Source organism: Sinohyriopsis cumingii, unplaced genomic scaffold (genome assembly GCF_028554795.1).
Source record: "Sinohyriopsis cumingii isolate HCF-2022 unplaced genomic scaffold, ASM2855479v2 utg002447l, whole genome shotgun sequence".
In the NCBI taxonomy this organism is placed as follows: Eukaryota; Metazoa; Mollusca; class Bivalvia; order Unionida; family Unionidae; genus Sinohyriopsis; species Sinohyriopsis cumingii.
In genome coordinates this window covers 451682-523770 of record NW_028316215.1, presented here as the reverse complement: position 1 = coordinate 523770, position 72089 = coordinate 451682, and the positions used below count along the sequence as shown (strand labels likewise).

The window sequence follows — 72089 nt, the reverse complement described above, 5'->3', positions numbered from 1 at the left end:
TCTTTGTTTGTTTCATACACCATAACAAAATACTAATTTTACCAATAATTGACAGGATATGTATGACTGAAACAGAGAACTGATTTTTTGTTTGACCAGCTTGTATAATCTGGCTTAAGCACAGCTGTTGACACTTAAAACAATATCAGGATTAACCAGTTGCTCATCCCACCATGATCAGAAGACAGATGGCTAATATGAAATGCCAGTGATGAATAGAGAATGAAAAGGAGTATCAATTTGGGTAATATTAGTAAAATATGGATGAAACTTAAATTGCTTTTACAGACAAATTTTGTAATTAGTGACTGACCCTGACCCTAAATGAAAACACATGCATCTTCTGTCTCTCCTGAATCATTAACTTGCAGGAAGTGTGGATCCAACTAAGATCTCTTATTTTTAAATGATAAAAACTGACTAACCTTCAGGTTTGACCTATTGACACCTTTGAGTTTCACTGACACTGTGACTGGAGTATGATTGATACAAGCAAGATAAGAAATATGTACACATCAATTCAAATAATATCCTTTTATATAAAAAATGTATGCCTCATCTAACAAAACTTTAATGTTCATACATACAGCAGTCACTATATATATGCTCCAGTGACTGCTAAAAGCAGAGAGAAATTTTACTTAGAAAACACCTGGCTGCTGATCACAGAAATCTCATGACCATTATGTACTTGATTTTAATATAGAAAATTTGTGAGGGGGAATTTAGAATGGCCATTGTGACCAGGTAATGCTATAGAAAGGTATCTGTTAGGACACATTTCTTACTGTACATGAATTATATTACTTATAACATATATACTTTTCCAGTGTTGATGTAGAAAGAGCATATGGGAACTATGTGGCCTTGACATTTGAGGAAGCTGCAGAAGTTGAAGTCCCTGTGATGTTCATCTCCTTCCCTTCTGCCAAGGACCCCAGCTGGGAAAAACAATATCCAGGTACAGGAGTACCTAGTTCATACATGTTGGTCATTATCACTAAATTCTGTTTACTAAGTAAAGCAAAGTGTTTTTCAGCAATAAGTTTTATTGGATTATCCAAAGGCAGAAAAATTGGTCACATAATGATGGCTGTCAAGTAAAGCTAATAAGGTAATAAAAGAGTTAAATTTTGTTTAAACTGTCCACTAAAAACCCATATTGGTAATTAGTAAAACAAATGGCTTTATACAGGGATTAAAAAAAAAAATTAAAAGTCAGCTTGCCTGGGACAAGCTGAATGGAAAATTGAACCTGCCCATGGAAAATTTGAGCCTGCCCTAAATGTAATATCTGAATTGGACTAAAACAATAGAATAAAATTTGCCATATTTTATGGAAATCGCATTATAATTATTGAGACTTTTGTTTTCTTTGCATCTGTCTTGGCACCTTAAAACCATATGCTGATAATCAAAGTTATCCAAAAATGTATATGTAAATATACATGTAAATAGATATGTTGATTAGCAAAAGTTAAAATGCAGAATAGTTGGAAGTACAAATTAAGAAGACATGTACATGTATAGATAAAGGGAAGATTTTGGAATAGCTATATATTTGTCAGACATGTACATGTATAGATAAAGGGAAGATTTTGTAATAGCTATATATTTGTCAGACATGTACATGTATAGATAAAGGGAAGATTTTGGAATAGCTATATATTTGTCAGACATGTACATGTATAGATAAAGGGAAGATTTTGGAATAGCTATATATTTGTTAGACATGTACATGTATAGATAAAGGGAAGATTTTGGAATAGCTATATATTTGTTAGACATGTACATGTATAGATAAAGGGAAGATTTTGGAATAGCTATATATTTGTTAGACATGTACATGTATAGATAAAGGGAAGATTTTGGAATAGCTATATATTTGTTAGACATGTAAGGAGGAAGAAGAGAGAGAATTAATTCAAGATTGTTTGTAATGATTTATTTATACTCACTACTCAAGAATTTATGAACACTTACTTAAACATGATCATGTATTCACCTTCAGATTTGCAACATGCATCAAACTATTTAAGACTCACGCTTTTGAGAATGATTTGGGAGCACCTATTTGTGTCCATTTAATTGTTTGCCAAGCAGTATGTATCATGTCTGCTGTATTTATCATGTATACAGTGTATCATAAATGCTGTTTGTGGGTGCTACATTTTCCAAACATCATGCTTTGAACAAATCCCTCTGGGTAGATAGTTGTTAGAGACAAGTGGCTTTTATTTCCAAACACAAAGTAATCTCTCTGGTTCGATTTTTAGCAGTTAACACCTACTTGCAATAAAATTTGCAACATGCTTCGAAACAATCTTTGAAAAGCCATAGTTGTGTCATTAATGTGACAAACTGCACAAGGCTAGCTTAGGACTGGAAAGTTGGTGAATCCCAGATATGTACAAATATTACTATTACAATGTATCTGATAAGTTAAAATATAAACTATTTGTTGCTAATTATTTGTGAAAAATTGCCTTAAATAGTAAACATATATTCACATTATAAAGCTGTGTGAGAAAATGCAAGACTGGCATAGAGATTACATCATGAAAATGAAAGAATTTGTTGCCAGGCATGCAGAAGAAGATTGTGATACATATAAACACTAAATAGAGGTGCTGATATATGTATTGTGGTGAGATCTCAGGGTATCAAACTTGTAGAACATTAGGAACTGAAGCTGACCCTTAGTATATTAGCTCAAGCACAGTTACTGTATTTTACCTAGACCACTGATGTTGCATACAATTTCTTGTATCTTGTATCATTCTCTCAATTCTTTCGGACTTGACCACAGGCAAAATGCCTTGTAAATTTGAGCTTGCCTGAACTAAATTTGAGCTTGTCCTGGAAGTCGGGCAGGTGGGTTTGTAAATCCCTGCTTTATTATGCAGTTGGAAGAAGGATTGAATTGTGAAGATTAATTTGGTGTTTTTGTTATTATACAAATATAGATTGGACTGAGTCACTGTAGATGCATGTCATTGGGTACTGGTCATGTTTTTGGCGCTGGTTATGTGTCCTCAGCACTGGTCAAGTTTTTGACACTGTTCATGTTATTAGCACAGGTTATGTTATTTGACACTAGTCATGATTTTGGCTGTGGCCATGTTATTTGGTACTGGTCATGTTTCTGTCATGCTTCATGTTTTGCATGATCAAAAGAAGAGGGTTTTTTACAATGTTTGATTGTCAGTTTTGGTTTATATGTATTACCATCAACATTATTTTTTTGTTGTTGCAGGAAAATCATCAGCCCTGTTGATCACCTTTTGTCCATATGACTGGTTCACAGCCTGGGAGAAACAGAAATGTAAGCATCGCAGTGAGGATTATGTGGACCTAAAGGAGAGAATTGGCAAACAGATGTGGCTACAGTGTCAACAACTCTTTCCGAAATTGGAAGGAAAGGTATATGTAAACATTATTACCATATCTATTCATATGTAAGTCAAGTCAAACTGCAAACAATATAGACCCTGATCTGCCTTCTGCGGGAATTTGTTTCCTTGTGTTCAAATACTTTTGTCCAAGCTATATACACATTTTAGTAAGCTACAGCATGTCATAGACACAGTACACATCAAAGCAATAGTATATTTCATACATATCATAGCAAGAACATGTCATACACAGTACACATCATAACAATAGTATATATTATACACATCATAGCAATAGTATATATCATGCACTTCATAGCAATAGTATATATCATCATTTGTATGTATTACACATCATAGAAAAAGTATATTTCATACACATCATAGCAAGAACATGTCATACACAGTACACATCATAGCAAAAGTATGTCATCAACACCATAGCAAGAACATACACACATAGCAAGTGCATGTGTCATACACATTAGCAAGAACATGTCATGCACATCATAGCAAGAACATGTCATGCACCTCATGGCAAGAATGTCATAGACACAGTACACTTTATAACAAGAGCTTATATCATACACATCATAGCAAGAACATGTCATACACATCATAGCAAGAACATGATATAGAAACAGTACACATTGTAGCAAGAATATGTTACACACATCATAGCAAGAATGTATCATACACAACATAACCAGAACATCTCATACACATCATAGCAATAACACCTCATACACATCATAGCAAGAATATGTCATACACATCATAACAAGTATATGTCACCTATAGCAAGGATAAGTCACACATAGCAAGAACATGTTGTACACATCATGGCAAGAACATGTCATACACATCATAGCAAGAACATATATTATAGAAACAGTTCACATCATGGCAAGAATATGTCATACACGTCATAGCAAGAACATCTCATATACATCATAGCAAGAACATGTCATACACATCATAACAAGAACATGATATAGAAACAGTACACATTGTAGCAAGAATATGTTATACACATCATAGCAAGAATGTGTCATACACAACGTAACCAGAACACCTCATACACATCATTGCAAGAACATCTGATACACATCATAGCAAGAATATGTCATACACATCATAACAAGTATATGTCACTTATAGCAAGGATATGTCACACAAAGCAAGAACATGTTGTACACATCATGGCAAGAACATGTCATACACATCTTAGCAAAACCATATATTATAGAAACAGTTCACATCATGGCAAGAATATGTCATACGCATCATAGCAAGAACATCTCATATACAACATAGCAAGAACATGTCATACACATTATAGAAAGAATATGTTGTACACATCATAGCAAGAACATCTCTTACACATCATAATGAGAATATGTCACATAATAGCAAGAATATGTCATACACATCATAGCAAGAACATGTCATACACATCATTGCAAGAACATGTCATACACATCATAGCAAGAATATGTCATACTCATAATGACGAGAACATGTTATAGAAACAGTACACATCATAGCAAGAATATGTTATTTATAGGAAGAATATGTCACACATAGCAAGAACTTGTTAAACACATCGTAGCAAGAACATCTCATACACATGATAGCATAAACATGTACACATTATATCAATAATATGTCATACACATATGACAAGAATATATGCTATAGAAAAAGTACACACTGTAGCAAGAATATGTGTCATACACATCATGGCAAGGACATGTCATACACATAATAGCAAGAACATGTTGTACACATAATAGCAAAAACATGTACACATCATAGCAAGAACATGTCATACACATCACAGAAAGAATGTCATACACATCATAGCAAGAATATGTCACACATCATAGCAAGAACATCTACACATCATAGCAAGAATATGTCATACACATTATCGCAAGAACATGTCATACACATAATAGCAAGAACATGTGCACATAATAGCAAGAACGTATCGTACACATCACAGAAAGAACATATTATACACATCACAGCAATAACATGTCATACACATAGCAAGAACATGTCATACACATCATTACAAGAATATGTCATACACATCATAGCAAGAATATGTCACACATAGCAAGAACATGTACACATCATAGCAAGAATGTCATACACATTATAGCAAGAACATGTCATACACATCATAGCAATATGTCATACACATCTTAGCAAGAATATGTCATGCACATCATAGCAAGAGTGTACTTGTCCATATATGGCTGTGTTTGTAGCATTGTTTCTTTCTATGTCAGTAATGGCTGAATAAAACAATGAGCATCCAACAGACAATCACCATGCTGGGAGAAGAAGATAAAAAGATTTTAAACTTGAGTGTAAACTTTACCAGTAAGATAATATTTGCTCAGAAATGCTGAAAAATGACCACATGGCTTGTACTCTAGCATTGTGTCCTGATATGACACATAGATTAGGCATAATATCTGAGGCAACTAAATATAATTCAAGTCATAACACTGAATACATTTATGATTTCAGTCTTGGGCTTAACAAAGCTCACAAACAGAAACTATGCAGTTTGTTCCATCATTTTAAAGAATCATTCACATCAGATCTTTGTTATTTACAGTGTAATATCATCAATATGCCATTGTTGTATCGTTTTAAATAAAGTTTTATTTTTAACTAGATTTTAAATCCAGTAATGTCACAATAGGTCAGCATGTAACATAATGTTATGTATGTTTGATTTAATTATATCTGATTTAATATATATTTATTTCAATTTAATTGTTTTCAGTTTTAATTGTTTTTTTTCTTTTTCATTACCTGATATTGTAATATAAATTTATTCACTAGAGATGATACTTTTTTCAGAAAATAGTTTGACCTTGACTGTAGGTTTATAAACACCAGGTGTTGATCTAAATCCTGACCTTGTTTCAAAATTTGTAGCAACCATCATAAACAAGTTCTATTTTATTTTAAAATGATTGGTTGTTGTCGAGGTCATGATGGGACTTTGTCTTTAAGATGTAAACAATTTTTTATTTTTTTATTTCTTAGAGTAAAATGATTGGTTTTCATCAGGGACACACTGGGTAGATGTGATTTTTATCAAGTATGTAGTTTCTATAATCTTCGAGAAGATGATCACATGACCCCTTATTTACATTTTACAAGACCATATAATCACTGTTTTGGAGAATTATTCTCAGTAGAAGCTGGGCTGTCAAACTGTTAGTTGTATGTTGTGCTGTTTGGAGTTATTTCAAATTACTTAGATTCAAAAGGATTAATTCTGTTATTTTTCTGGAAAATACGTGTGCTTATATAATATTGTGGAACAAGGACAGTTTTTTATAAAAATGTATTCAGCTATCAGAAACCTGAGTGATAATTCTTGTTTCTACAAGTAACTGTAGACTTCAACACTACAGATTGCAGCTTACGTCATTGTCTTCCATCTTGGATTCTTTGTCGGGATTCGAGCTTGAAATCAATAGAACATTTTGTTATTAGGACTCCAAAAATTTTATTCTTGGATTATTTTGGATTTGATTCTATAAAACCATAAGTTAATATTTTTTCATTTTTACAGAAATATTGTATTTTTCAAAGCTTGTTGTTTTCACTCTTTCTTGTATTTCTGTTTATTTGAGCCTAAACATGTGACATAAGATATGTTACAGTAATATTAGTATATAACATAAAGTTGAAATTGGGTCATTGTATAACATAATGTCGAAATTAGGTTGGTGTGTAATGTGATGTTAAAGCAGGTCGGTGCATACCATCATAATGTCAGAACTCGGTCAGTGTGTATTGTAATGCCACAATGGTGTCATTGTGTGATATTTAATGCATTAATTAAGTTTCTTGCTTATGCTTTGCAATTTTTAAAGTTATATTGAAAAATACTTTTAAAAAAAAACAACAATATTTATAATATGTTAAAAATATTAGATTTGTGTTAGGTTCTGATATAATGAATGTAAATTGCTGAATAATTTAAATCCTTTGTTTATAGTCTCCATTGGAGATATTAATGATAGAACTTTTTGTGATGTTTCAAATGAAAAGCATTCTCCACACCAGGAGATGATTCAGGTAGAATTGTCACCCAATTGCCTGTCTTCTTTGAATAGCAGTTTATAAAACTGCTGACTGCTTCCACTTTTTCTTGTAATTAGTAATACAAATTTTACGTGGAATTTTTAGTTCTACTGCCATTGTTTGAGGAAATTTTAAATTCTACTGCCATTATTCAAGCATTTGATGCATATGTATTCATTCTGTGGCATAAAGTCATGTCAGAGTTGTGGCCCCTTGTCTTAGTGAGATAGGCGTTCTTGAGTCTGAAGTAGTGACACAGTTTTAAACATTTGGAGAACTTTATTATATATCTGGTGCAATAAGCCTTTTTAACATGCTAATTTACACATTGTATGAGCAAAATTGTTTTTATATGCAAGCACATTTAGTTGGCCTGCAATTGAATATAAGTCAATCATGAAACATCATTGGTTGAAAATTCTGTTGAGTTTAGGTAAATCTTAAAACATCATTGGTTTAAATTCAGTGTTTTTTATGTGCACAAAAAGAAAATTCTAATCTTACGTTACGTTTACACTACGTCCCTCGTACATTACGTCAGTAGCTCTACATAGCTCCGTTGTCCATCACTCCAGTCAGTCTGCCTTTCCTGCTCTCAGCAGAATGAATATATAAGCAGTAGACTTACTAAAAGGTCAAACGTTTAATTTTTCTCCTACATCTAGTATTTGAAAGACATTGAAGAGTTTATTATTGTTTAAATAATCTCACTCTCAGTCATCAGCAAGTAAAGTTAATGGTCTCTTTTTTATATACAATCAGTCTAAAGAAATTGCAGTTAATTTTTGCCATCTCAGCTCATAAGTTTCAATTTTAAATGGTTATATTTGTGACTAAAAATTTGCCATACAAATGAAACTTGTGAACTGGTTGCTTCAGGTGACTTTTAAAATCACAATGTGGCACCTAGAAAATGTTATCAGTACATTCAACTTACAAGTATGTATATACCATGTTAATGCAAAAAACATTGGACAGACGTATCCATTTTTGATTGTGAGGCTGCTACTTCCAACATTAAGTCAGCATCATTACATTTGACTAGACAGGCGTGCTGCCTATAAGTGACCAGTCTAATAATTACCTGTGCAATGAACCTATACTAGTGATACAAATCCAGAAAAATGCAGACATGGAGATAAGTAGGGAAAACTTAATTGGCACAAAAAGTGCTGCTAGTTAAAGTACCATAGGTACAGCTAAGGCTTTATTAATATAAACTATCAGCATAAGAAGAAAGAGGTTAAGGCCCTTTATCTAAGAAATTGTGGTAATGAAATATGAAGAGAAATGATTTAGAAGATTCCAAAATGTCAGTTTTATATATGGCCTGATGTTAAATCAGATGTTAATAGTTAACAGTTCTATCAAATGTTGCTACAATGTTAGATAACCTTATGCTTTATATCTATTATTTAATTTGCTGTAAGTAAAACCTTTCAAATAATTGCTTGCTAATTTGCCAAAGTAAATTGTTTTATGTAATTACTTATTTGCCTTAAGTTAAACCTTTTATATATTTAATTATTAATTTGCCTTAAGTAAAATGTTCGCAGTTAATTCACCTTACCACTTAGTGGATTTCTGCCCTCAGTGTCTAAGATGACCAAATTATTTTGGCATTGCAACCTAAGTTGGTACTTGGATTACTGCATGTCGTTTTTTTCATCAGAACCCTTTTCTTATGAAGAATTTGTAAATTGTATGTACTTAAGAAACAATCTGATTAAAATCAAGATCTCCCACGTATGGAGATCAAACAGACACAGATATGAGGTTATGTTCTGTTGACCATTTGCTTCACTAATAAAAATTATTGCTTTTACATTTATGAAAGTAAAAACCATCATTCAGAACATAATATTTCTGATAATAACTCTCCATAAAATGAAATGCCAGGCTTCGTTGATAGATTATTGAAGGTAAGTGGCTGGCAGTTCCAAAGTTTACTAGAACATGAATCTTTACTGTTGCCTATCCTATCTATGTCAGGATTCTAAATAGGTTTCAAGATAAAGAGTCATTTGGCCCTTGACTCCATAATCTCAAGTCAGAATGAAAATTGCAAAAGTCAAGACTGAAATCTCAGTAGTCTAATATTAGAGTTTTAGAGTGATGAGCTGATGACTCATTGATGATTGTTCTTCGCATATTCTAATGTGTTTGTTTACTTCTCATGATCAGGTCTTGACCTTGCCTTTGTCTTCAAATGATTCTGGCTATAAAGACCATACCCACAAGCCACACTTGTAAGAGGTGACATCTGGATGTACTTGGCCTGTACATTTGGAAACATCTCAAACAAACAAAACTTTTTGATAAAAATTTAATCCAATCAAGTTGTAGTGTATTTTCAATTTTTAAATGTATTTCTGGTTGATGCAAATTAATCCCCCAAAAAAGCAATTAAAGTTTCGTCTAATTCATTACAATTTGACTTGCAGTCAAATGCTAAATTGGATCAAAACTTAAACCAGTCAAGTCATGATTGATTTTTTCCTGAGCTTCTTTTAACTAAATGTTAAAGATAATCTGAAAACAATCTAAGCATGATTACCCCATCCCAGTTAATATTTATTTTATGTAGGTGTGATATTATTGGCCAATAAGTTGTAAGCAGTAGCCTAGCAAATGTTGATCACTGGCATGTACAGTATAAATTTTATTCAGGACAGCATGCACGCAGTAGGAAGTTATGTCATTAAGACTGATGCTCCAACCCAAACAGCCCCGAGTGGCTGAGTGGTCTAAAGCGCTTTCTGTTACAGATCACTGCCATCTCACCTATGTCTGCATGGGTTCGAGTCTCAGATTCGGCCACTGAGAATAAGTGAGAAAGCTTGCCAGTAGCTTCTAGAGGGTCGGAGGGTCGGTGGTTCTTTCTGGGTATTTCCTGGGTTCTTCCTCTACCATTAATACTGGCCACCATGTATAGCCTATCATGTGCTGAAAAATGGCATTAAACCCTACAACAACAACAACAACAACCAGCCCAAACAAATTGCATCATAAAAATGCACAAGTTCAAATTTCCTTGCAAAAGAAATGAGTCACATTTAAATTCCATATGTCAAAATCCAAAGGTATGGATCTTTTGAGAACCATGTACTTATTATAAGTAAATTTTAATTTGAATCAGACTTTTTAAGAAAAGTATAAATATAGTAATACTTTGTACAACTAATTATTTATACAAAATAATTACCAAAATGTTATGAAAAATGAAAGACAGTATAATATACCATATTTATTCACTTATAAGTAGAGTCCAACTGCAAACTGCACACACCCAGATCTGCCATTGCATAATGCATCAGCAGATCTGGGTCTGTGCAGTTTGTTAGGAGTAATGAGAAGAACAAACAAAATAGATCCTTATCTGCAGGTGCATTGTGCTATGGCGTATCAGGATCTTTGTTCATTGAAGTTTGACTCAACATATAAGTGAGTATATACAATATGTAATCCATTTGTACAGCTTGAGTACATGGATGTTGGAACACCTCTCAGCAACAAGCACTATCTTGGGGCTCCAAAAGGGGAAATGTATGGACTGAACAACACCTTGTCTAGATTTTCTCCAGAAGTGTCCATGGAGCTGAGACCACAGACTAACATACCAGGCCTTTATATTACAGGTAATATAATTGACTTATTTTCGAGGTCACCCGCACGAAAGATATAAATCTTCTTATGTCATTATGAAGATGCTATTTTCATGATCTTTTTAATACCTCACAACAAAATGTGATTGGGACAATATTGTTATCTTTGTCTATCAACTTATTACTACCTCCATGCTTTATGTGTCCAGTTACAACTGGCATTTAGATCACTTTCTTGGGCATTGTTTTGGGAATTTGTATTCTAAATATAGTGCCTTTATTATTTTGAATAGCATATGTCACATCAAATCATATCATATCATATCATATATATATCATATACAGTGTGACCCTACTATAATAAGATGGTTGGGGTCCATAGAACCCAACTGTGTTATGTACTGAACTATGTTATAACCAACTAAATCAGTTTGATGTAGAAAATGATGCATTTTCCCCAAAAGGTGGCCAGGCGAGGTGTGTGTAATAAGAGTGGGCGCAAAACTATGTGCTTTTGATTAAATGAAGACAAGACTAGTCTGAAACACACTGGTGTATTGACAACTTAATTTGTTTAGTACAGTCCATTATGCATTAAATAGTGTACATGTACATGAAAAATCCATGAATTTAAGCATAGATCACTTGTTATAAATTCATGTATCTATCACATTCCGTTAGAAAACACAAGTAAAAGATAAAAATGATAGTCCTTGTTAGATCTATATCTATTGTCAACAACATGTGTCACTAAACAATTCACTATGATATTGTCACCAGTAGCACATGGCTATATTTGGTTTCATGCTACATGTACATATACTTAAATTGGCCTAGATTTTGGTCACCTGGAGACAGCTATCATCATGCCAGGCAACCCAGAAGATGAAGCTATTCATAGGGAAATGAAAACATGTGAATAAATTAAAAAGTTGAACAAACATCTTTCCTAAATGCATGACATTCAATTGACTTGATGGCCAGTTATCTATCAAAGATTAGAAATTTAATTTGCTTTTTATGTTGTCTTTGGAAACGATCATCAGCATAAATTTATTTCATGCTGAAAGGAAACTTGCATGGCACAATAAACATGTTCCAGTCATTTTAGAAAGTGCAACAGCCCATCATATTCCATTGCTTTTATTTAAATTTGGTGCTGACTTTATCAGATGAATGTTGTTTTGTTTTAATGAAGATTGTATCAGGCTTGCTTTGATGAAGGGTGCATGTGTTATTGAAGTTTTGGATGACCAAACAATATGCCTGTTATTGTGCAGCAGCATCAAATAATTTTTGAACACCGAGACTAAATTTATTTTTCAATTGTTATTTCTGCACATCTATTTTTTCTCTGGGTACATTTAAAGAGAAAAAGAATTAACCATCATCAGGTTGATTGTAGCAGTTACTGTTCTCGCCATCAGTGGTAGCTAGTCTGGTAGCTTGACTATTTTAGTGTATCACATCATACAGTACTCCAGCTAGATGTCAGTGGTAGATAGTCTGGTAGTATGACTATTTTAGTGTTTCACAGCATACAGTACTCAGGCTAAATGTCAGTGGTAGCTAGTCTGGTAGTATGACTATTTTAGTGTATCACATCATACAGTACTCCGGCTAGATGTCAGTGGTAGATAGTCTGGTAGTATGACTATTTTAATGTATCACATCATACAGTACTCCGGCTAGATGTCAGTGGTAGATAGTCTGGTAGTATGACTATTTTAGTGTATCACAGCATACAGTACTCCGGCTAGATGTCAGGATATTAAGCAGATTATTAATTAACAATGCACTATTAAGATGGTTTGAAAATGTGATCAAAATATTTATTTGTGTAACAGTAGATAGATTCCAGTACATTTATATCTAGGTCTGTGGCTTGCTTTCATGGTGGCTTTTGAATTTCTCCACTCTAAACACAAGAAAACACAAGAAAAAATCTGTTGTTTGTGTAGGAGCAAAATGCATGTATATGAAACTTTATTAGCCATACATGGATCATCTTCTATTATAGTCCATTCACAATCTCAAAATGATAATAAACTTTTTACACATTATTATTCATACTTTAAAAAGAAACTTTTCTTTTATGTTTGAGAAAAATACATGTATGTGAAATTTTGGGAACGATGCTAAAATTGTATTTTAAGCAGGGTCACACTTTATTATATTAATACAGTGGCAGATACAAAATTCTGTCTTATGTCGTGTTTTTATTTCACTCTGAAATTACATAGTGTATATACCATTGCAGACACTTTTTGAGAATAAATTAACAAGTTTTTTATTTCTAAAATGTGAAGAATTTGAACCAGTTCTGGTAATGATTTTATACTTTATATGTATTTATATGTATATGTCATGAACTGTTGATATAACAATGCCAGTGTAGATATATGCTAGCAAGCCTTGATGGCAAAGATGAAATTTAGCACTATGAGAATTCTACTCTTAAGTCCTAATTAATCATGGTGATTCTCTGTGGGCTTGGGCCTTAATGACAAGTCTGCATACTGGTAATAACATTTCAAGTGGGGAATCACATTAATGACAAGTCTGCATACTGGTGATAACATTTCAAGAGGGGAATCACATTAATGACATGTCTGCATACTGGTGATAACATTTCAAGAGGGGAATCACATTAATGACAAGTCTGCATACTGGTGATAACATTTCAAGAGGGGAATCCCATTAATGACAAGTCTGCATACCGGTGATAACATTTCAAGAGGGGAATCCCATTAATGACAAGTCTGCATACCGGTGATAACATTTCAAGAGGGGAATCACATTAATGACATGTCTGCATACTGGTGATAACATTTCAAGAGGGGAATCACATTAATGACAAGTCTGCATACTGGTGATAACATTTCAAGAGGGGAATCACATTAATGACATGTCTGCATACTGGTGATAACATTTCAAGAGGGGAATCCCATTAATGACAAGTCTGCATACCGGTGATAACATTTCAAGAGGGGAATCACATTAATGACATGTCTGCATACTGGTGATAACATTTCAAGAGGGGAATCACATTAATGACATGTCTGCATACTGGTGATAACATTTCAAGAGGGGAATCACACTTGCTGCTTTAAACTTTCAATCAATAGGTTATTATGACTGGATATTATCATAAAAATGTTTATTGTTTTGGATATTATCATAAATGTTTATATTTTCTCTCCAAATAGCTCTTGTCAAATCGTTTAAAGATTATCACTAGCTTAATTGCCTCATGCAGTATACTGAGAAACCAAAACTTTAATATAATTGTTTTCTTCTCACGTTGTCTTTGGTCATCAACAGAGACAGCAAAATGCATGTGTACACAACCGGTTAACTTGCTGCTGGGTCAGACAAATGCACCACAAACAGCACTAAACTTATTATTAACCAGGAGTTCACAAGTCTGTTGCTTACATAAAAATATAAAAGGACTTATTTCCTGCCTAAATCCAAGTCCATATTTTAGTCAATACCTATGCAGGGGAATCACTGCCATACTTCTTTGTCTTTATATTCTCTTAATATACAATAAATATTCTAATTTGTATTATTCAGCATTTCTATTTGCTATTTATTTTTTATGTCTATTCTCATTTGTGGGGAAAATAGATGGGGAGACAATTATTGGTATTGCAGAAATCATCTGTGTATCAAGGTCACCTTTGCTCAATCCTATTGGTGGTCTTTATATATTTAAATTCACAAAAGACCATGGAGTTGTTTTTTAAAATATTTAAAGTTTATTTTTCTATTCCACCATCACAGGTCAAGATGTTGTGTCATGCGGATTTAGCATGGCTCTTTTTGCTGGAGCTATTACAGCAGAATCAATTCTGCACCGCAATGTGATGACTGATCTCACCAACCTCACCAAGGAAGTGAAAGCTAAAATTAAGACAGAATGAAATTAGATAAGGGGAACAGTTTTAAGTATTTTGTATTAAATACAATAAAATCAGCACATTTTTTCCATGATTCATGCAAATGTAATACAATAACTTAATCAACAAAAATATAAACATTATTATACAATTATATTATGAATCCACCACTATCCCAGTATAAGGCCCTTCAGTATACAGTCATGTTATGACATAAGTCTGGTTATAGATCCCTTAATATTCAGCGGACTTTAATAAAATCATATGCATAATGTACTTCAATATAAGGATGTCTCACTATAAGGCAGTATATTCTATGGCTCCCACAGATGGCATTATAATGAGGGAGTACTTTATCATGTACTTCATTCTAAGGCAGTCTCACTGTAAAACATTATATTATATGACTTCCATTGATGGCATTTTAATGAGGGGCACTGTATTATGTACTTCATTATAAAGAAGTCAGTATTGTCTGTGGCTCTCAGATTTGGCATTATTATGAGGGATAACTATCATATACTTAAGTATAAGGTACTCTCACTATATGGCAGTATATTCAATGGCTCCCATTGCTGGCATTATAATGAGGGTGTATTGCATCATGTACTTCATAATAAGGCAGTCACACTATAAGGCAGCATATTCTATGGCTCACATTAACTGCATTATAATGAGGGAGTAATTTATAAAGACATTTTCAAGTGACAGATTTCCTCTGTATATGTATCATGAAAATGAAGGTTCTGTTACCCCGATAACAGCTTTGACCCAAGACGTCATCATTCTTCTTTGCTATTTAGAGTTTCATTCATTCTTCAATTTTCCTTCATCAGGAGACTACAGCAGTACACAAAATGAATTATAATAATGCTGACACATTTGTTTCTTTGCTCTGTTCATTTATTGAGTACAGTCATATGAAGGGAAGTGATAATATTAGTACAGATGAAGTTTATCCATGGAGCAAAAATTAAACATCATATACTTGCTTAATGCATTGTGCAAGCAATTAATGTTATAGTTTGTCTGGTAATATTCTCTGTTAATTGTGGGAGGTAACAGTTACCTTCCTGAATGTTTTCTACAACAGAGCAAGAGCAAGAATGAGTTTGAACACAGTGAATGTAGACTTAAGATGGAGTGAATTCCCATACCTGATCAAGCTAAATGCATACATTATAACAAATATATTAAAAAATATTATGGATGTTGCAAAAAATGATTTGAGTTATTCATTTTCATAATGATTGGCAACAGTCTGGTTGGCAAGACAATCTTGAATTTCATTGGTTCACACCGGTGTGTTTTTTGCTTTGGTTTCTTGTGTATATATCCACCATGGACTTCACTGTGTTTAAATTGACTTAATTGGACATCTTGTTTAAACTGAATTAACTGGATTTCATTTTGTTTAAATTTGCTTAATTTGTGTGATATATGCTGTATGTATGGTGAATTTGACTGAAAGTAGAGGGAACAAATTATATCAAATATGACAACATAGAGACAATGAACTTTCAGCCACATTGGATTGATAATTATACGTCTTGAACTTACTGACTGTAAAGAAAATATGTTTTGCAGCTATTGCAGACAATATCGCAAACTGACATGGGTTAGATATTTAACCAGACTGAGTGTATTCATCAATGGAACTTATAAATTCAGGATTTAATCGAGCAAGTCTCATGACAGTTTTGGACCTGATCAAGTCTGTGTAGCACAGTATCAACAAGACACTGGCCAGCATGTGCAGAAAATCCCAGGAGTTCAAGTTGCATAACACTTCACTAGGATAGGCCATTTTAAAATGAAATGAGATAAAATGAAAAATAAAATTGAGAGCCTACACACTGGTTCAATATGGAGAACCTTTTCAGATATGAAAATTCTATGTGTATTCCAGGAGAAGAATAACCAGTGTTAATAAGTAAATTTAGTGCTAATTGTTAGTAAACTCAGTGCATGAGATATAGCAGCTATTTTCTGTCAATTGATAAAGTATTTACTGAAGAAAAATACTAATTAATTAATTTCCATTCTTGCTGATGGAAGTATGGATGCTACTGTATCGGAGCAAGAAAAGGTGTATATAAGATATCCTCACAATAAAAAAGTTAAGCCCTTTAAAGAATTTGTTGCACACTGTTTCATTGTTTTCTCTATGGATTAAAATGCATAATCTCATCAACTCTAAGCAGGTGAGGGAAATTATTTGACAATTTAAATTGTAGGTGGGACAAATGAATTTTCTCAAACTATGTCCAGGACAAGTGGGTGGTAAAAATTGGATCAGCTCTGGGTGGTCATAGTGAATGTATTAAATGCATTTTCTGACTGAATTTCCCTTATTCAGTCATTTGTAGCGTGTAAAATTGAATTATAAAAAAACCTTCATTTATTTTGAGGTTACCAAGAGGTTAGTTGTAAAATAATTCAATCAAGAATTTTTCAACAATTTCACTTACACGACAGAAATAAACAGTCTATTTTTAATTTGACATTGCTTTTTGATATGTTTACTTAGATGGATTTTTTTATGTTGGTTTAATTTAATTTGTTGCTGAAATGATTAAATTTTGTCAAATATATTTTTTTAATGTGTATGTTTTACCTCACAGGAGGTTATTGTCAGAAATATTGTCATGGAAAGATAACCATTTTTACATCCTTTAGTTAATTTATACAATTTTATTTGCTAATTTTTATTTGCTTTTTCTTTTTATTTATTCTATTTGACTGTATGTATGTAAAATTGTGATTTGCAAATTTACGAATGAGTACCATAAAATGTTGATTATTTTCAAATTATATTAAAAATTTACATTTGTTTGTTCATTTGCTTTTGCCTTTAAATATGTGAAAAATGTGTTCATTTTTTCTTGACTATTAGCATTTAAGGACATGGATGAAAAATCAGTAACTAGCGTTTTTATGATTGTTATTTTCATCACACTGTTTTGTTCATCATAGAGGAATGATAACATTTATGATAAAAAGGAATAATTATTTTTATGTAATGCATATCACTTACCGGTATGAGGGCCCATGGGAGCTTAGGTTTTTGTTTCTTACAATGATCAAATTCATGTCCTTTGCATTGGAGTCAGGCATACATGCCATGTGACCCCTAACCTGCTGGTATGTAGTCTTTCAACCCTTGCGCATCATCCATATGTTGTCTGTCATATGACTTTATTGCAAAAACCACAGAGCAGAATCGGAACAAAGATGAAAAGAACATCTGACATGACAGGCTGTTTCAGATTTGTTCAAATTATACCAATCCACCATCATATATGGCTGATGTTACTTAAAAATATAAAAACCTTTCAACAACTTGTTCTTTAAAACTGATTATCAGAGTTTGACCAAAGTTTACCAAAATCAACCTGGCATAAAATGCAAATTAATTTTACAACTGATACTGATCTGCCATTAAATATGGCTATCATTAATAAATATTGCAAAAACCTTTGAAAGATTTTTTCTCAAAATTCCTGAACAGAACTGATTACATTTTACAGAAAGTATCGTGGCATTAATCCCTCTCAATGGGTAACATGGTCATATTCCGACCAGTAGGGTGATTACGACTGTAGATGCTAGTCCTGCTATTTATAATAAAGATGTGCAAATTACATGTTGTGTTCTTTGTTTTTATTTGTACAAATCTGTATGCAAATTAGTAATGATGTTTCCTGGCGACGAAGGCATCGCGTGAAAGAATGACGTAATCGCCTCTTCATTCTTTCCTCCGCGCCAGTTCAGAAGCGGCATTTACGAAAGTTTTTATTCAGCTGTTCCAAGCTGAAAATAATTCTCTCTCTCTCTCTCTCTCTCTCTCACACACACACACACACACGACCGTCCGTGGCCTAGTGGCTAGAGCGCCCGCCTAGGATGAGGGAGGTCATGGGTTCGAACCCTAGTCAAAATCATACCAAAGACTTATAAAAATGGTACTAACAGCTGCCTCGCTAGGTGCTCAGCATTAAGAGACTAGTGTTAGGACTAGTCGGCCTGGTGTCAGGATAATGTGACTGGGTGGGACATGATGCTGTAGTTTGGCGGCATGATGGCCCAGTGCTGGGCATCACTTTAAACTGCCATGCTGCAGACATCGTAGCGATACGTGAAAAATCCAAATCACACACACACACACATGCATGTCCACACTTTGACATGGGTTGACTAGGGTTCGAACTCAACAACTTTTGGCTGCAGGCTAACCACAGAACCACGGCGCCCCATTGACTCCACTATTTTCCTTTTGCGACGGAGCGTATTGAGCCTGTGCTTTCATTTCCGAACTCGCACGGGTTAGAGGAAAAGGTTGGGGGCGGTGATCAAATTTATACCACCAATTTGCCTTCCTATACACCACTTTTCTCTTCATCATCCCAGGTAAACGTGGGTGCACTTAACGACAGAAAGATGGACAAGTGGATCTATATCTATCTCCATGATTTATTAAGAAAAATGCTGGAAGTTAGTTACGTCTGCCAGTATGTAAGTACTTGTCTGCCAGCATGTAAATACGTATCTTTCGGTGTACGTGTTTGTGCATCATGTCGCAGAACTCAAGCATACTGTTGTTGTTGTTGTAGGGTTTAACGCCATTTTTCAGCACAATATAGGCTATACATGGCGACCAGTATAACTAGTGGAGGACGAACCCTAGAAAACGCTGGGAGAAACCACCGACCCACGATAACCTACTGGCAAGCTTTCTTACGTACCCATGTTAGCCGAGCCTGAGACTCGAACCCACGCAGACAGAGGTGAGATGGCAGTGATCCGAAACGGTGAGTGCTTTAGACAACTCCGCCACTTGGGGTCCTATCAAACAAACTGAAAGTTTCTTCATACCAATGGATATGACTGAATTCATAAACTCAGATCGGTTTTAGTAATTTCGATCCATTTCTAGAATGTGGCGTATCCTTTGTATAGATCGCTCACGAAGAGACGACCGCTCACAAACGCATATGATCCTGCAGCCAAAAGTGCATGAGAAAATGACCAAAACTTAAACTAATCAAAGAATTACAAGCAATCACAAACGGAAAGACGCACACTGCTAACACTATATATCCCCCACAGTTACTTTCAACAACTTCATGTGATTTTTAGAGCAGCCTGCCATTTATGTATCATAAATGTCAATCAAACTTTCAAAAGGGCTATTGGTAATGTGAAGAAGCTTTGAAGGGTGATTGACTGTTGTATAGAAAAATATCTCCTATAGCAGGTAATAATCGGTAAAAAATTATAAATTATTAACTTTAAAAAAAAAACACAATTGTGATTTAAATGTGTAGGTACAATGTGCATGGCGGAAAGGTTATTTGTATGATATAACACAGACAATTATTTGTATGATGTAACACAGACAATTTGATAGTGCATTTTACAAGCACTAGCTCACGACACTGATAGAACGGAGTTATTGCATTTTAATTATCGTGATACATGGAGATGCAACGAGCGTTACGTGTTGCAATGGGGATTGCCGTATTGGCCTTTTCTCCGTCTTTATATTTAAATCTCTAGAAGAGTGATGCTATGTTTTAAAATTACGGCTCGGGATTTGTCAATGTGTCCACGTGTAAGATTAATTTCTTATTTAGTGTACGTTGTTGTGGGTTGAATGCAATTTTGTAGCGAACGAGAAGCTATACATGGCGGCCACTTTAACTGGTCGAGGAAGAACCCAGTAAAACCCCGGGAAGTATCACCGACCCACGGGAAGCTACTGGCAAGCTTTCTCGCGTACCCACATTGGCACAGCGGCGAGACAGACAGAGGTGAGACGGCAGTGATCCATAACGGCGACCGCTTTAGACCACTTGGCCTCCAGGGACCCCACTATTCACCATGTAAACGTGTAAAATAATGAGTGTCGGATATTCACAAAGGCAGTGTTGTACTATGTTCCGAATTGAAAATCATCTGGCAAAAACGATGGCCCGTTGATCGTGCGCTTTATTTACGATCAAAACTATTCACACTACAACTTTTAATAAATAAAAATTTGAATTATAAGCAACGCATATAATGTCTATCCGACTCATTACATTCTTTTCTTAGTTGTTTGTCGTTGAGTTTAATGTCATAACCTATGTTATAACAAGCTAAGACAAGACCACAGTTCCGTCAATAAAACTTGTGTCGGTTTTGCTTCGTTATCATTATGTTATGTTTATGTTTGGGACCGACCATTTCATTTTCATAAGGAAGAGACATGAGCGGTTGGGCCAGTGATTTAACCAAAAATACTCTTTTCCCAGTTTACTGTGAAACAAAGTTCTTGCTCTGAAATAAAAAGAGAAGAACTGATTGAAATCGTCATAATAATCGAAAAAATAATATACTGGTACAAACGATACTCCCAGCTCGCCTCCCCCCAAATGTAATGGTCGGTTCTTTAAATTCATTTATCATCCTTAGAATCTTTTTAAAATATCACATAGAGCGTGTTATGTATGCGTTATGTGCTGTTTTTCACCATTATGACTTGGGGAAAGTGATTCGTCTATCAGTATTTCAGTCACCCTTTGGTAGGTCACTGTGACCTTTACACAAGTTGCAGACGATCCCTACTCTTATTGAATGTATTGGCTTCCAAACGTTACTAGTCAAATTTATTGAATTTACTTATGACTATAGAACTGTATATCATAATGTACTGGCAAACAGTAAATTATATAACATTTTAAGATGCCGTTGTACTTTGTAAACTCTCTCTCTCTCTTTATATATATATATATATATATATATATATATATATATATATATATATATATATATATATATATATAATAATAATAATAATAAATGTAAATAGAACGGAAAGTGCTACCCCTGGATTCTATAGGAGAATGCTTGATAATGGCAGGCAAAATTAATATTTAATACCAATAATACTATAATACAGGTTAGATAATTTTTATTTCGTACTCTACGGACATTCCAACCCAGGTCCGTGGGTAAACGGCACCCATCGCCTTGCCTGCACACACCAACCCATATTCCATTACGACAAAGCACACATCACCAACAAAATGATGCTACTTAATCGGTGTAATATGCACTCGTGTGTAGGAGATAATCGCATGACGCCCTTATATATATATAATTTTATTTGATAAAAATGCTATAAAATGTTCTCAACCTCAGATGATCCTTGCACAGGAGCTTATACAAGCATTATGTATTAGATAAGTATTAGACATTAATAGAATGTAGGTTTTAGTCTAGCTCCTTGTACCAGATTCATAAGATTTAGTTTAATTTTTTTCTTTGATTCTGAGCAAAACGCGTGTTTTAATATTCTTTGTATTGATCACAGACCTCTTAAACCAAAAGTTGAAAGGCGACCCGGGGGTGGGGTAGGAGGAGAGTTAAAAATACACACACATGCAGTAGAAGATTTAGCAACTTAGTATAGGCGCCGTCAATGATTGAGACAGGCACGTATACTGTAGTCAGGTGCATATTCTAAACAGGCAAAAAGACCAACTATTGCTGATTAGCAAGTGTGTGTGTATATATATATATATATATATATATATAGAGAGAGAGAGAGAGAGAGAGAGAGAGAGAGAGATACAGACAGACAAAGACAGACAGACAGAGACAGACAGACAGATGCGGAGACAGAGAAAGACAGAGACAAACATACAGTCTTGATATAACATTGAAAGCTAGACATAAATGCATTCATATATACATATATGTATAATTTACACACACTGGCGTTGCTAATAATGAATAAAACTGTGCCAGTGATTATATCACTACTATCAGATCGGGTAACAACCTTTGTTCGAATTTTACACGTGACTTTAAGATAGTGGCATCCGCAATAAACAGTGCAAGAGTACTGAGCGGAGAGACTTTACTGTTCAGTTAATCAAAATCTGTAATGTAACAATTTGTGTTCACTCGAACAGGAGAAAAACATCAATCCGATGCAGACCATATGATCCGGGTAACTGACTCTCTCTCTCTCTCTTTATGTCAGGTTTTCTAACGGTTTGCCGCAACCTCAGCATGTCTGTCAAACTATCCATTTAATTGTCGCCGTGCCAGTCTGCACCCTAATTCTCTCGCCGTCCCCAACATCAGTCATGCTGTCATTTTCGTATGATATATCTTTATTGTTTATTGTTTTTTATCGTAAGACATGACTCGTACTGTAGTCGCAGGAATTATTACATGAAAATCTATGTTGCATTTAATTTATTTGTTGCATGTATAATATTATGAAGAAGACATATTTTTTTACTGTCTCCACGACAGATCGGAAATTGTTTTATATTTTTTTTATATAAAAATTGATCGAAAGCAATCTGTGTTACTTTCATTGTCGGCCAAATTACAAATTAACCTTGACATTGCGAAGTCAAATTATAAACTACGGTGGCTGTTCATACTAAACAGTTGAAGCTCGTGATTAAATTACTTACATGCCAAACTGTTTACTTACTACTATGATACTTAAACTAACGATATAAACTAATGATTATCATATTCGCTCCAGAAAAGCATGACTTATTTGTTTTCATGCGGTAGTTCATTGATCACATGATCACATCACCGTGTTCACTTGGCCCGAAATCGTTTAAAAAAAACTTAAGTCCTCGATGGGAGAAAAAGTCACAGATTAAATTCCAGCCAAACAGGACTCGTGGATTGGTTTGGCTAAAGGTTTGATTTTATGTACAATAAATTTCATCAAAACACCATTATCGGCTTAAGTTTAACACAACTCATCCTCTTGACACAACGAACCATTCGGAGGTCCGATACTTTTGCCATTCTTACATTTTATCTCTGCATCTACCTGTATCTATAAATAAGTTGACACAGTCACCCTTGATTATTAAGCAGCTGGTGGTGACAAGTCAAGAATAAAGTAAGGAAGGTAACGGCAGGACAGATAGAAGAGTAATTATTGGAAGGCAAAAGTATGTAAAAGAGTGAGCGGCAGTGAGATAGGTGAACTTCAACCGGCATAGACATGAGAATCTCTAGGTCTTACTTGTAGTCAATGAGTTCATTAGAATGTGATCTTGGAAAGCTCCTTCCTATGAGGTACAATGTCAGAAGCTTCTCTCTATTTATTGGTATTACTTTGTCCCATATCCCTTTTGTACGTGGAAAGAAGCTAAACGTGAAACAATTTGTTGAAACTGGCTTTAATTTGAACTTCTTCCTTTGGTTTGCCCTAGTTTGGCTTTTCGCTGGGGCCAATTATATTTCCGCGGTTATGTCCACTAGATTGTTCATTAATTTGTACAACATTGTCAGCTGGGCCTTGGTTCGCCTGGATTCGAATGATTCCCACTGGAGATGATTGAACATTGCACTGACGCTGCTAGTATTACGGTACCTATTTGTAGCGAATCTAGCAGCTCTCCTGAACCAAATTTATCTTATTTGTTAGGTCTTTATTTTCTGGGTTTCACATGGTTGAGCAGTACTCATGGTCAGGTCGTACAAGCGAGAGATATGTTGCACTTTTTACTTCCTCGTTGTTGATTTGAGGTAACGGTGCAGGAAACTATGATTACTGTTCCCTTTCTTCACTGTCTTGTCTATGTGCCTTTTCCATGAGAGATCTCTAGAGAATTCCACCCTAAGGTATCTTGTTGCCTGCTCAGTAGCTGGCTTGTGCACCTTAAGATTGTATTTGGACAAGATCGAAGCTTTCTTCCTGTAAACTCTTAGGATGCTGCATTTTTCAGGGTAGAATGACATACCCCGAATTCTTTTCCAAAGGGACAGACATATCGGGTCTTCTTGTAGGATCTCACAATCCGCAAACTTCAAAAGTTCCAGTGCTTTTCAAAACCGATAATTTCTGTCCTTGCATTATGGGATTGCGGACTGTATGCAAGATTCATTTGCTTCCGATACTGATGAGCTTAACAACATGCAGTTCTACGCACCTCCGAAACTAAAGATTTCACAAAGGAAATGCACCAATTGTACGTTTTGCACAAACATGTTAACAACTTTACGAGGAAGTTTACTTAGTTTAGATTATAATCAAGGCATATATTAAATTGGCCGGAGCAGGTCATGAAAATAAACAAAGTAGTGGGACCTAGTGTTTGGAACTATATTTTTTTTAACTCTTAGTGTACAGACGTGTCATCAGAGCTGTTCAGATAAGGATACTATCCATAATTTGATAGTAAATCGCCATATAGCTGAGTTGCGTATTTCGTGGCTACGGCGCAGAGTGTTTATCTAGTCAGTATGACTGTCAAACATGCTGTAGAAATTCTGGATTTTAAGTTTTAACTAAAATATTTCAATGGGCATAGTGTTTTCCGAATTTCATTTGCATTTTCCTTATTTATAAAGTTATTATATGTGTAATGCTTTTCATGGGCATTCCCTATAAGCAAGTACGTGAAAAAGGTCTTCCAATATGTTAATTAGATTTCGCCACTCACATATTGTCCAAATTCGTATTCTTTCAACGCATCTAGAAGAGAAGCTACATTATTTTGAGGATTTGTGGAGAAACATACATGGAGAGTGTAAATTCTCAGAGAAGTAATATTTATACAGATCAATTGCACTGAGAAGAGGGCAACTTTATAGAACAACTGCATAGAAAAGAGCGCAACATCATTGGGAGAGCAAGAGGGCACCTACATAGAGTTGCTGAAATGGTCTTGATACACTCGCAGTATCTGGCGGACAACCCACTACTGTGGGTATTTCTACTATTGGGCATTTTCATCTACCTTCTGTCGTTGATACTTGGAAATCGAAGGCGAGGACCGGTAATCTTTTCTAAGGATTTTGTGAAGCCTCCCAAACCTCTCGTCACAGACCATGCAGCACGGAAAAAGGTTCTAAAGCAACGTAAGTTTTATATCCTGCCCTTCACATGCATGTCTGTTGTACTGCCTGTTTCGTCTTCGATGTCACCGTTATTATTATTATTATTCTCTCTCTCTCTCTCTCTCTCTCTCTCTCTCTCTCTCTCTCTCTCTGAATTGTGATTAAACTGTGGGAAATGTTTACGTTAGTAGTTGTTATGTGAGAAAGACTGTAATTGGTCCGTAAAAGACGTACTTGATCGAAAACAAGGATCACTCTTTCTAACAAAGGCATGTTTAGATTTCGTGTTCATATTGTGACACACAAGAAGTCTCACTACTTACCGAATGAAACACCTGAGCGATCTTGGCTTGTAGTCCATTGATTCCCCTCCCCTATTTCCAGGAACTTCAAGACAACAGTCGCTACCAGATGAAGGGTTTTTAAACGCACGAATACGACAAATAATTGTCCACCAATTATCAATACCTAGAAATATCCCGAGCATTCTTTATGTTAAGAAATTTCATGGAGAGCATTTTACGAAACTAGTTCATATTACCATTAACTCTCGTCAATGTTTTACATCTTGATGTCTGCTCCTCGAAAATGGCTAATTACTTGGTTGAGAAATATTTTCCCCAGACCGACTTGCCATGATCAAGTAAATAATTAATCATATCTAATAAGTCTGTAACTCAGACAAAATAATAATAGTACATACCCTATATTTATTACAATGTAATAGCTTTTGTAGTCTGTGTATTAAATTATCCTTCCCTACGATAGTGTAAGAATTATATTTTTATATGCCCATTTTATCTGCCATGGTTGTATTGGCGCTTTGTACACATGTTCAATCCTGACTTTAGTATCACCTACCTATATATGATTTTCTTAGGTGTTTTTGCTGACGTCCGATGGTCTGTATTTTCATATCTAGCGAATCGAACTTTTATAAACCACAATTATTTATTCGTGTACTTCACGCTATGAAGCTAATTATATTTGGAGGGGTCCCGAGTGGCCGAGTGGTCTAAAGCGCTCTCCGTCACGGATCACTGCCATCTCACCTCTGTCAGTGTGGGTTCGAGTCTCGGGCTCGGTCGATATGTGAGAAAGCTTGCCGGTAGCTACTCGTGGGTCGGTGGTTCTTTCAGGGGTTTTCCCGGGTTCTTCCTCCACCTTTAATACTGGCCGCCATGTATCTTGTGCTGAAAAATGGCGTTAAACCCTATAACAAGAACAACAACAATATTTGGGAAGTAAACGAGGCGTGACGTAATAAATACAAAACCCATTCGCGTTTTGTTCTGAGTCAGGGGAAGTAAATCATTCGATACGGCTTGACGGCTTCAACCTTCCTACGCTATAGACCTATAGAAATCGTTCTTGCCCTCTACTCGTAGCAAAATATGTAAGTAGGATTTTATATGCACATACCATAAACAGTTGTTACGTAGCAATATTATATCATAGGGTTTAATGCGACAAGAGTTCCCGAAAACCTGGACGCCGTTATTATAGGGAGCGGTATCGGAGCTCTGACGACAGCTGTCCTTCTTGGCCGAGAGGGGAAGAAGGTTTTGGTGCTTGAGCAACATGACAAGGCAGGAGGGTGCTGTCACACCTTTGTGGAGAAAGGATTCGAGTTTGATACGGGTAAGTTAAAGAAGAAATATAGAAAGTATACCATAATAATATTATCTTTCCATAATGGTGTTCTAACTTCGCTTGTCACGCTTCTTGTAAAAAGTAAGATGAAGTGTTTGTTGTATCTAATTGTCTCAAATATTCTAGTTTATTATCATTACTAATGGCGGCTGTTCATACTGACAAAATATCTTACAAAATAAACAACCGTTCCGCATGGCCTAAGGGGCTAACGCGTCCGCCTTGGATGTGGGAGGTCTCGAACCCCGGCTGAGTCGTACCAAAAGATTTATAAAAGTAGTTCTAACAGCTGCCTCGCCAGGCGCACATCATCGAGAAGTTAGTGCTAGGACTGGTCGACCTGCTGTCAGGATAATGTGACTTTGTTGGATACGACGTTAATAATCCAAATCTCTCTCTCTCTCTCTCTCTCTCTCTCTCTCTCTCTCTCTCTCTCACACACACACACACACATACACACTAAAAACGAAAACAAAAGGGATTGCAGAAACACATCTTATTTCTGTAGTAATGTACATACCGGTGTCATTTTCCTTCTCGTTTAACTAAATAAAGTCAGTAATACTGGAATTTTCATAATATAGTTTCATACAAACCTGAATAAGGAAACTGGAAGTCGGTTAGATTGGCCTGACTATGAATCATATAGAATAAAGCTTGGGAAAAAAAATGAATTTACATACGATTTGTTAAATTTCAGCAAGCGGCTAGAATCGACACATACTAACATGTTTTGTTACAATCAATAAAAGTATCCAAGAGAAACAATAACAGAAATTTAATTCCAAAAAGACTCTATAAATCCAGAACTCTTAAAACATGTCAAAATCGTTTTTTTTTTCTAAGCACGTGGAAGTAAGTCATAATAAAATCAATTGGTATTTGATGGGGGTGTCGGGGCAATTATATATATATATATATATATATATATATATATATATATATATATATATATATATATATATATAATGGAAATGACATGGAACTAAAGTTGCTAGCACAGTGTACTCTATGTCATGTTCAAGTGTCAGTATCAAAAAGTACTTTTTAAACAATCTTGGTAATACATCATATACATGAAGCGATTCGTCAAAGATTTATCTATTTCACTGGCTAACATCTGATACAGTTTTAATGATTCCATTGTCACTAAGAGTTGACTTGCCGTACGCAAGTTCCAACACACCAGCAAATAAGCACGTTCACAGCAAATCCGATTGGTCAATTATAGGGTTATAAAGCAATCTTTACTGCTAAAATCGCGTAGAAATGGCGTCAAATCATACATTATTTATAAAATTTTAACATTGTTCTGTCTTTCTTTAGCCCATTTGCTTTATTACAACCGACCAGTCAGATTAGATGTTGGCAATGCTGAGGTGCAGGCTTGCTGGAACTTACGTATGACATGATGAACACAAAAGGTCACCTCTTCTCGCTAAAAGCATATGTCCTGTTTACGAAGCTCTCATTCGTCGCTACTGTTCATCAATTTCTGTAAACAAAATTATGTACTCGGGCCGAACACATAAAAATTACTGTGATTTTTAAGTAAAGAAACTTGTTCACTTGAGTACTCTGTCTTCAAGTAACAATCATCAGTATTCGTAAGGATTGTAACCTTTTCTTGGCAGGGCCTGATCAGGTCAAGTATTGGGAGGGGTATCCACAATTTCAAAAGGGTCCTGACTTTCCTCGTAAGGGTACCAAGGCAAAAGTCTATTTGTCTATTTTTTTCTAAGTGTGAATAAGAAGGAATTAACCTGAGCAAAAATAAAACAATGGTCAAATTTCAAGTGACAAGTACCTGTACATTTGTGTGTATACTGGCTTGTTTAGACTGGGAGAGAGGTCTGGAAACCCCGGAAATCCCCCATCCGACCCTGTCTGAAATATTTCTGTTTTTAATGAAGAGTGGTCCTTTTCACGAAAAATATAGCTTACATGCTGTAAATTTTGTACTGACAAAGAAAGAATTTTTTAGTGAATAAAGTGACATTTTCGTGTTTGCACTAACCAGCACTTTTTGTAAGAAGTGACATTCTTCCTGAAGTCAAAATATTTTCTCGAAAAAGATTTTGTTTTCTTTTGTGTTCAAAATGCATAATGAAATATGTTCATTGAACAATAAATGCAATAGTTTCACAAAATTTTACAAAGGTTTACAAAAAGATCTGTTTGTGTGTCACGTGCCACCAACGGTAGTATTTCTAACACAGGAGAAAGACGGACAATTCCAAATTTATATAGCTGCGAGCCCCCAGTCAGCAGTGCCGACGGTCAAGGTGCATAAAAGACTCAAGGTGAAAGATTATCAACGTATTCAACTATTTCAGCTCCAATTTCTCAAAAAATGCTTTCGACAAATACAAACAGTGACTTATTCCGTTGCCAATTACTATCCTCATATGAAATTTCACTTTTAAGAGAGTGTGTTTCCCTTCGGTGTTGATTCTGTTATTCATCTGTCCGCCTCTCGTTTTTTCCTCTGGTACCCTGGATTCCGTGCTCTCCTTGCACTTCCGAAACTCTCTTCCACGCTTCCTTCTGGTACTATGCCTTCACCCAACTGTTTACGTCACGATAGACCTCCCATGTGGTCTCAACGTGTCTTTCATCTCTCCGATTCTCGAGTGTCGCGTATCGCTACCACTCGAAAAGCTTCCTGTGAAATTAGAAGGGACGAATAATATGGTCTCCTTGCTCTAACCTCAGGAGGATTAACCAAACTCTCACAGACATTTCATCAGAATAATGGCGAATAAAGTATCAGGTCAACTCACACTCACATCTAAATATTCCATAAATGCTTGGTTCTACAATAATTGTGTTATAGCAATAGCAATATTATCGACCTCTGACACATGCGTACACATCCCTAATTGTTAACTTGTCGATATAGTAAACTCTCATCATCAACAACAATGAAACGCATTTCCTACCCTACGAATTATAACGACACATACAACATACAAATACCTAATTGCATGTGCCCAAGTCCAACAATGACTAACTCTGCATACTTGATACTTACAAAGCAAGTACAAGTTCTAACACAATTCACTAATGAAATCAGTCATGCATTACGATGCAACATAGTAAATTACACAATCCAACAATCAAATACGTTGCATGTTAATAATACGCTAAACATTGAAGATTCCATTTATATTAAATAAAAAGGTACATAATAATCCATCAATCCTACAACCCTATTTAGAAGAGTGAGGCAAATTCGAGCGAAGATATTTACCTTTGATACCTTTTCTTCCAAATTCAAACTAGAATTTTACAAGAATTCATACCCGCTCTTTTACGAGTGCACAACTTATGCTATCGGAGTACATCTAACGGCTCTCAACTTTGTTGCAATCTTTTCCTTACGAGGTTCACATCTGTACTAACGGTACTAATTTTCCAAAACGAATGTAGCCTGAATAACATCCCGATAGCGCGGGAAACTCCACCCTAAATTTGAATCACTCGGTTCCGATTGGCTAAGGCCCGGTCTCTTTGAAATTGCCCTGGGGTAATTTTTCACTTAACCTGTCGCTCTGAATTCCCGGTCGGTACATCGCTGACTGGGTGCAAAGCAAACAAAGGCGTCCTGAATAGTACGTAGAATTCCTTTTGAAGCAAGCCGCGAACAGGCAGTTGCGTAGCGGTTACACAACCGACAGTGACTTCCAAAATAGGGTCTATATTCGAAATCCTTACTTAATTCGTATTAACATATCCATGTGCTCTCACTACTATGTAACTTTAAGAAAATATGTGTTTACATGAATTTGAACATAAGCAAATATTACCCACAACGTGACATTGGGAACAAAAATTAATTTTTCGTGGACAAGGTTCAGTTTTCTTGAAGAAAGTAAATTTCTTCAACAGAATGTGAAGCTTTTGGTGAAAAGGTGCAATCTGTTTGAGATTTTTTTTTAAAACTATGGATGTTACAATTTTAATGAAGGTTGGTGATATTTTTCGTGAAGAAAGGACTCATGAGAACAAGTTTTTCTTATGCACAAATCACTTCTTTTAGTTTTTCGGCCACAGTACACACTTTTCTGCGTAATAAAAAGGTTATCACTCTTTCTTTAAGATTTTCACAAAGTTTGCTAGACATGTCATTCTGAAATGAGACAGTTTCTTCACTAAAAAAGGTATTATTCCTTAAATCTTTCGTTCAAGAAAAATCATTACGTTAATGCCACGAACGGCTATTGGTACTCGTACTATTGTCCACTAGTAAAATCACATTTCTACGCGCGGGTCAAAAACATGTGTCGAATTTCGTAATCAGTGATAACATTCACTGGCCACCATACTTCCCTTGCTGTTTGCTCGCATCGGTAGCACGAACACGCCAAAAACAATAGAGACGATTCGACTAGCCAATGACGAGGGATCAATGCTTATCTATCCCCGAGAATTTTACACATAAGACCACATTAATTCTGTCCTTTTGTCTTTCTGTTCGCCGCGTACAATTCATATTACCACTTGTGATTTCCGTTCATATGGATAAAACAAGCCTGTTTGGGCTAAATTATAAATATCTCCAGGTTCTAATATATTAATTCTAGCTAAAGCTGATATCGCCCCTCATTCACCGCAGCAAGATTCGGACTCCCAACTTCCTTATGAGTCAAAAGGTGCGCAATATATTTGGTAATGCAAAACAGATATCAATTCGTCATATTATTTGTAGACTCGCTAAATCGCCACTCTCCTCCCAAAGCAGTATAATTCAAAAGGATATCCCATAAACTTGGGGTGTAACTATACGCCCCAAACCGTGCTGCGATATAAGAAACTCAACAATACATATTTGCAATATCACTTAACGAAAGCAATAAAATAAGCACTATAGCATTTGCTACTTGAAAATACATCATCTCTAAGTGATGTTACCTTGTAAGACTTCAAACGGAAGTCAGCTGTACATGTAAAAGTAACAAAAATGAAACAAGTCTACAAACACCTGAAAGCAATCGAATTATCAGCAAATACAAATCTCACTGCCATTTGTAGTCTGTATGTGTTTAATTAAAACTTCACAGGAGCACTGTTTTGAATGTCTCAACACATTTGAACATACATTTTTTTAGCAAGATGCTAAATAAGTCACTGCATATTTTTCTTGAGGAAACTTAACATATCGACATCTGAACTCAGAGCAGGCCTATGTGCTGTATCAATGTCTCCTGTTGTAGGCCTAATAGTGACTCTCTCCGACAGAACGGAAGTTGCAGGAATGCATAACCTTTTCTGGGCTATTGGTGCAAGGAGTGGAGACCTGTACAGCTGAGGTTTCCACCTTATCAAAGGATCCTACATTAGTAGGGATTCTTTCCTGAACGTGTCAACATCACGCTTCACTCTTTGAAGTCTGGATTGAGTACTATTCATTTAGGTCATTAGGAACAAGTCATACACATACGAGGCAAAATGAAGTTTATAAATTATTTAGGTCATTAGGAACAAGATATACACATATGAGGCAAAATGAAGTTTATACATTATTTAGGTCATTGGAAACAAGACATAGACATATGAGGCAAAATGAAGATAATAAATTATTTAGGTCATTAGGAACAAGACATACACATATGAGGCAAAATGAAGTTAATAAATTATTTAGGTCATTAGGAACAAGACATACACATACAAGGCAAAATGAAGTTTATAAATTATTAGTGTTAATAAAAATAATCCCTTTTGCTTGACTGCCACCTATCCCCATTAAACTTTGCCCGAATACCGAATAACGGTCCCGTGCATCGCATTTTACATTCTCTTGCAATCTCGTGGTAAGCGTGTATCTGGGAGAAAACGAAAATATGGTTTTTTAATTAAATTGGAAACACTGCGAGGAACACTTGAATTTGCAAGATGAAAGTAAGACATTGAAAAAATCGCGATACAGAAAATTGTATTGCGGTATGAATTGCTAGAACAGCAAACTGCAATATTCCAGTATCTCGTTTCACCACTAGCATAAACATAAATAAATGAGAACTCCTCAGAATAACTACACCGACAAGGGAGGGCAAGGGAAGAATAGGCTAACTGTTTCGACTGCACCTTTTTCTTAAAAGCAAAACAAAATTTATGAATGTTTAGTGTTTAAACTTACTGTGTTTATGAAGCAAACAAAAAACAAAAATTATTATTGGAATCGGAACTAATCGGTCTCTATGTTCCTCACTATTTCCGACTGAATTCCGGTTGTGTAACGACGACAATCGCGTCGAAGGGAGATCCCCAACGATTCGAAGGAAACGCAAAGTAGCCTTTTTCAATTAATATCTAACCTTTGTAACTCTTATACATAATTCAGCTGATTTGCCCTTTTCCTGACTCAACCTAGCGATACTTAGTGACTTTTGGTAACAACTGTAGATCGTAATATTCTGTGATAATTAATAGTGACATTCAGTGACAAAATAGTTATATTTTTCAGTGCCTAAATGATGGATTATTATGCCTAAACAGTTATTCTTTTGCCACCAGTCAACAAGCGACACGCGGATTTGACACATCATTAACCAAACGGATCGCTCCATCATTAAATGATTCAATCGTAGACACCATTTGATTTGATTAACACATATTTTATGTCCTTGACGGTCCAGTATTTCTTCCACTGTTCAGAAAAAATGGCGGTCAATTTCATTATGGGTGTCTTTTAGAGAACTATCCTTGAAAATAATAAATTCTCCGCCCTTTTTCCAAGGTTAAAACTGGGTTCGTCTCTTTCCGCTGTTGGTTCAAACATGGTTGTGAACTTTAAATGAAATCTTAATAACTATTATATCACAAGCGCCTTAAGTAATGTATCCTAGCAGTTTTACTAATACCAATAAGACATAAGAAAACGTGAAGTGTTTTTCTCCTTTTTAAGCACTGGGACATCCCGCCGCATATATGTAGCATGATGTCCCACTCAGTCACATTATCCTGACACCAGGCCTACCAGTCCTAACACTAAGCTCTAGCGAGGCAGCTGTTAGTACCAATTTTGTAAGTCTTTGGTATGACTCGGTCGGGGTTCGAACCCGCGAGCTCCCGCATCCGAGACGGACGTTCTAACCACTAGACCAATGGTGCGGTCTATCAGTATGAGAAGAGACTCGCATGGTAATTCAGCAAGTTGTATTATTCTCATATAGACTTTATTTAGGTATCAGTAGTAATAGGGGATACTTTAGGGACAATGGAAATCCTAGTCAAAAAGGTCGTGGGAAAGTTTTGGGACAATGGGAATTTAAAATGGGGAATTTTAACATGGGTGGAACTATAGATGGACAAAAAAGTATTGGGACTGTATAGAGACAATATGAATGGAACAGGCGAGGTGACGTAACGGTACTGAAGATTGGTAAAAATGTAGCAAGGGGCTGACCTCAATCGGACCAAACAAGGCTAAAAAACATAGAACACTTGGCGGGAACGGGACTGGTGGGACATAGACATATTTAACACATACAACATACAGTATACAATCATAGATGGATGAACATTAATCTATCACACAAACAGCTATACAACAGACTAAAACAAAATTTAGAAATGAAAGCAAACTTTTCGAGGCATATGAGTGGCCCTGAAAAGGGCCTTTGGGTTCTTCTTATATTTTCTCCAGTTCTTTCACCATTTCCCAACTTTTTCAATGTTTCCTTTCTTCTTCTTTTCCTTTTCTGGCATCAAGTCAGGATGTCCCATAGATCTAAATTTCTCTTGCACCTTCATCCAGTTTTTATTCAGGCTTTGAAACTCCTCTTTTATCTTTCTGTTGTCTTTTTCCTTTCTCTCCTTTGCCCAGTTATCTTTAAACTTCTTCACCTCCTCTTTCATTACCTTTCTCATAATTTCTTCAGCTTTCTTTAGTTGGTTTAGCCCCCACTTCACAAATGGCCACTCTGTCAAATTCAATATATCTTCTAAAAAGCATCTGCCTTTGATAACATTAGCAAGTGCCTCCTTCAAGGTTCCCACTCTCACATACGGAGGTTTAATGAAGCCTCTTGATTTCTCCACTTTCTCCTCTATCATGCCTTGTGCTAGATCCCTGGCTACTTTCAGACTGGTCAAAAAAGCTCTGTCTACCTTGAAACTTCCATTCATCTGCAAGCCTTTCCACCACATAGGCTCCATCTATCATCCAGTACCAACTGCATTTCAAGTTGCCATCGTCGTTTATTCAATGTTGAATTACGCGAACGATCATCATCATTATCATTTACATTATAGACGTTTGCGCCCATACGGGCATGTACGTCTGGTTAATGTCAATAAGCGGATTATTTAATTGATCCAGAGGGGAGGAATTAGAACCTCATCCCACTGATATTATTGTGCATCAAAGACACTATTTAATTGAGCCGTCAGGTCTTGGGTCAATATGACTGGCTTCGTAGACCCTAGCGACCTGAATGTAAGGCTATACTGGAGTGGGGATAGACCCAGCACACACTCGAGTTAAAGGCAGCAATTCAGTCTGTATTAGCTGCGTTAGGTGTCGATCAAGCAGTATGTGACGCCAGTAGTGATTAGTCGCCATTATGACGTCACATCGGGACACCTTCGTTTTTATTCCCATGTGTAGGGTTAATTGTTCATGAAGAGAGGAAAAAGGGCCTCTCCCTTCATGTATTTAATATGTGCTATGCACGTGTATTAATCTAATGTCCGGCAATGGCGAGGAGGAATGTTCGGTCAGGAAGGAGCCCACGCACTAAGAAGGCACCTTGGTTAATCCAGGGTATAAATTGTGCCTACCTTGCCAAAACGTTCATGAATTGTCGTCTTGACAGATTTTTGGAGATAATATTCTGTGCCGTTTTTATTAAAGATACTACCGCACCAGTGACCGTATATTGAAAGTCTGTAGGGTTATTTAAACTTTATTGTGTCTGATTTGGGTGGGTTGATTCTTGGTTGTGGTTCACCCTTTTATGTTGGTTTAATGAAGCTTTCCTAGGGTTATTGGTGCACTACTTTGTGCAGCTGGAACTGATGGTCCTTGGGGTTTGGACCATCTCATATATTCTTAAGTTTAGGGTCCTAACTAGTTTCGCTAGTTATTTGGTTGCCTCTTTGTGCAGCCGGGTCAGATGGTCCTTTGGGTTTGGACCACCTTATAGGCATTATTTTGGGGTCATAATAAATTTTCTTATTTTGTTAGACTTTGCCGCCTTGTTCAGCGGGGCCTTAAGTTCTTGGGCATTTTATACCACCTTATATATTCAAGTTTTTGGGGTCTTATCTAGGTGTTCTAATTGTTTAAATGCCTCGAAGAGATGCTGTGCCTTAGTGCAGTTGCGTTTTGTTGTACTACAGATAATTTACGGTCACCTTGCGGTACGAAAGATGTTAGTGTCCTTAATATAATGATTTAGGATTTTGGTGCCCTAGTGATTAAAAGATTTTTTTTAACATCTGGTTAAGGGTTATTGGATTGTTTATCTGGTCATACATCCGGATGACCCAGGGTGCTGCCGTGGGTGGTAGGTGCAGGTTCAGCATCAGCCCGCGCTTGGCGGTACACATCCCTATTTGGGCGGTAAACCGTATGCTACTGCCGCACCTAATTCCCCACCCAGTCACACCAAGAGGGGCGTCTGGTGGTGTAGTGACCAGCTGTATTGGTTTGGTTAAGATACTGTAGTTTTATATTTTTTTGGTATAAAGTATATTGTTTAGTATGTGTGAGCTTAATGTTGGGCTAGGTACTTGCTGATCTATTTGATGTTTGATTCATTTTCCTAGTTTATGGATGAAGCTATTAGTAGGCTGTTATTTTATTTTCAGGCTAAGACCTTTTGATTAAGACATATCTTTGCCGAATACTCGGGTCGCTAAGACGTGTCAAATACATCTGGTCTTATTTATTCCCTAATTTTAAGTTTGTTAGCCCCTCTACTAGTCATGATGAGTTGCACATCTTTTATTTTGATTATTTTCCTAGCATGTTGATAGAGCTATTTATGTGTTATTACTTTATTTTCAGGCTAAATCTATTCAGGCTAAAACTATTTTGATAAGACAGATCTTTGCCGAGTACACGGGTCGCTAAGACGTGGCAAAGACATCTGATCTTATCGTTCCTTACATTTAGTTTGTTAGCCTATCTCCTAGTTGTAATTAATTTAATGATATTTATTTATTGTTTAGCGGGTCATACACCCGGATAGCCCAGGGTGTTGCAGTTGGTGACAGATGCAGGTGCCGCATTAGCCTGCGCTTGGCGGTACACCCCTACTTGGGTGGTAAACTGTATGCTACCCACGCACCCAATTCCCCACCTAGTTACACCAGGAGGGGCGTCGGTAGTGAAATGACCAGCTGTATCGTTTCATTAAATTGATCTTTTGTTTAAATCCCCCCTTTTATCTCAATCTCGGTGAGGAAGTTTATAATATTTTTGTGAAATATGGCCCTATTTAGGCGCGAACGACGAACGCTTTTGACTTTATTTTTCAAGCACGGACGTTAAGGAAAACATCAGTTGCACTCACTTCACATATTGTCTACTATCTACATCATGACAAAAGTGTAAAAACAAACCCCTTATGTACTATCCACACAAACGTACGCGAACGCATATAAACACAAAAATATATACTATCAAAGAAACTACAATATATACTATCCACACACGGGATGGAGAAATAAAAAACAACAATATTAACTATCCACACAAACGTACGCGAACGCTTTCAAACCCCAAAATCTACTATCCACACACGGGAAAGATAAGAAAAAAAAAATACACTATCCACACACCGGAAGGAGAGAAACAAGACCAAAATATAATATCCACACACGGTAAGGAGAAAAAACAAAACTAAATATACTATCCACAGACGGGAAAGAGAAAAAAACAATCAAAACAACAATATACTATCCACACACGGGAAGAGAAAAACCAAAACCAAAATGGAGAAAAAACAAACCAAAAAATCTACTATTTACACACGGGAAGGAAATAAAATATACTATCCACAAACGGGAAGAAGAAAAACAAACCCCCAAATCTACTATCCACACAAACTTATGCTCACTTATACAAACATACATTTTTCTATCCACACAAACGGACACGAGCTCATGGAAACACACACACGCAGTCACACAATCACATCAGTAATGAAGTGAGTGTTTATAATCACACTACTCTATGTTCACTGAAATTCGAATACTCTCTTTTCTAGAGTATTGGGGTAGCCCTGAGAAGGGCTGTTTTTTTTTAACTTCAAATACGCCTGGCTAATGGTTACATCTCCCGGGTCTGGCATCACAGACACATCTCCGGCTCAAATCCCGCTCCCAATTGATGCGTGTGGCTGGTAACGCAGGGGGTGGGGGTGGTGGTGACTGGCTTCATTCTCCCAGTCTTCACTTTTAGCGATAGTGAAGACTTCACTCTCTCTTCTCCTATGCCACACGCATGGATGCCGTGGCCTCCTTTTCCCTCTTCCCAATTTTCAGTCTGGCGAGCCACTTGTCTTCATACTGATGACAGAGGCTGTGGCTGTGGTGCTGATACTGTCTGTGGAGGAGTTCTCAAATCAGGCTTGACCTCACACAGCGGTCTTAGCATGAGATGAGGCAGGATTCCGTCCTTTTTTTCTCCTCTTCCTCCTCTTCTACCCTGCCTTGTTCGGTTATGGCCTCTGTAGCCAACTCATCCAATAAACGTCTGGCATACTCCAGGTGCATTTGGAGTTGAAGCAATTTGCTTATCCTGCTCATCTTTTAGTTGTCTCGTTGACAATGGGTAGCCAGACTAACGAGCGCTTCCTTTATATTTGTGAAGCGGGGACGTGAAGGAAAATATCCCCTGATCCCAAAACGTACAAGACCCACATTACCATCCATCGCATGGAACGCGCGGAACTAAAATAAACACCCGTTTACTTTATAATTACAATCATTAACTACAAACACAAACACAAACACTATTGTTTTGACAAGGAAGTGCTTATAGTCACACTTCTATTGTCTTAAAAACCTTACTAACATATAATTGACAATTGAATTAATATCTTTTTTTCAAGAGTATTTTCTTTTTGTGGACATTGAGTTATGACAATCCTTTATCGTCTAAGATTGCGTCTCCGTCTGGCGGCAGGATTTCCAACAGGATAGGGTTTGGTTCTTCGGAATGAGAAGGAGAACTCTTATGTGTCGACAAGACAGTCCACAAAACCTCTGTCTGGTTCGTGTTGCTGCAGCTGCTGCTCATCTCTCTGCTTCTGAAGTCTGTACTTCTCCGTCCATTCTTCCTTTTCTTTCTTGATTTCCTCTCTAAAGAGAGCTTCTATCAGGTCTTCGGTCACTTTCAACATTCTGACATTCTCTATCTCTTCAAGCTTCAATATCAGGCTTTGCCTGACACGATGTAAATTCACGTAAGCTTCTTTTAGCTTGAACACATCTTCGAAGGAGGATGAGTCAATAATGAATGGTCAGACTCACTGACTGAATGACTATTTGCATTATAGACGCTCTCAGCCATAGGGCATGCGCGTCTGGTTAATATCCGAAACGGACTGTTAAATTGTTCCTGGGGGAAGGAATGTGAGTCTCATTTCCCAGGCATTACTGTGCAAAGATAGCACTATTTAATTAAGCTGTCAGGTCTGGGTCATAGCTTCATAGACCATAGCGACATGAATGTAAGGCTGTACACGAGTGGGAAGACACCCAACACACACTTATGTTTAAAAATAATTCATTCAGTCTGCCATTAACTTAGCTGGGTGTCAACCAAAGCAGCACACTGTCCTGTAAGGCTCGTTTTTGTGGATGAGGCCTGTCCTGGTCTGTGGGTGGCATCGTCACCTGTAATTCCCCCTCCGGCCTTCCCGACGGTTACGGGCAGCCAGCTCTGCTTCAACCACAGGGCGCGACGCAGTGAGTTGAGGTCGATCCGTACCACCGGAACCTCCACTCTTCGATTGAGCCTGCTCGTATCTTTCCGCCACGATGACGATCTCTTCAAGAGTCCGCTGCTCTCTCTCCGCTAGGAATAATGTCAACTGGCGACGGTAAGTACTCAGATCATGCTCCTTGAGTATAACCTCACGTAGCCCGTCAGACGATCGTTCGACTTCTGCCATCTTTATCCACTTCTCAAATAGCCCTCAAACACGGGTGGGGAATTTAGAGTTCGTTTCCCTTGTCTATTTCGTCGAGTCCCAAAAATGTTTTCGGTACGTTTCAGTGGTTAGCCGATAATGCCAAAGAAGGGCCTTCTTAAGCGCGTTGTAGTTCTGTGGATAAGTTATGGCAAACTTCGCGATCTCCACCTTGTAAAACGACTGAGACGATAATTGCCCAGTGGAAATTTTGCTCGGAAATTTTATGAACGCACGCGAGTTTTTCAAATTGCACGAGGAAATTGTCAATGGACTCATCAATGTTATTGAACCGTGGCATACTTATCTGTACTATTCAGTGGTCGATATTCGGTCGTACGCTTCCTCCATAACTCGTACTGGAGTCGTCTCTCTCGGTGGTCCTAGCTTCTACCCTTAATTTCTCCATTTTGAGAGCATGAGCGAGCTCTCTTTCTTTTGATTTTTCGGCCCTCCATTCTTTGATTCTGTCCTCAATGAACGCTGCTAGGCGATCTCCCTCGTACCTAACCCAATACTTACCTTTTGACAATAACTAACTTCGCTCACGTAAAATATTTTGCCCGATATTTGCTTCATAATTACTGCAAGTAACTGAAATCTACCAAGCATGCAAATATCAAAATATAACATACACAAGCTGAAAAATCATAAAAATTCGAATACACATAATGGAAAATATATCACAACTGTTCACTTATAACGCCTACCAAATAGAACTTTAGGTCGTAAATATAATATTTATGTCTTATTCAGATCCCACATGAAGCCGTCCACTGTGACGTGACGGTTTGTTATGCCGTCACTTTTGTAGGTGTGGGGTGGGGTGCTTCCAATATTTTATTTTAATATTTTATAGAAGTCCCAACCAGGATCGATTTTGGTTGGAAGTTAAATTAGTGAAAGATAGATGTAAAGCTCCGATCACACAGTCAGCAATGCCGACGGTTAAATGATTGAATACACACAAATGTGAAATTCAACGAATAACAATTTGATGACAGTTGAATAATCAAACGATTAAATTTCACAAGTACTCTCCTTCCGCTCAACCCTGTGGAAGCCTATTGCATTATTAGATTAGTAGTGTGAGATAGCTTTCCACATACCCATGTATTCTACTCGTCTGTGTATTCTTCTTTTATTCCTCCTATTTCGTCTCCTCTTCCTCCGATTTTCTCCAAATTACTTCTCTCCACCGACACATCGATACTCCTCCTCCTTCACTTTCTCCTCCTCGACTCCTTTTCATCCTCCCCTCGACTCTCTATACCGACTAGACTTGTCGACTTCGACTGCTGTGCTAGTCGCACTTCCGTCTTTCCTCTTGGCTTATACATGACTTACGACCTGGGCTGAGCAAACGTGGCGCGAAGTAAGTTTGACAATATTACATTCCAAGCTCTTATAAGAAACGCTTTAGAAGTCAGTTGACCAAAAATTACATTAAATTAAGAATCTTCATGGAGAGCAAAAAATAAATTAGTTCCTAAATTTAAACTCAAGCGTTATAACGAATTTGTCAAACCATTACATGACCTTCTACGCGTTCTTTACCAACGCCAGAAAAATATAAAATTCTACTCAAGAAATTATCTTTAGCTCTGTAAAGAGATTTTCGGCTTGAGAAAATAACAAATTTGAGAATCTTTTAAAGTGTTTTCTCACTGACGAAATTTAATGGTTGTTCGGGATAAACATTGAAAATTGGGGTGGAGAGAGAGAGAGAGAGAGAGAGAGAGAGAGAGATTCTATACGCATACTTTTAGCACACAAAAAATCTATAGCAATTTTTCGAACTGTGCTTTAAGACTTTTCAGGCGATTTCGCATGCCAGTCTTATAATTAAAGGTAATATATGAACAAACAACGAAAAAAAAAAAACAGTAGATGTAGAGAAGTGAATAAGTACAAGAATAGATTAAGAAAGAGTTAATGAATCAGAGAATGATTTTTTTTCCTAGTTTTAATGGTACTTTTAATACGTTATTAGCTATATGATGCCGAGGATAAGGAATCTACGTGACTTCCCCCAGGGATATAGCGAGGCAGCCGACTTGGGCTCGCCCGCCTTTGGGGTTTCGAGTCCGACTTTCTGGAAATGAACATGAAATAAATAAATGTGCGAAGAGAGAGACAATTATGGGAATTACGAAATATCTTAATTTACAAACGAATGATAATAAACAAGATGACAAATAAATGAATGTACAAGATTTTAATGTTATAAGATCAAATAAAAAACGTACTATACTCGCATTAATATGAGCAGATCAACATAAATGAATTAGAACTTTCACAATTCTCATATGACAAACACTTGCCATTTCGGGTTTAAATTCATTCGATAAATCGAAAAGTGTTTATCTGTGATATCTTTCTTTTTGAGGAGTTATAATATTATTTATATTTTCACACGAAGTAAAAAGCGTTACTGTTTAAAACATAAGGTTAAGACGTTGCAAAATGTCATTGTTCTTACAATTCTATGACGTAGTTGACTTGCATGTCCCCTCAATTGAAACCTCGCAAGGTTTCGCATCACTTGAATGACCATAGGCATGCGCACAGACAATATCAACATCTTTATGAAAATACGTCGGCGTACACATGTAATAGTAGCTGGGTGCAATATTTCTCTGAACAATTATTTCAAGCAATTATTCAGTGGGCTTGAGTACCGTGCAATTGTACTGAGTTATCTCTGTATAAGGCCTTTATAACAAACTGTTCCCATACTGCAGGAATTCACTATGTCGGGGAGATGGGAGACGGCGAGGACCCCAGAATATTGATAGACCAAGTCACGGAGGGTCAAGTCGTCTGGATTCCCATGGACGAAGCCTATGACACGGTAGGTCATAAGAGACCTCTTATTATTCAGCTGAAAAAAGTACGACTGGAGAACTTGCAATCAACTGATTTTAACTGTTGGAAGGCAGAACGCAATTTATTTTTCTCATGATGCAAATAATTTTACAGTATATTACAAAACAGTGCCTTCCTAAAAAGTCTCATGGGTACATGAATTTGAATTTTTAAAAAATATTTTCACTAAAATCAAATACAGGTACTATTACCGTCTGCATATATATATATATATATATATATATATATATATATATATATATATATATATATATATATATATATATATTCTTAAATTACCCCGTACACCTCGATTTCTTAAGAAAGACGTCTTTTCTTTCATTCTTCTTTCTTGGTACCAATTTTTAATTGACACCTAAATGTGCACATGTTTTGAAATGTCTGTATTCTTTCCACTGTATATAACGCTGGAAAAAAATCACAGTATTATCAACAGTATTGTCGTGTACGAAATCAAATACAGAGTATGTGCAATCACCAGGAGAATATAGTCTGTATTTTGTGCCTTTGTTATTTGAATTTTCGTGAAACTTGTATCGGGGCATATTTGGAAAATTCTTCTCTTTTTTGCAAATAGGTAGCCGTAGGTTCTCCTTCATACACTAAGCGCTACCCGATGGTTGCTGGGAAACGTAATTATTTCAGGAAGTTGCTGGAGATGTTCCCACAAGAAAAAGCAGCTATAGACAAATATATCAAATTTCTGGAGGTATGCTAATATTTCTTTTACAAAGCCAGGCATCTTCTTCAAGTTCCAAGATTTTAATCCATGCGTAAAGATAATTCGTTTCGTTTCTTTAAAAAATAAATGATATGTGAGTAAATCAGAAAAAGAAATTAGAAAAGTACCATTTTATAACCTGTTTCATTATTGTGTTGATGGAGGTGGGCTGGGGTGACCAATACTATTGGAATTAGCATGTTAAAAATCCTGGAAATATGCCAACTGCAATTTTGTGATTAATTACATTTCAGAATTTTAAAGTTGTTTTATTAACAGTTTATTCATTAAAAAACCACCATATCACGAATAAAAGGACGCGGGTTCAAATCCTACAATCGCACCATCCTGGGTCAGCTACCATGGTGTATTATCAGTCAAGGCAAGTATTCCATTTGTCTCGGCACTCAACGGCACTGAATAACCTATTTGGGTTGCTTTGCCGTAAAACCAAACCAAGCCAAATCATCATCATCATCATCATCAACAACAAAATACAAAAAACAACCAAACAAGCACCCAATCAATCAACTAATCAATGCTGTATCTTCAGGAAAACAAATGGGCCTTTATGGGAACTATGGCCCTGAAACTAATTCCAGAGTCTCTTACTATGCTCCTCGTAAGAAGCGGCATTCATGGACTTATCTTTCCGAGATACAACAAACAAAGACAGACTAGCGTGACGGAATTTCTGAACAGTATATCGGACAACACAGAACTAAAGGCTGTTCTTGCTTACGCCTTTGGAGACTCTGGTACAGTAAATATTATTTGCTCTTGTGCTGATAAAGAGATTCCATACTGCCTACATTTCCTATTTTCAAATAATTTCAATATTACAGAAACTTAGTTCGTGAATTTGCCAGTTTTTATTAATTAATAAATTAATAAAATAATTAGGTAATTTAAAAAAATTAATTAATTAACTTATTTATTTTTATTTATTTATAATAAACTCAGTAACTTGGTATTTTGACTGTGCACTATTACATTAGATAATTATTTCAAATTACTTCAATATTACAAAACCGTAGATCGCCAATTTCCCAGTTTTATTAACTAATAAAATAATAATGTAATTAGTTCTATAAAATTAATTAATTTTTTTTTCAGTAACTTGTTATTTTGATTGTGTACTATTACATTAAATATTTTGAAATTACTTCAGCATTAATAAAACTTAGATCGCGAATATGCCAGTTTTTATTGATTAATAAATTAATAACGTAATTAATTAAATATAAATTAATTACAATGTTAATTATTTATTTATTTATTACTTCAATAACTTATTATTTTGAATGTGTATTATTACATCAGAAAATATTTTCAAATTACTTCAGTATTACAAAAATTTAGATCGCGAATTTGCCAGTTTTTATTAATTAATAATTTAATAATGTAATTAATTAATTAAAAATTAATTAAAAATGTATTTATTTATTTATTTATAATTAATTACCTCAGTATCTTGTTATTTTGGTTGTGCACTATTACATTTGATAATGTTTTTAACTTACTTCAGTATTACTAAAACTTAGATCGCGAATTTGCCAGTTTTTATTGATTAATAAATTAATAATGTAATTAATTAAAAAAAATTTATTTTATTTATTTATTTATAATTACCTCAATAACTTGTTATTTTGGTTGATCACTATTACATTAGATAATCTTGAAATAATTATCGATAATAAATCAGCAGTCAAAGAAAATGTTGAGTAGTGTTGCTTAAATGGGATATATTCCTATCAAACCCTTATTACACTGTAGCATAATACACTTATAACGAGCTTGTTCGGACTGGTACAATTTGTTTTGCCCCCAAAATGTAGGTGTGTGCAGAATTGTTTTTTATTGTATAGTATATCGGACATTTTACTTTGCTATGTTTGAAATAGTTTGAAATGGTTTTCATGTTTCCTTGCCATTTCACAATCATGTTTCATACTTACATGGTCGTAAAGGATACTTGTATATATGAATTCCAGGTGTGCCACCAAGTCAAATGAGCATCTTAGAATACGGCATAATAATAAATCATTACATGGGAGGGGCATTCTACCCTCTAGGAGGGTCTAGTGAGATTGCCTTTCAAATGATCCCCATTATTGAGCGATATGGAGGCAAAGTGCTTGTGGACTGTCCCGTATCAGAAATACTCATAGATGATGCAGGGAGAGCGGTGGGTGAGTAGAGAAATGTAAAAGTTACTAACATTAACTTTCATATCCATTCTTGTTTGCATATTGAATTGAGTCCTCTGTTTATAGACAACTATAAAATTCACACACTGTACAGCTCTTTGTGCCGCGTTTATACCACCATGTATTTGTGTTTTTGAAGTGTTAGTGCCGCATTACTGAATGGCCTTGATTAGTTGTGAAACTTTGTCCCTTATACACAAGAAACTCAAACTCAGACCCGACATCCTAATTTGGAAATGATACTTGGAGTACAGCTTCGGTACCATCATTTTGTATGCTGATGGAAGAACCAAACTTACACAGATCCGCAAAGATTCAGCACTATAACTTTATTATTGTCAAACCTACAGAAGTTGTTGTTGTTTCTTTTACTTTGAGCATGTACTCGAGTTTCGTGCGCGGCAGGTTTTGAGAATACCGAACCTAACGTTGCTGACTCGAATCTACACGAAGGAATTGTGGTTTGTGGTGCTTACCTGGGTTTTCGGGGTTCTTCCTCTGGCCGCCATGTTTAGCCTATCATGCGCCGAGAAATGGCGTTAAACCAAAACATCAACAAATCCACAAAAATTGTTTGAATCAAAGTACTGGAAGTACTGCATTCTCGTGGCTTTAGGAATATAGTCCTTATTGAAAATCGAGTTCCAAGATCTACAAGAAGAAAATTAGCAACCAAATTAGCTTGAAGATTGGGTATTAGGTATTGCGGGTCAAAGTCCTCATTTATGAAGATCTGCTACCTGTATTTAGTCTTGCTGGTGAATTGTTCCAGTTGTGCTATTTTTAGACGGTCTTTAGCAAATTGAATGCTACGTATATTTGTGGCATAAATAAGAATAAACAAGTTGTCTCGAACAGCATTCAGTCCTTATATAAAATCTATCCACAAAAATATTTATTTTATTTGTTCATATTTATGAATGCCTCATTGTCACTTTTTCATTATCTTTACTTTAGGTGTCAAAGTCCACAAGAGCAGCGGCGATACAAACATTCATGCGAAATGTATCATATCCAATGCAGGTGTTCATAATACATTTAAATATTTACTTCCAAAGAAGATAGCTGCTAAATCAGGTAAATTTAATTCTCTTCATAAATTCAAACATTTTAAAATAAAAAAATGTTTTCTGGGCAGAGGCAGGACTAAATACTTACATTTTTCAACGACATTTAAATGCTAATATATAAATATATCCACTGACCAAGATGTTCTGAAACTGTAAAATGAATAATAACCACTAGCGACTTCCCTAAAACTACTTATACAGTAGGCAAGTCATTTCTCAAGATATAAATTTTGAAACAATCTTGATCACTAGTTCTATTGCTGTTCAAAATTATAAAGACTTCGAAGCTAAGTGTATATATATATATATATATATATATATATATATATATATATATATATATATATATATATATATATATATCCCATACTATTCTTTTGGTTTAGCTTATTATCCATTGGTGGAAGAAGTTGGCAGTAGCATATCATATATAACAACGTTCATTGGCCTGGATGGATCTACAGAAGAGCTTGGCCTGAAGGCAGGCAATACTTGGGCATTTCATAGGTAAACTCTAATTTATGCTTACTATCGGTAATTTTAGGCTGAAGCAAATTATAAAATATACTGAGCCTTTGACACAACAAAATCTTTCAAGCACATCTTTAGGATGTAACGAATATCCATCTTCGACCCTCAAATTCACAATAATATCAACAGGAAGTCGTACTATAAAATAATAGTTTATTATGGATTCCTGTCCGTAAAATTACACAAGCTGTCTGCGTCCATGATTGCATAAATGTGCATCTGAGCTCACGAGATTACATGTACTTACTGTAACACAAACAAGTATACTCTATGTGCATACTGCATAACAGAAACGAGTATACTATATGTGCATACTGTGTGTCACAAACAAGTATACTATATGTACATACTGTATGACACAAACACGTATACTGTATGTACATACTGTGTGTCACAAACAAGCATACTATGTGTACATACTGTGTGTCACAAACAAGTATATTTGTAAGTAATATATGACGCAAACAAGTATACTGTATATACATACTGTGTGACACAAACAAGTATAATATATGTACATATTATGATACAAACATGTATACTATATGCTCATACTGTGTAATAGAAACGAGTATGCTATATGTACATACTGTGTGTCACAAACATGTATATTAAATGTACATAATGTATGACACAAACAAGTATACTATGTATACATACTGTGTCACAAACAAGCATGCTATGTGTATATAATGTGTGTCACAGACAAGTATACTTAGTGTACATACTGTATGACACAAACAAGTATACTGTGTGTACATACTGTGTGATACAAACAAGTATACTTTATGTACATATTATGATACAAACAAATATACTATGTGTACATTCTGTGTGACACAAACAAATATAATATATGTGCATACTGTATGACTCAAACAAGTATGCTATTTGTACATACTGTATGACACAAACAAGTATACTATTTGTACATGCTGTATGACACAAGCAAGTAAACTATACGTATATACTATATGACACAAACAAGTATACTATATGTACATACTGTGTGGCACAAACAAGTCTACTATATAGACATACTATATGACGCAAACAAGTACACTAATGTTAATACTCTGTGACACAATCAAGTATACTATATGTGTCAAGTTGCCTGCCCGCGATTACGTAAGTCAAGAACAAAGGAATTGGTTAGAAGCCTTGTATATATGTTAGACGCCGCGGCTGTGGTGGTCCTGTAATTGTTACGAGAACCAGCTTTGTTGGATGTCAAAAATCACACGTGGACGTTGAAAGCTTTGTTAAAGAACAAAGGACCCTTATTGGCGTCGTAAATCTCACCAAACTGACAGACAGCCGGAGCATTATCTGCTAAATTAAATAGAACAGGGTAGAATCGATATGCAGTCGGAATTGAGAGAGGGTGTGGTCATCATTTCAACCCGAATTTAATTGAGTAATTTAGACGAGAAACTTCCAGTAATTGTGAAATATCGTGCTGGAAAGTTAAAGCAATAACTCCGGGAAAGCCACTCGTAAATTGGCGAGAAAACTTAGGAAATTTAAAGGAAAGACAAAGCTTCGTAAAGGAAGCTTTATGGGGACAGACCTCCGTTGTGGTTTAGACCCGAGTTTCTAGGAGAGAGATGGAATAGAGACAAGTGGAGAAGTCGGTTGTGAATCGAAGGCTAGTCGGAGAGCAGAGTCAAGGAGGAGGAGGAAAATGAGTCGATGAGGAGGCGTTAAGAGGGAAGTCGGAAGGAGAGAAAAAATTGGCGGGATAGGAGAGATACAAATGAGTAGAAAAGAAGGACAGGTGGAAAAGCGATCTCACACTATAAATCAAAGGATACAATAGGCTATCACTTGGTCGACAGGAAGAAGAGTAATTGGAAAATTATTATCATTTGAATATTGAATTGTATTAAATTATTATTCTTTTGAATTTCACCTTTTGTTGTCTCAATAATTTAACTGTCGGCATTGCTGACTGGGGGCTCGGAGCCTTACCTCTCTCTATCACTAATTTCACTCCCTACAAAATCGAGCCCGGGGTGGGACTTCTATGGTAATTTAAATAATATATATGAACACCCCTCCCCAACCCTACCAAACGCCACAATATGTACATCTTATGATACAAACAAATATACTGTTCTATGAAAGATTTTTCAAACTCAATGCCTGAGATGTGTTGCTGATAAATTGTTGAGGTCGTACACAAAATTTATGTTTAAATCAATGGTTAGTTAATCAGTAATAAGTTTTTGCTCACGAGCGATAACGGTAAAGTAGGAACAAACATTTCACTGTCCTGTCCGTACAATTTTGTCATTTATACACTACTGGTTGCTGCGACGATAACTATACTTTATAACATTATTGATCAGAACTAGATGGTGTTAGTATTGATGTGGACAAGAGGACAATATAATGCATTTCACATAAGGAACGAATATATTTTTCCAGTTCTGCCCACATAATATTTATTGGATTAATAACGACACCATCGAAAACAAGTATGCAATCCGTCTGTTTGGATAGTAAAGGAAAATGATACTAACCGTGGAATATCCCCCGTATCAAAGCATCAATGTGCCACCAATCTGTCTGTCTGTCTTTGATTTCGAGAGTGATACTTCAAAAAGTATAAAATGTAAACTCATTGAGTTTTCATATAAAAATTGGCTTTTTCTTTAGTATCAAGTTTGAAACAATGCTAAGAATGTGTTGTTTTGATGGCATTTTATACGAATTTTTGTCGTGGCTGTGGCATCAGAAGAGCTGCAAAAGGGAGTTAATTATGTCTTCTTTTGGTTTGGGGTGACGCAGTCATAACTGGATCTGTTCTCAACAGTCACACTATCTAGATTGCCACAATGTAATATTAAATATTAAATTTGCATTTTGAACAGCTTTGAGCTTCAAAAAATGCTGGAGGAATACTTTGCTCTGAGCGTGGAGGAGGCAGCCGATTTGGATGCGCCATTCTACTTCATCTCGTTTCCTTCGGCCAAAGATCCAAGTTGGGAGTACAGGTATCCAGGTGAGTTCATTTATTCAACGGTGCATAAATATTCATGTAATTTACAGCATCCCATGTATACTCTAGTATGGCCACGTTTACCTGTTTTGATTATTGATAAAAACACTGAGCCACTGTAAAGGTGCAACAGTCGTAGTCAGGTAACAGTTCACCTGCATTCCAACAAACATCAATTTATACATTTTATTTTGAAAGAACTATGGAATTCCGAATTAGTAAGAGACATCACCGAGGCTGGTTGTAATCAGACTAACATAACATGTAACTGCTAAGAAGGACCAAACAAATTAGCAATGCTTGATTGCATGCATGGCAGCTTGGAGAAATTTCCAAGTAGTCTCTTTGGTAGCAGCAGAGGGGGCGAATCCGACATTTTGTCCAATCGTCATTTGGCTTAATTATTACTTTCTGCACTCAACGATCTAGTGTCGTCAGCGCCTGGTAAAAAAAAAACGACGTCGTCGTCGAGGGGATCGTCCGGACGTCATTTGGTTTAATTAATACCTTCTGCGCGCCGATCCCAGCGTCGTCAGCGTCCGGTAAGCACATCGACGACCGCGTCGATGTCATCGCCCCCTCTGCTGCTAAGTAGTTATTTACAATGAAAATTATTTACAACTAACCGAATATTTGGTCAAGTCCGATACGATATCGTGTCCGAGGATCATGTAAATTTATCGTTACGAATCCATGTGGGGTCGACTGAGCATGACTAAAAAAGTTTCGAAAAACATTAAAGTCCATGTCACCGCCGCACCATGTCTGCCAAATATTTCGTAGCGTGTGTGTATCAACGCCGTTGAACACAGCAAGAATATTACAGTTGTCTCTAATTACTTTTGGAATCTGAGTGTATCGTTGAGTGACATATATCACGTCAGTGTTTTTATGCCTGCCTCTGGAAAATATCCTAGCTGGGTTTTTTTGATTGTCTAACATAACATCATCGTACACGACTAGATTGTTAACGTCGCCATCAATATCATCAATACCCGGTGCATCATTGATATCCGTAATAAACTCAATAACATTTTTTTTAGCGATCGCTGATGCATTCTCGTTGAAATCTTTCAACACCTCGTAGCATCGTTGATCATCTACGCTAGGGGCGATTAAATACAACTTATCCCACTTCATCCATCTCATTATTAAATTGAGTAACAATTGCGTCTTGCCGGATCCAGATGGTCCGATGATAATCATCCGGATCGAGTTTGGTAACGCTGCAACATGCTTAACTGGTTCTCTTGTTTTAGTCGCCGAAAAATCAATTATATTCATATCTCTATACATAAATTATGGATCTATATTGTGTGAAGTGTAGAGTGCGTACTGGCACAAATGATATGACAACCGCTACAACAAGAAATAACAGATCGGCGCTTACTGGTAAGTGTGTACAATGCGGTACAAAGAAATTTAGATTTATTTCTATTAGACCCGGAGATGTTTTAAAAAAAAGCGAGGAGGTGACATCGCAGCCAAATTGGCAAAACTCCCCGGAACACCGTGGGCAAAGTATCCAGGAGAAAAGCACCTCCCAGGATATAACTACTGTGGCCCCGGAACACGATTAGATATTAGACTCGATGATCAAAATCAGCCCAAACCCGGTGAGTATCCAATAAACGCTATCGATAAGGCGTGTCATGCTCATGATGTTGCTTACAAAAGTAGCGATCTGCAACAGCGTCATATCGCGGATGTAAAATTAATTCACGCATTAAATGCTATTCCTGATCAATCCGTCAAAGAAAAATTAGCCTCATGGTTGGTAAAATCGGCTATGAAAGGTAAATTAATGATTGGAAGCGGAGCTTCTGGCGCTGATAATTGAAAACGATAGCGTTTATAATAACAACATGGATTCCATCTATTATTCTCCGAGAGGATACTGGAAGGGGAAGGCCGCAATTGGTAAGCTTGCAAGCGCTGCAAAGGTAACAAAGACCACTGCGGCTAATTGGTTATCCAAACAGGCTATATGGCAAATCTATCTACCACCGCCTAAACAAATCAACTTCTCGCGCTTTGATGTCAGCGTACCTAATGAAGTTCATCAGGCTGATATACTATTTCTGCCGCATGACAACGGTTACAAATACGCGCTAACCGTAGTTGATGTTGCGAGTCGATACAAACAAGCGGAGCCGTTAAAAACAAAGTCGGCAACTGAAGTAGCCGCTGCGTTTGAAAGAATTTATCGAAGAGGCCCTCTGCGCTGGCCAAATCTATTACAAGTTGATCCCGGTAGTGAATTTCGCGGCGCTGTTTTATCAACGCTGAAACATCATAGCGTCGCGATACGACGAGGTCATACTGCGCTACATCGTGATCAGGCAATTGTTGAACGATTCAATCGGACTCTTGCTGAACGGTTATTTGGATATCAATACGCGAAGGAATTCATCCAAGAAAAACGATCTCGTGAATGGGTTAAAAGGTTGCCAGGTGTAATTGCAGCGTTAAATAACGAGATTACCCGAGCAATCAACATGAAGCCCAGCGACGCGATTAAATACGAGTATATACCCGGAAAATCAAAAATAAATAGCGTTTCCAAGCCGATTCTCGGCGATGTCACTGTTAGATATCTGTATGAACCAGGAGAGCTTGAAGGCGGTAAAAAAAGGGCTACTGATCCTATTTGGAGTGTTACCACACATAACATATCAACGATAACACGATCAACTGGTAGATCACCGATCTATAGACTGGATTCAACTGCTCCTCAGCGCGGATTTACACGCGAGCAACTACAAGTGATACCTAACGATACTCAATTGCCACCACGTGGTCTTAACTAGCGCCGTTGCGTCTATTGCACTCAAGACAGGTCAACCTCACATTGTTTTTGACATGACCGAGACTGTTATCGATCCTATCCACGGTAAATTGGCGAGTGTCTTTATCCGAATAACGCCAACTCATTATACAATTGCAACTCGCGCAGTGATTATTCTGTTGTTGTCGTAGCGAGATTATTAATTCGGCATCAATATCAAAACGCCGCTGTTTTTTTTTATCCTGTTGGCGGTAACCCGAGAGTTTTCTATCAATGACGCTTGCATCGATGGTGACTTTGTCGCCGGCTTCGTCAGTGACTCCGTCACCGGCTCCGTCAATAACAATTCTTCGAAGCTGATTTATCCTTCGTACTCTGGACACTGCAAGATAGACTAGATTCGACCATTCGATGCGATTATCAACTATCCAAACAATTGTGTCCGTGATGGTTAGTCCCTGCGAGGAATGTATTGTTGTTGCGTATCCTAGCGTCCACGGGGATTTATCAGCACGTAGCGCGTCCTCGACGACACCGATATCAACGAGCACGATATCATTCAGCACGAGAATTTGTTTTTCTGTCCGGCCTGGAATTTCAACTTCAATGTTCTGCCGCCGTGTGTCCGCGGGTCTATAACATAATGGCACTGGACGCGTTGGAAACTTTTCCTTATGCAACGTAAACAACTTCCGCTGAAGTGTGTCTCTGACTATCTTTCTACTCGCTACAATCAAATCGTTTGGTCTCCATGTTTCCCAGAATTCATTCAACGGCGTTTCCGGAATTACCTCGCGGATTATTTCACACTGAACTCTATCCGGCTGTAATCTGATTAGTTTTTTAACCTCGCGCAGTTGTTCATCAAGTGCTCGGTAATCAGTATCGGTTTCTTCATAATAGTCCACAAAACCCCTTAACCAATCATGTGGACCCTCGCCGACAAATGGTGGTGGTTGGCCATGATCTCCACACATGATTACCGCTGTATTCGCGCGCAGCAACCACTCAAGAAACATTTGTAAAGTATCTAACGAAACAGTACATATCTCATCCCAGATGATAATGTCGGGAATAAATTTTTCACCCATTCGATCAGGAGTCCACTCACCGCCGCTGTATCGAAAAAAGCTGTGATAAGTAACGGCGTCAACATTTCGTTGTTTTATCTCTCGCGCTAGTCTATGGGTCGGTGTAAGCACGATTATACTTGCCCGCGTTCGAAATAATTCAATTGCCCGAGTCGTCTTTCCTGACCCGCCACAGCCGCTTAAATAAACCGTCTTGTGTCTACAAATTGGATCAGAACACGATGGTGCATTAGACCATTCTGACAATTTATCACCGCGTAAGTAGTTGTTCTCAACGGTGACATCTGCTGACGGGGAATAATCGCGTCGTATTTCATTTTTAATTCTCCATGTACCCCAACTCTCGTCCGGACTAGTAAACTCGGCTACGTTTCCCTTATACGCTACGTCAACATAAAATGAATCAACGGCTACTCTAACCGCGGTATCGGGGAATCTATTTATCATCGAGAATAAATTGATAGCGGCATAACCCAGCATAGACGCCCTCAAATGTGGATACGCCGGGCTGTCTCCATCGCTGTAGGTAACAACTGTACCCAACCTCGTTCCATTGGACAAGAAAGCTGTTTTGCAGTTCACGTATCTATTTTTTGCCACTGCGTCCTTGATTACGAAATCATATTCTGCGTCATCTATAATCAGCCGTGAGCAATATCGTTTGTAGTCGTGGTTTTTTCCACCTTGTGTGAACTTACCAATTATTCTTCTACCGAGATCTTTTGCCTCGCGGTTTCGTTGGTTAAATATCCTCCTGGACCATTCGATGATATATTCCTCGTCGGCATCAATGTTTTTTCTGGACTCGTCAATTATGCTATCTAGACGCTCCGGTTCTGGTAACCAGACTTCAGTCTGTGCCCGGTATGATATAATCGCGTCACTGACAATCAACGAAACTAGCATGCTACAATCAATCATATACCGTAGCAGCGCTATTGGCAGCCACTTCTTTTCAGCCATGTGTCTACCGATCCAAATATAGCAACAGCGATGGAGTCCTGCCGCGAATTCAAATGATACTATGCGAGCGAATCCGGTTAAATCAAAATCAGGCAGTGGTCCATTAATAGCAACACGAGTCATTTCATGACTGGGGTGTCCAAATCGTCTAAAGTACTCAGCGGCGGATCCATACCCGAGAAAACTCGCTGGATAACAGGCAACCATATCAACCGAGATCATAGCGTCGCGGTTGTATTCAGTGTTCCATAGTCCACCGTGATAGTTTTCCAAACAACTGGATTGTACATCCGGTAGAAATTCCCTGCGCGTTGGTCTCCACGCATTTTTCCTTGCTGCAACACGAGCTACAACCGATGGAATTGTAAAACAATTTGTTAGCAGTTGTTCATCATGCTCTTCAAATTCCATGGCGGTTTTTTTCATCCTGTTGTGAAATGCTTCAGTGCGATATAATTCGCCGTTTGGTCTTACAAACTGATCAAAGGTATCCGCATCGTTTTCAGCGCTGCGAAGTAACCACACTGATACAGGGTCGTTTTTACACAAGTAGGCAATAGCATCAAATAGTTTCCTCTCCGCGAGAAAACCGTCCTTGGAGAATTGTTCTCCCAGGAATTCTTCGGGTATATACCTTACTGTTCTATCCCGTGGAAACACTGTGATCGCGGGCGTCCATGCGTGTTCGTTATGATCAATAATTTTGATTGGGGCCCCATTTGATTTGTACTTTGATTCGTATAATACTTCACCGGTTATTGTTGTAACGGTTATTGGAAATCTCAACGACGTTTCTAATCTCGCTATGTCGCTGATGGTTGCTCCACGCTCTTTTACGGTTAGTTCCCACTGGTTGATTTTGCTACGTCGTAAATCAGTCAATTTGTTTCCTCGACATGCATTTGTAAAATGCTCTATTATTCGTTCTGCTACACAATTTATCCCAGTTGACTGTTTCATCGGTTTCAGTTTTCCGATATCAGGTTTCTTATTTAGCGGGTATATTCCATAAACAACTGCTGTTTCAGGATACGCTCGTTCATAGTATGGTCTGTCAATTCCGGTTAACAACCCCGGCTTGGAGTCGCGGCTGACAGTGACTGTTTTCTTGTCGCTGAGAACTGGTTCAAATTTATCACGCATGATCCAATCGCCTGATTCCACCCGGACAATGAATTTTACTCTGAAGAAATACCTTTTACCGTCAAGTTGTGATATTATCGTTGCTGCGCGGTTGTCGTTCATGGTAGCATCAACAACACCATCAATTCGAAATGTTGACCAACTATGAGATGCACCATCACGCTTGAATTCATTGATACAATCGCGTATTTTACTCAACAGGGTTTTATCGTTTATTAACGCTTTTGGTGTGTCCTTGAGGACTCTATCGAGATTGAACTTAATATTTTTCCAGGGCTTAATTACTGCTAATCTCTCAAACTCATCCATATAATTAAAACAAGTATTTAAATAAAAGAATATAGTATAATGAATAAATGCAAATGGTTGATGATTGGGTCGACAACCCCGTGCAATAAATCATGCAGAGGTGAATTCTGCGGGTATCATTTACAAAGCGTTCGTAATGGTTCTCTTGGCCCCCTCCCGTGCTTGGTTTGTCACGTCGGTGTAAGAGGAAAATCGCAGTTGTGTATCAATTGTGGCGGAAAGCGATACAGGGAACTAAAACGCTATTACGATAAACGAATAAAAAACGCCGTCATCGACCCCACCGCCGACAAAATCATCAAAACTCCTCAAGACTACATTGAAAGGTTTATAATTAAACCAAATAATGAATTAGACAAGTAGTATTATTATACAAATGGACCAAGAGTTCAGACCTCACCCTGTGTTTGTTAATTACGAGGCATCTCGCGACGGCGTTGTTAGAAATTGTAGACTGAAGAAGCCGGTTGGATGGAAAAATAATCAGGGATATTTGATGTTTGGTGCCGGAAAAAAGAAGTATTTTGTTCATAGGGCGGTATTTGAAGCATTTAACGGATTAATCGAGAATGGGTTTGTTATTGATCATATTAATAATAATAAGACTGATAATTCTCTTACAAACTTGCAAGCTATCTCGCAAAGTCAAAATACCAAAAAGGGGGAAACTGGTAAATACTCAAAGAAAGCAAAACCCGTAAAGTCATTTGATACAACAACTCACGAGGAAAAAATATTTCAGTCGATGAATGAGGCAGGAAAATATTTTGACATTTGTATCGCCTCAATACGAAGAGTAGCAGAACGAGTATATCAAACAGCGATCTCAAAAAAGACGAGTCACAGAAGTCGATTTTCATATATAACATCAAAGGGAGATAACTCGTTTGTGATAGCGTCGCATGACAAGAGTTACGTCCCTTGAAGTCCAATTAATGTTGCGATTAATTAATCATTTTACGATGAAAACTAATGAAATACACGCTGTTATCTAACAGCTGTATTCTTTTTTTTAATGTTTTATTTGAGTATTTGGTTTCATTTAAATGCCGTGAAACACCATTAATAAGTATTTAAGGATTCAACGATTCAAGGGAATTCAAATTAACACACACCTTGTGACTGACGCCGCTGTATTAGTCACTTTATATATAAGTTGACTCGTTATAAGCCTGGGGCTTTCGAAAGCCAATTCAACTAATCAAAACTAACCCACGCTCTTGACCCGGGCGTGTGGTTGTCTTTTGTTCACAATCATGCAACCGGGTTAATTTAATTGGGTTGCTTTTGATTGGTTGAATTGGCCGTAGAGTTCCGCCCCGCCGTTTTATGTTTGTGCTGTCTTGTGTCGTCCCATCATCCATCAATCATTTCATTGTAAATATATTCATCCTTAATTAAGTATATGTATATGCCTGCAATCTGCCACAACACTCGAGTGGAGATCTACGGCATTGTACTGTCCATACAAAAAACGGGGTCAAAAATGACCCCAATAATTTTATTAAACTTTAAACTTAAATTTTATTAAAATTTTTGATATTAGAAATAAGATGTTTATAAGAATATGGATTCCCAAGACATCAATAATATATTAACTGAGATTTCAAAATTAAAAAATCAAGGAATTGAATTATCTGATGGTCTCGACAGTGAAAAAATATTATCCGATTATGAGATTATTAACGAACAGTCGAAACGGGGGCGTTTTACCCTGGCCCGCGAGTATTTTTTTATAAAACGATTACAACATACGATTAATGAGAACCTGTACCACAATGACGCAAATGCATTCATTGGACTATTCACTGCCGTTGAAATAATACGAAAAAAACTCGGACGTGTTTATGAACGACGCCGGGAGATTTCTAGTAAGATCAAAAACATTAGAAGGATTATAGACGAAAACTCCGTGGAGCCCCCGATGGTACACTCGGCGGAAAATTAGAAAATTGCGGATCAATTTACAATAATGGTAGGTGAATCACTTACTACTCGGCTAGCCAGAGAGCGGCTAGCAGCGCTTAAAAAGTTCATACCGTTACGAGACAGAGTGAGAGAGAAACTTCAAACGCGACAACAAATGCAAACCGATTTTACTGTTGGAAGCGAACAACTCTTTGCCCCGGTAACTAAAGCGACTAAGGATGTTACAGCTGCAACAGAACGAGCAATATACGGGGATATTCCTAAGGAGGGCGAACGGAAAGAGGCGCCTCTTCTTCCTGTACTTGAAAAGATAGCAGCAGAGACAGAACAAACACAGCAACGGATAAAACAACTTTCCAGTGATATAAAAACCCAACGAGAGTATGAACGATTAGCTGATATTGATGATTCTGAACAGGGTGATGTTGGTGAACTTCAAAAAATTTCCACTCAAAAAGGAATCCCCTTTATAGATAAACTCACTGAAGGGGCTATAGCACAAATAAAACGACCTCAATTACTGAAATCCGACGAGTATAGGGTTTTTGGTAATTTTGCCGCTCAAAGATATCATTCAAGAAAAAACTTTTTAAAAGACGAGTATAAAAACAGTAATATAAAACGAGATGACTGGGTTAATTGGTTGTATAAAACGAATAAAGAGATTGATCGCTTGGATACAAAAGAATTGGGATATAAAGAATTTAAAAAAGGAATTGATGATTATGATATACGACAACAACAAGAAATACCACAACAGCAAAAAGAAGAAGTCCGAGAAAAACGTCAAAAAAAAGCTGGTTCTAAAAAAACAAGCGGAGAGGGGTATCCAAGTGGTAGTGGTCTAGTTGAAAACGCTAGTGTTACCTGCCCTAATAGTGTTCTCAGTGATATATCACGGCTAGAGGTATTAATTGGAGGAAAACGAGCCGGAAATAACTCTACGGAAATAATCAATGAGGCTGCTGATATTTGCAAGCGGTTATTTGCAGGCGGTATCATAGACATTAATACATATCGAACGCTCATAGACGAACTCGTGGATGATTAATTGGAAAACTGGTGTTTTTAATAAGGATGATCATACACTACAACCATGATAAACCAGTACTCGTCTACGTGGTAAACTCGCGATTGCCTATTTACCGCGCGTACTATGGAGATGGTCTCGGTAGCACCATTGCGGGGTTATTTACAAGAATGGCTCCAAAAGTAGCGCCGTTAGCCAAACAATTAGGAATGAAGGCTATTGATGTTATTCGTGATAAGGGTATTAGTGCCATTGGAGATGTTGCCGGAAGGGCGTTTTCAGCCGCGCGGGACAAACTAATGTCATTGGTGAAATTCAGGAGAAAAAAACAGAAACCACCGGTAATGCCATCAACGACAGTGATGCCTGCAAATGTCAGTAAAGTAATAAATAACGCCGTGGAAGAAAAATTAGAGTCGTTGGCGACGACTTCGCCATCCGCCGATGCGGCAACCAACGCGCTCATGAACGCGATAGCGGGGAGTGGTTTAAATTCAAAGAATTTACGACGAAAAAATCGCAATTGAAAACATCAACATGATAAATAATAGAATGTTTGCGCGTACCGCTGACCCCGCGTTTGATATGGACGCCCCAGTACGCAGGGATGATTCTGTCCGTGATTATCAATATTATTCTTATTATGCAGCGCAACCTGACCTACGATCGCGAATTGAACTTCAAGTCCAAGATACCAGTAAATATTTTTTGCCGTGTGAAGCGTTTATCGAAATCGAGGGAGAACTCGTGACAAATGCCGCCGATAATGCACCATACGCAGATGACCATCGTGTTCGAGTTGGCTTCGTCAACAACGGTATCATGGCGTTATTTGAGAGCGCCAGATATCTTATTGACGGGCGAGAAATTGAATCAATAGAACGCGAGGTTGATGTTGCAACGACGATAATTGGGTTGGCGAGATACTCGGATGATTATACAAGATCGGCGGGCCCATCTATGATGTTCGCAAAGGACTCCACCGATAACGCTGATCACATTCAGTACATCAACGTGCTGACACCACGAAATACCGCAGCTGACCAGGATGAAGCAGCTAACCCAGACCGCAGAGCAAAACCAGGTGCCAATTTCACTGTTATAAAAAGCACCAACAATGATTTCAATCTAGGATTCGCAACACGAGTAGGAATGTTGCAAGGACCACGCCGAAAGTTTTCATGCGCGATTCCACTCCATCACATATTTGGATTCTGCAGAAATGTCAGGAAGGTTATCTATGGGGCTAAGCATACAATCGCGCTGACGCGAAGGGGTGATGATAACAATGCAATATGGCGTGCTGCTGGCGTCGCTGCCGGTAAAGTCATTTTAACTAAAATGGCATTGTGGATGCCGGTGCTGACTCCATCAGTTACCACGGAAGCACGACTGTTAGCATTTATGGAACAGGGAGGGAAATCGTTGTTGAGTTGGCTAGCGGTAACAACTGATGCTAAAGAGGATAACGTCGCCGATACGTTTGCATGGCACCTAGCATCAAAACAGGGTGTTTCAGCCCCGCGTCATATATTCATAGCGCTACAGAATAGGGAACGATTGGGTAATCAAGAACGCAGCCATATGATATTTGATCGATTAGGAGTCATGGAGGTTTCGCTGAGAATAAACGGACAACAGGAACCATCCGAGGATATACAGCTTAATTACGGTGACAACCATGTCGCACGTGTGTATCATCGATTGCTGTCATATATGGGTCGTGATCAAAACGTCGACACCGGTTTGCAAATATCACAACTTGATTTTAAAAACCTGTATCCGATTTATTATTTTTCGCTGGAACATCTTGATTTAACGAGACAATCCGTCGTTGATATACACTTCCGAGCTCGTATAGCCCCGGCTGGTGTTAATTATAGAGCGGTTGCTGTCATTCTCAGCGATAAATCAATGCTGTTGGAAGGCGTTGGTGGACGAATGAGAATCGTTGATGCGCCAGTGGAAAACATGTAATTGAAAGCATAAACGCGTTTACAATAAAATGTCGTATAGTGTCGTCAGTGTAGAGTTGACTGATGGTCAAGTCAAGAAATTACGATCAAAGTCGGCTAAACAATGCGGAACCACAATAACGCTGAAGCCGTCACAGATGGCAGGTGGTAATCATAAGATATCGTTGACGGCGCGTCAAATAAAACATTTCAATGATGCGATGAAGAATAAAAAGGGTGTTCAAATAGATTTTTCAGCCGCAGCAATTAAAAACATGGAAAAGACCGGTGGGATATTTCCGCTGTTAGCCGCGATTCCAGCGTTGATTGCCGCGGCCGCACCAGCAGTGGCTAAGGCGGCGGCGTTAGGAGCCGTTGGTACCGCGGCGGGAATGGCATTGAAGAAGGCAACCGGGAAAGGCTACAAAAAAAAACGACCCGTGGCCGGAAAGGGTCTAAGACTACCGGGAACCCCGTATTCATGGTACTCGGGAAAGGGTCTAAGACTACCGGGAACCGTTTATTGACTCGGGAGTCTATGACTCCCATGTCTAATTTTGATTTAATAGACGCCGCAAACGCGCTAGCGATAAAAAACTTCAGAGGTGTTTTTATGAGGGATCAATTACCGGCGGCACCAAGAAATATTGAAACCGGCATAATTAACCTCGATGGGTCCTCCGGAGCGGGAACTCATTGGGTTGCGTACGCGATTGATCCGCGCGCGATCGTCTATTTTGATTCATACGGGTTAGCCCCGCCGAACGAGTTTATGCGGTATATCCGGACGTGTTCAGCCCGGGTTTTTTATTCCACGCTGCCAACACAGCAGTTAAGTGACCCACCGATATGCGGCCGTGAGGTATTGAACGTACTCGCGGCGATTTCATCATCGCGGAAACCACCTCATGTGGTTGTAAACGAATACACTAGTGGGGTCGTAGAGGCCCGGCGGGTTAATTAGAAACGCTGTTTTTTTTACAATAATAATGATTGATATCTGGGGGCGACCGGTTTCGGCGCTGAAAGGATCCACGGAAACGCCCGCCACCGATGACATAAAAAAACTAATCGAGGATGAAATCGCTGATACGTTGAATTTAACCAGTGTTGACCCAGGCGAAATAGTTGTATTTCAAGACCGCCAGGGTAAATTGAAATCCGGTAATGTGTCGCTGAATGACGTTTTAACACGACAGCGTGACGCCGCCGAGGGCACTATCGCGCTGTATACCGGCGACGGACGACTCAAACCGGGTGAACATATATCGGCGGTAACATTAGTCAAAGACGGTTTTATAAGGTTGGATAGATCGGTGACCGAACTTGACGCGCAGGTGAAAAAATCTGCCACCGAGGTGAAAAAATCTATCACCGATATACAACTCACTACCGCTAGTTTTTTCGGGACCCCGGCGGTAACCGAACCAAATCTTGCAGCAATAATGGGTGCTATTTTGGATTTTGCAACGCTGTCGGGCCAATTTATCTCGTTACGGAAAAATGTTAACAGGATCGATGACAACTTTGATAAATTCTTTGGTAAAAAAAATACCAGACCGGATGAGATTACAACAACTATAAATGATATCACTGCGTATGGACATGAAATAAAAACAATCAAACTTGATGTTGCAGAGAACAGAAATGGTGTAGTAGTACATGAGCGGGAAATAGAAATAATCGGCGCTAATGTTGCAACGATCATAAATAATGTAGACTCGCATGGACGGAAAATAGAAACAATCAAAACTGATGTTACAACGATCATAAATAATATGGACACGCATACACAAGAAATAGGAATAATCAAAACTGATATTGAAGCGAACAAAAAGAGTGTAGACGCGCATACACAGGAAATAGGAACAATCAAAACTGATGTTGAAGCGAACAAAAAGGGTGTGGACGCGCATACACAGGAAATAGGAACAATCAAAACCGATATTGAAGCGAACAAAAAAAATGTAGACACGTATTGGCGGGGAATAGGATTAATCAAAACTGATGTTGCAGCGAACAAAAAAGGTATAGACGTGCATACATATGAAATAGGAACAATCAAACTTGATGTTGCAGCGAACAAAAAAAGTATGACCGAGAATACACGGGAAATAGAAACAATCAAAACTAATGTTGCAACGAACAAGAATAATATAGACGCGAATTTGCGGAGAATAGAAATAATCAAAACTGATGTTGAAGCGATTAAAGACGGACTACCGAGAATAACAGAGCAACTCGAAACTAATATTGAAGCGAACAAAAAAAATGTAGACGCGTATGGAGGGGAAATAAAAACAATCAAAACTGATGTTGAAGCGATTAAGGACAGACTACCTAGAATGACAGAGCAACTCGAAAAAATGAAAACACCTCATGGGATCATCGGCAGTGGCATATACACGGTTCAATACGGATCATTCGATTGGACTCCTACGCGTAATGCAATAGATGTCACCGCAATTGTTAAGGGTATTTATCGATTGACATTGATTTCGGCGATGCAGTTCAGTATATCATCGCCGAGTTCATCCGGGTTTAACAATACAATATCAACAATCATCGACAAGGATACAATCGAACGGTTTATAATTAAAGCCGTTGATAGCAGTCTATTTAGGGCAAACATCACATGGTATGCGGAATTTGTAGTGGATCTAAGTAATTAAAAACACTAGCTCTTTTAAAATAAAAATGACCACCAAGGTAATTGAATCAGAGGTATCACCGACGTCACATCAATATCGATTCGATACCGCAAAAGAATTCTCCGCGAACTTAAAAACGCTTTCCGAACAATACCGTGCAAAAATAAAAAAATACCGTCGTAAAATAACCGCCATCGACGCGGTCGTGTACTCGGTGTCGGGTATAGTAGCTGGCACCGGTGTTATTTTATCCACGGTAACCACGATAGCCCCGATCGCTGTTCCAATCGCTATCTCCGCGATGACAACAATTGCTGGAGTCGCCAACGCAATCACTAAAAAGATATCATCGTGTTTTCAGAAAAAACTCAACGAGTATACAGTAAAACATCAAATAGTATCCGACGCGTACTCGAAATTATCCGGGTTGATCTCATTATCGATTGATAATTTGTTCGTATCCGATGTTGAATTCTCCGCGATGGTCCAGTTATATAGCTCCGCGATGTCAAAAATCGAGGATTTTTAACTGGAAGCCGGAACCACCTGGTTGCTGAAATTAGACACTAAAGACAACGAATAATAATAATGTCGCTGAACCCCGAAGGGTTTCAGTTGCTTCAGCGGATCGCGGAGAACACCACTCCGGTACAAACAAGTATGATATCAGTGACATCAACGAAACCCGAATTCAGTGTGAACTTTCCATCACCGGTTCCAGTGAAGGAAATAGCGCTGGCAAAATTGCGAATATATCACAGTTGGCCTAATATCCGAGCGGACGCATTTAACGGACAACAACCTAATAACTCGCTGGTTTTTGCATGGACAAATAAACCCGATGGAACCCCAAACTGGAAGGAGGTTACAATACCAACTGGATCATACCAAATAGAACAAATCAATAACGAATTTCAACGCAGGATAAAATCGATCACAGGAAGAGAATCAAAAATCGCTATTACGGTTCATGAACCGACGTTATCGTCGACGATTGAAATAAGCACACCGGGGTATATGGTTGATATTTATAACAGTTCAATAAGAACCATACTAGGATGGCCTAAGAATCCACCCGCGGACGCCCCCCCCATCAACTATCCTCAGATACGATAACGGAGATGGTGGTAGGCATATTGCTCCATACAACGTAAATATTGCATCGGTGATAGCAATCAATCTGGTGTGTGATGTTATCGAAGGGAGTTACCAGGTGGATACCAAGCAATCAAATCAAGCTCAACAGGGGTATATCCTTTATTCGTTTTCACCAACAGCCCCTCCGGGATTTTTGATCATTGAGAGTCCGATTAATCCGGTCTATATGCGATGCCATAATCGGCTTTTAACGAGAATTAATTTCAGACTTACCGATCAGTCAAATAACCTAATTGATCTGCAAGAGGAGGAGTTAGTGATCACTCTGTTTGTAAGATCATAGCAGCAGAGGGGGCGATGACATCGACGCGGTCGTCGATGTGCTTACCGGACGCTGACGACGCTGGGATCGGCGCGCAGAAGGTATTAATTAAACCAAATGACGTCCGGACGATCCCCTCGACGACGACGTCGTTTTTTTTTTACCAGGCGCTGACGACACTAGATCGTTGAGTGCAGAAAGTAATAATTAAGCCAAATGACGATTGGACAAAATGTCGGATTCGCCCCCTCTGCTGCTTTGGTGATTGTTTACATGCATGCTAGGTATCAGACCACTAATAATTTGTACAGCCATAGAACTAGTCTACTGGTAGAGGAATGTAAAACAGAGTACAAATATTTTGAAACGCACCAATTCAAATGGCTAATAAATGGGTTTAACTTTTTTTCCAGTATGCATTTCATAAGCAGCGATGATAATAAATACAAATTGAGTTGTCTGATTTTTGTTCTCTTTTTCTTCTCTTCTTTCTTATTTTCGGGAGAATTCTTAAACTAAATTTTAGACCTGGGTTGATGAATTTCACTTAATAAACACCAATTAACCATATAAAAGTAAACTGTATGTTTCTTTTTTTTTAAATTTATTTTATTATTATTCAAAATTCTAACTTTAGCTGTCATGTGTGTAATAACGTCTAATGGTCACATTGATTGGCTGGTTTGGCACTTCCTGCTGTGATTCTTGCTATCTGTGTTTAAAGAGATTCTCATTGTTAACAATTTAGAAAAAGTAAATTTATATTCTTCATTTCTTTTGGATTACCCATTAAAACTTCAATTTGTCATTTTTGTCCTTTGACCTCTGCTTTCAGGTAAATCGGCAGCTTTATTAATCACCCTGTGTCCGTATGAATGGTTCTCGGCTTGGGAGGAGCAGAGGTGTAAGCACCGTGGGGAGGGTTATGTCGACCTGAAGGAAAGAATTGGTAGACAGATGTGGCTACAGTGTCAACAAATGTTTCCCCAACTGTCCGGAAAGGTAAAAACCGTACTTGTATTTTTATCAAGTTAAATTAGCCTTTCATAATAAATTTATCTATCATTTGTTAATTATCCTATACGTTTTGTTTTCCTTCTTTTTTGATTGTTACGCTCGCGTCACCTTAAATGCTAGCGAGAATTGTCTCAACTGGAGAACTTGGCGTCTCGGAGACGATGGCTGGACAGGTCAGAGTGTAGAGACCGAGAAGTAGGAGTGCTAAGGTACAAAGCGAATGTGTTACTGTAGCGTCAACTGGGCACATGGTGGCCTGTTTGAACATCATTTTGTTAAAGCATTTTGTCCCGTTTGAAGACCATCTGTAAGACCTCTTGTTTCATAGTTCATCGGCCTTGATGAATGCAATGAGCTTCGAAACGTTTTTCTCTCTTTTTTATAACTTGGAGGAATCACAAATTAATGAACTATTTAAAAACTAAAGAGTATACAAATCCGGTCCAGTAAAAACAAAACGATAAAGCTATGAGCAATAACCGTATTACTTTTATTGGATCCGAATTTCAGATTCATTCGATTCGAAACAATTCACTAATTTTTCAACGGTTAATTAATTGTTTGTCTAGCCTGAATCTTCACATATTATTAGGTTTACATTAAGATATAAAAAAGAGGCATATTGCTTTTAAAACACATCCTTACATTCGCGTGTCCCAAATCAATTATAGCGCGATAGCACAAAACATTGCACTTGTAGTCATGATATTTGATCTGCTTCATCATGGTCACTTGTGGATAACCGGATTCGAATTTCACGTGACTACAACAATTTTTAAAAAATTGTATAATTAATTTATACTTTTATATAAAATAATTGTACACATTTCGGAACTTTCAGGACTGCAGTGTCTAAATTGGGGGTATACGTATTTTACAAACTCAGCTTCTTCTTCTCTTTATATATTCGTATCCGAGATCCTTTTACTTTGATTTGGTATTGTGCATCCGTTGTATCCATCACTATTACACATGCCGTCACCGTTGAACTGTTGATGAATCAGCAAACACGTACCTAGTTGTTGTTGTTGTGGGGTTTAACGCCATTTTTCAGCACGATGGGCTATACATGGCGGCCAGTATTAATGGTGGAGGAAGAACCCGGAAAACCCCGGAAAGAACCACCGACCCACGAGAAGCTACTGGCAAGCTTTCTCACATGCCCACATTGGCTGAATCTTAGACTCGAACCGCCGCAGACAGAGGTGAGATGGCAGTGATCCGTAACGAAGAGCGCTTTAGACCACTCGGCCACTCGGGGCCCCAACACGTACCTAGAATGACCGATGTTTGTTTACCCTTCTAATTACAACGCCTTTGACAAATCTAGCTCATGTAATCTTTTATCAGAAAAATCCATTCCATAGGTCACATGCGAGGAAGAAGGTTAATCTTTGTATATGACCATCCTTTATATTTCTTTTCCAGATGGAATATATTGAAGTGGGAACACCCGTAACGAACCGGCACTATCTTGGATACCCCAAGGGGGAAATGTATGGACTTGACCATAAATTAAATAGATTTAGTCCAGAAATTTTCACGAAACTGCGCGCAAAGACAGACATTCCAGGTCTTTATCTTACGGGTAAAAAAATGAATATTATCGCTTTCAGGAAACATGATTTAACACTTTGATTCCTTGTTGATATGCACCGTTATTTCTTTCAAAATATATGTGTAAAACGGGTTTTCTCTTCCTAGTTATTTTTAAGCCATCAGATTAGAAATGCAATAGTTAAAGCATTGTTCATTTGTTTCACTTTTTACAATCTCATTTTAAGATGAAATGTATACAGCTCAACTGCCTTGATGGCATAATTCCATCAGTTCAATATCCAAACAGTGACTCATTTTCCCAACATGTTCTTTGTTGGTGCACTACCACCCTTTAATATTCGCTTTCAGGAAATAGAACAAATGGTCTCGTTCCAAAGCTGGCTACTTGATAGACTGGTACCCTGGCCTTTCGTGATGCTTCACACATGTGGCAAGGCACATCGTAACTGGCGCAAGATATTATTTTTCTAAACGAGATGGATAGAAATTGCAGAATGTACTGCTCAGATATTGCATCGCATTAATAGAAATACATTGCATTACCAACCTAATCCCACCCATCCATACACATTGCATTACCAATCTAATCCCACCCATCCATATACATTGCATCACCACCCTAATCCCACCATCCATACACATTGCATTACCAACCTAATCCCACCCATCCATACACATTGCATTACCAATCTAATCCCACCCATCCATATACATTGCATTACCACCCTAATCCCACCATCCATATACATTGCATTACCAACCTAATCCCACCCATCCATGAACATTATCTGTTTCTTTAATGCATTTTAAATACGAATGCGTCCATGACAGAAAAGTAGATATAATTGAAACTGTTGAAACTTAATTTTAAGAAAACCTCCGGTAAAACACAATCGATAAAATGGTCACTTAATGTATCTATGACACATTTAATGCTGGTTCATACAATTATGAAATCTCTCACTGTACCCCAACCCCAGTCATACATAATGACTAAAAATAACAATATTGCACAGTGACGCTTAACAAAAAGCATTCGGTGCTCTTTAATTGACATAATACAAAGAAAAACCCTGTGGCAACACAGATGGAAATAAATGATTTCATGCTATTTTTTTTATTGCCAATGCATTTTTATATTACTTCGCTATCTTGAAGTTCTTCACGGGTATTGGCTATTCGAAGATGTGTGCCAGGCCTCGTGTGTGGAAACATCGGAGGCCACGATACCAGACTAGCTATTTTAGAGAGATTGAACTCTTTCACGGCTTAAAACACTTTTTATAAGTTGAACTGTTTACATATACGACTACTTACGCTTGCGTAAGTACATTTATGGGTAGTGTAATGCGGTTGGGTCTACTTTTTACTTTATGCTGGTATAAGAATGAGCTAAGTCCGGAAGGGCCAACTGAATTGCCCTGTAATGGCCACATGGGTTTCATTGGCCAATCATATGTCAGGGCTTTGGGCTACACGGAAAGCGCTGAATTTGTCTGGCCCTCTCTATGTGGTTGGAGTCGGAGCCCAAAATTTCAAGCACTTTAACTTCATTAAGTATGTAAAGTAAAGCTAAAGAATGAATGAAGTGCACATAGAGAATTTATGCCATTATAGCAGTAACTTTGATGTGCATTTTATACCTTTTGACTTAGGTTTAATTTCTATGTATAATCTAAAGTGATCTACAGCAACAATCATGGAGTATGTTATTTTTTCTTCTCTACTTCTGAACTCTATGGACGCTCACTTTGCAGTGTCATTATCGATTCAATTATCTGTCTCCTCAGTCTTGCTGTCTCTCGTACTATCAACAAACTTCTAACCATAAATATAGTCTATGCTCACATGAAGAAAATTTGAGCAACGCACAAAGTTTGTACATTCTCTCTTCATAGGTCAAGATGTTGTGACTGGAGGGTTTGTTAGTTCACTTCATTCAGGTGTGTTCACTGCTTCAGCCATCCTCAACAGAAACTTACTGATTAGTCTTCACTTGGCCACAAGGGAGATCAAAGCTAGAAAGAAGATCGAATGACAATTGCCTAAATACGTAACAAAGATGCTTAATGTTTTATATGCTATTGGTCTCAGCTCGGAATCGGAAAACCATCCAGTAACAGACATTTCATTGGACCGCTGACCATTATGAACATTAAAGTTGATGTCGATATTTACCTCGACTCCATAAATTTTTGAATTCACGAAGAGGTAGGACAGACCCTACTGGGTGGCCCTTATAGCTGGTCCTTATAAACTCAATATTTCAAGTCCAGTTTTCATCAAATTCTGAGCACATGCATACTAGGAATGTCACTTACTATGACTTTTTTTTCTCTATATTTATATTAATTTGTGGGCAGAACATTCTACTTTTTTTTTACAGAGATAAATATACTAAACAATACATTTTTCCAACACGGCATCGTATGTCCAAATCCCGATGATGATTGAAGTACATATGAAATATGATACCTTTTTGTGTTCTCTTATATAAAATGCATCTTTTCAGGCCAATGTACTGTGCAGCATCGTAGCAGGATAGTTGTATAACCCTCAAGGCCACCTTTCTCAGACTGTGGGAGACTTTAAAATATATGCTAAATTCGGAAATTATAATAAAAAGATTTTATTGCCTAGAAAATGTGTAACTAAGTGACAGGAACTTAGACACTGACATTTAATTTTCTTGGGTGGGTGGGTGGGGTGGTGGTTGATATAATATTGTAATACCTTGTTGAAAATAAAGACCAAGTTTAAGTGATGTGCACGACTTTGAGTTCTTCCATTACCACGATACGTTAAATTTCTTTGGCAGAATCCCAGTGACAATTCTGCCGTATTCCTATTTCTAACGATGGATATTTAATATTCAAACTGTCATGTTGTTGTTAGGACATGAACCGTGTTCGTTATTTTTACGGCCAATTTACTATTCATTCACGTAACTATGGCGAGGCTAGAGGTCATCGTCCTCTTTCTGATTGGTTGCTATCTGCTGCTACGAAGCTAAGCAGCACTGTACTAAAGCACCGAGAGTACGCTGTGTACTCTGTGTCCTAAATTATCTGAAAAACACAATTGAAAGTCGATTATTACAGTAATCTA

The 72089-nt window shown here is 37.4% G+C and overlaps 2 protein-coding genes across 3 annotated transcripts in view; both read left to right on the top strand.

Annotated features, from left to right (window-relative positions):
- The window catches only part of LOC149770727 (all-trans-retinol 13,14-reductase-like), a 34638-nt gene extending 15965 nt beyond the window's left edge, over positions 1-18673 (top strand). Inside the window, exons 3-6 of the mRNA XM_089949192.1 lie at positions 831-961; positions 3257-3423; positions 10996-11155; positions 14912-18673. Of these exons, the coding sequence (XP_089805318.1) occupies positions 831-961; positions 3257-3423; positions 10996-11155; positions 14912-15051 (598 nt within the window). The 3' untranslated portion in view covers positions 15052-18673. The remainder of the gene's footprint in view (positions 1-830; positions 962-3256; positions 3424-10995; positions 11156-14911) is intronic.
- A 4089-nt stretch (positions 18674-22762) lies between these two features.
- On the top strand, positions 22763-71610 carry LOC149770726 (all-trans-retinol 13,14-reductase-like). 2 transcript variants are annotated; one of them, XM_089949194.1, is made up of 13 exons: positions 22763-23026; positions 25539-25920; positions 27358-27540; positions 43445-43558; positions 44171-44298; positions 44864-45068; positions 46305-46502; positions 47478-47597; positions 47977-48097; positions 50998-51128; positions 67240-67406; positions 68850-69009; positions 70880-71610. In XM_089949194.1, exons 2-13 carry the CDS (start codon positions 25722-25724, stop codon positions 71017-71019), a joined length of 1866 nt encoding a protein of 621 aa, XP_089805320.1. In that variant the 5' UTR covers positions 22763-23026; positions 25539-25721; the 3' UTR covers positions 71020-71610. The 2 variants fall into 2 exon arrangements, with proteins under 2 accessions (XP_089805320.1, XP_089805319.1); XM_089949193.1 differs by having other exon boundaries at positions 22764-23026; positions 25621-25920; positions 70880-71609.
- Positions 71611-72089: the final 479 nt, after the last annotated feature.

Coding starts and splice junctions, on each gene's coding strand:
- LOC149770726 (XM_089949194.1), top strand. CDS start 25,722: ATGGTCTTGATACACTCGCAGTATCTGGCGGACAACCCACTACTGTGG. Junction 47,598..47,976: donor GAAGATAGCTGCTAAATCAG/GTAAATTTAATT, acceptor CTTTTGGTTTAG/CTTATTATCCATTGGTGGAA. Junction 48,098..50,997: donor AATACTTGGGCATTTCATAG/GTAAACTCTAAT, acceptor CATTTTGAACAG/CTTTGAGCTTCAAAAAATGC.